Source organism: Podarcis filfolensis (assembly GCF_964270895.1).
Source record: "Podarcis filfolensis genome assembly, chromosome: W".
Taxonomy (NCBI): Eukaryota; Metazoa; Chordata; class Lepidosauria; order Squamata; family Lacertidae; genus Podarcis; species Podarcis filfolensis.
This window is the reverse complement of record NC_139619.1, coordinates 25,572,326-25,644,414: the sequence shown is the minus strand read 5'-3', so window position 1 is coordinate 25,644,414 and position 72,089 is coordinate 25,572,326. Positions and strand designations below refer to the sequence as shown.

Genomic DNA, 72,089 nt, shown 5'->3' with positions numbered 1-72,089 from the left:
GATTTTTATTAAGTTTCCATTTACCAAATTAAACATATTATACCAATTAGTCCAAATTGTATCAATACACATCATAAAGTCCAAATGTTTTCCAAATTAATTTTTTTTTGTGGTGGGTACCCATGCTTCTCGATCGGCAGGAGTCCAATCATCCATATTTCTGCTGCTTTCATGTTTCCTTTTTTAAAAAAAATATATTTTTATTGGTTTACAAATACAAAAAAAGAAAACAAAGTTGTACATTCAAACTTCTTAATTACCTCTTAATTCCATTTTTTTTACTTCCCTCAATTTGTCTGAACTTCCTTCATTTTATAACTTTTAACACAATCCTACTTATTGTTATTTATTCTGGTAGCTTCAATTCATTGTTTATACTTATTATTAGATTTTCACATCACAGAGCTTCCTTAAAACTTACAAACGTAATCTGGTTATCACTTAGTTTTTGCAAATATTGAATAAACTTCTCCCAATCTTCTGTAAATCTTTGATCTCGTCGATTCCGAATCCTTCCTGTCATTCTGTCCAATTCCGCATAGTCCATCATTTTGGCTCTCCAATCTTCTATCGTAGGCAGCTCCTCTTGTTTCCATTTCTGGGCCATCAATATTCTTGCTGCAGTCACTGCGTTCATGTTTACAATGATGGAGCAGCACTCGCAGGGAAGATGGCGGCTGTAACAACTTCTCCTTCATGAACCCTCCGGATTACAAACCTTTTAAAGCCTTTTATAGCCTTTTACAGCCGTCTTTATAGCTGTTTTTATTAGACTTTTAAATCATTTTACCTCTGTTAGAAGTTTTAATCGTTTTACTTCTATGGTTGGCCAATATACGTATCAACAAGGATATTCAAACCTTCTGCTGATTAGTAACGCCGCCTTGAAAATTGGGTTATGCTGAGCAGTGGTGGAGGAGTAGCAGAGGAGTTGCGGCCATAAAAGATAAGTTCTCTTTTGTCTCCGTTTACCTCTACTTTGAACCTCTACTCTACTTTGAACCTCCGTAGTCAGTGAGACAGCGACAAATGGGTCATGGCAAGCGACCAAGATCTGCTGAGAAAGGTTGTTCACCTCCAAGAGAAAAGCAGTCAAAGCTTGAATCTCCCCCACCATCTACTAACAATAACAGCAAAACGGAGCAAGTAATTGTTTCTGCGGTCGAAACATACAACCGCTTCTGGCCTCTGTATGATCAAGGAGAGTTGGAAAAGCTAGCTGATTCAGTGGGGGATGGAAGCCATAGGGAAGCCCTCCTCCCTGACACCTTAATTACCCCTCCGTCACTGAAACGGGAAGCATTAGGGCAAACTGCCCATGAATTAGTACCTGATCAAATACAACTGGTAATCAGGACTTTAAGCTTCATTTTCAAGGAATTGGAGGGGATTTCTTTGTCATTGAACAAACTTTCACGGGCCCTTCTGGCTCATCTACCTTCCTCAACTGAGCTATCTAATTTGCATCAATCTCCTGTGCAGCTTGTAAGTGCCTTAAAGAGACAACTTGATCAGAAATCTCTCCTTAAGGGCCTAAGATGCAGGCTGCCACTGCTCCAAAGGAATAAGCAATCTTTGATTTTTCAACCTAACAAAATATGTTTATCCATTTTTTCCCGTGACGCCCCCAGTCTTAGGTGGAATAACCTGAGGATGGCTAAAGGGTACCTTCGTGATTTGTTAAATATTCCTTTTTTCCAGATAGATCTTATATCTGTAGCACCCCTAAATGCCACGCCCTGGCCAAGGAAATTTATGCTCTCCTTCCAGTCTGCAAGGATCCCACATCTTCTTGCAAGACAAAAAGATCGGCTGGCACCCTGGGAGATTGTAACAACAAGAGTCTTTAAGGACACGAGTGTTAAACCTCTTTTTGCCAACATCTTAACTGGCAATGAACGCTCGTTTCCTTCTTCTGTTCCTATAATAACGGGAAAAACACCTAGCCGGGTATCCCCTGTTCCACCTGCGACCCCAAGTGCCCATCTAGTTACGTTGAGGAATGATCCAATTGCAAGCGGAGATTGGAATATCCCTGAAGAGAGAAATCTTATCTCCTCTTATGGAAAACTCCCTTCAGAAGAACAGCAGGCTATTCTCGTTAGATTGGATCTACTCAAACAAAGACTTCTATCGCAAGGGGACCCCTCTATACCGATGAGAGAGGAGAGCAGGCGCTCCACGTCCCACATGGCGTCTCCATCAAATGCCCTGATAATTTCTCAACCTGTTACCTTGTTACCCCCTACTGATCTGAATCAGCAGTCACCTGTTGACCAACAGCACCATTCTACCGTGGAGGAAGTCGATAAACTCAATACTCCCGTCTCAGACCTTATGCCCAATCAAAATATGGAAGTTGATGACTCCTTTGCCTCAATGCCTGAGCTAGAATCTTCCCTGCCTGAAGATCACCAGGAAATGACTATGCATGCACCATCCTCACGTTCATGTCCTTTAATACATCTGCGTGATAATTCCTCTCCATCTGCGCAGCAACTACAAGTGATGGCTGGAACACCTCTTAGCGCTACCCTGGTTAAGACTGATAATTCTGACGGATCTACTAGTGTAGCCCATCAAAGACTTGTTACTACTCACCTCAATGAACAGCATCCGACCTCACCAACTTTGCCTAATTCTTCCTTCCCGGCAAAGCCCTTCCTGCCTGTTAATGTTACCAAATCATCGATACAATTAACACAGAAGAAGACCTTATCCGCACAAACTAAAATTACCGATTTCCTTATGGGTCCTCGTTCTACCTCCAAGAACCCATTAAACAACTCAAAGTGACAATTACCGGGACAGCACAAGGACTCGACATTATCAATACTTAGCTGGAACATTGCTGGTTGGAGAACCAAAAAATCAGACCCCGAATTCAGGAAGTACATAAATTCATTTAAAATCATTCTATTCCAAGAAACATGGGATGAGGAAGAGATTACCATAGACGGCTTTGATCTTCTAACACTTTCGGCCTCCCCTTCTTTGAAAGGTGGTCGCCCCAAAGGGGGCCTTTTGATTGGGATTTCACTCCAACTTCGCGCCAAATTCACTCTGGTACGGGCTTCCCCGCCTTTTGCTCTATCTGGACTGATCACAGAAGGGAAGTCCTCATTACTAATTACTAATGTTTATCTCCCCCCCGAAGGCTCAGCGCCTGATCTTGATTGGAGATGGGAATCATTTGAAAATCACCTACTGTCATGTCATACTAAATGCCCTAACTCGTACTCCTTAATTGGGGGAGACTTTAATGCTCATATTGCCACAAATTGGGACTTACTAACCAAGTCCAAATGGTGGACTCCCCCATGTTTGGACAATTTTGACTTGGAACATGCCAGAATTAGAACTTCAAAGGACAACAGAGTAAACAAAGCAGGAGTGACCCTTTACCAAATGGCCAAGCTGTCCCATTGGGCAAACGACTCAAATTTGATTGGCCATGAGCAAGCGGGCTTTAGGAACAATTACTCGACCTCTGACCATATGGTAATCATGTATCATCTTGCCAGAAAATATTCTGCCCCGAGTCGGGGGCGCCTATGTGTCGCTTTTATAGACCTAAAGGCTGCCTTCGACAGTATCCCAAGAAATTGCCTATGGAAGAAATTAGAGAGATGGGGCATAGATAGAAGGCTGTTATGGCTTATAACCCAATTACACCATGGGTCGTCGGCTAGAGTGAGACTCACACCGGCGGGAAACCTATCCAACGAGGTCCCAATAAATAGAGGTGTGCGCCAAGGCTGCATTTTGGCCCCACTCCTCTTCAACCTGTTTATTAGTGATATGAAGCTCTTTCTGAACGAGTCTCAAGCCAACATTCATGCCCCCCGTCTAGCTGATTTTCGCTGCCCTTTGCTCCTATATGCCGACGATGCAGCGATCCTTTCCTACTCTAGAGTTGGTTTATGCAGAGCTCTAAAGATTTTTGCGGCTTATTGCAAACTTAACCATCTGACAATTAATCATGGGAAATCTAAAGTCCTGGTCTTTACCAGGTCTCGGAAAACTTACAGCTGGAAGTTAGATGGAGTCCAATTAGAACAGGTTTTCAAATTTAAATACCTGGGAGTCTTTTTTCATTACAATCTAAGCTGGAAGCCACAGATGCAGTATTTACTAAACAAAGGGGAAACAATACTTTATACTCTACTCCAATTTTTTGCGGCCGACGGAGCCTCTCACATCCCTTCTGCATTGAAGGTATACCACGCAAAAGTGGTTTCCACCCTCTGTTATGCTGCCCCGCTCTGGGCCCCAGGGTCCAATTTAACATCACTGGGGACATTGCAGAATCAGTTTCTCCGTCGCCTTCTGAAACTCCCCATGTGTGTGAGCAACGCAGCCATACGTCTGGAGTTAGGGATTGCATCATTGGAGACTGTCATCTGGAAGCGAGTCTTTGGCTATTGGCTGTCCAGCTGGCATAGGCTTCCCGACCATTACCTTTTTCAGTGCCTCTGGCGGGACGTCTTTGTCAATCCGTGGGTAGGAAAAATCCATGCCAAACTTTTGAGCATCGGAATTTCCCCAGCGGACTCCTTAAAGATGAACTTACGCTCAGCCAAAAGCCTTATTGAGCAAAGATTAGCGGATATTGAAAATCAACACAACCTCGCCAGGGGTGGGGGTGTCTGCTCCCCCAGGTATCACGGAATAACCCCACCACTTGGCCTTCCATCATACATGTCATCTCTTTCATCAGTACCACACCGACTTGCATTTATTCGTGCAAGGTTCAATGTCTTTCCATCGAACCTGCTGAACCACAGATTTTCCAAGGGTTTGGTGTCTCCGCTATGCGTGTGTGACGGGGAAACTGTTGAATCTCTTTCACATATAATGTTCAACTGTCCCCTACATAGCATAGCCAGGGCTAAATTCCTGCGTCCTACTTTACTGCGCTTGGTTGGCAGGCTTGTTGAGTCACACGCCGCACTGCTTTTGCAGGATACTGATCCTTCTGTAACTCTGCAGGTGGCGAGATTTTTGAATGCGGTTATCTCACACTCAAAAACCACCAAAAAACAACAACAACATCAAAACTAATCAGACTGTTATGATGAGAGTGCATGTCGGAGTTTGTCTTCAGTTTTCCATTTCTGTGATCCGTCCCTTGGAGCTCTCCTGGCCCCAAGCTGTCACTTGGCTCTGCTCAATGATCCACCCTTGCATCGTGGTGTTCACCTTCTGTTGTTGGATATACCTGTTTTTATGTCTCTGTGTTTTTATGTTTGTACATATTTTATGGGCTAATAGCCGTAAATAAATAAATAAATAAATAAATAAAAGATGTTTTCAGTCCCATCTTCTCAACTCTTTGTCGTTACTCATTTTCCTTTTCAGTCACCTCCGAGTTATCTCCACAAGTGGATTGAAAGAAACAGTCTTATTTATATCTCTTGTGTGGGCTTTGTAATGCTCTCTCGTAGATCTCTCACAGAAATCCAATAGTCCAGGCTTTTGTTCGAGCAGACATTCGCCATCTTGCCACTCCGATGAAATACAGTCTAAATGTCCGCTCATTAACTTTCCAGATCCACTGCACCATAATTAGTCTCTCCAGGAGGATAACAGCCCTTTCAAATTTACGATCCCAGCCTGATAACGGATCCATGGCTCTTCCTCCCTAAGACCATATATCATGCAGCAAAGGTCTGCCTGTCCATATCGGGTCACATTTCTTGCTGCTTCACAAAGAGAGCCTCCTTTCTTTCCAAATCTTTCACAAAATAAAACCTTTAATTCATGTTATTTCCCCCCCACACAGTTCATTTTTAATCCTACTTGCAAATTGGTCGTTGAGACAGTTCTTTAAGGGGGAGGGTTGTTAGGTAATCACATGAAAAAATAAAAAGTCTCCCCCCCCTTTCCGTTCCGTTCCACCTACCAGCATGTCTGCGATTCTCTGATGTTATGTCTGTTCCTTCCGTCCCAATCTTCTTCATCTCAGTGGTAAAATTATTAGCAGATAAAAACACTCCTGACCTCTCTTGAAGCATGTGCGTTTACTTCTCCAATTTTTTCTTCTTTTTAAGCAACGCAACCAGGCTCGCTCCTGAAAGCAGCTGGCAGGGAGCTCCGAGCCTGTACGAGAGCTTTCCGCCCAGTGCCTCTCACCCCCTCCTTCATCCGAACTCGGGGGTGATTTATGGCAACCGCGGGCGAGGGCAGCATCTTCCCCTTTCCCTGGGAAGATGAGGGAGACTGATTTACTGATTTACTGATTTACTCCCCATAATCAGCCTCTAATTACCTTGTGCAAGCTGGATAGATGGTATTGGCAGCCATCTTCCAAGGCGCCCCTAGCGGCCCCCTGGAAAACTGTTACTTTCAACTACAAGGAAACTCAGAAGGGAGGGACTAGAGGAAGTCAACCAAGATGTTTAAAAGGTTGGATTTGTAAAGAATTAGGTTTGTTGTTATTGTTTATCTGTCTATTGTTCCTTTTTTCTTCTTTCATTCATTGATGTATTTTTCTTTGTGTGTGTGTGTGTGTGTGTGTGTGTGTGTCATTCTGCTTTGTGGTTTTTGTTATTATTGTGGAAAATCTAATAATTTTTTATTTAAAAAAAACAAAAACAAGTATTTTTCGCCTTGTGCTGTAATTTCCACTGCGATGTATCTTCCCTCCTCAACTTTAAAAATCAATTTTGGGTTCCATTTTTCCTTAACATAGAAAACCACTCCTCTTTTTTTCACTTTGTCTGAAGAAATAAATTCTTGACCAAGTTGTTTATTCAATAAGATTTTTCTGTGTAATCTTGTAATATGTGTTTCCTGTAAACAAATTACATCCAAATTCTGCTTTGCCGAAACATGATAAACCTGCCTCCTTTTCTGAGGGGAATTTAAGCCATTTACATTCCAAGAATAAATTCTTAAAGCCATAATGGTGAATTAAGGGGTCAATGCTCCCGCCCCTGGCAACTGTGGGCTTTCCAATCCAAGTTCAACCGAGTGCTTTTGCAGAAATCTGTCTTTCTCTCCAACGGACTTATATATATTTTTTATTTTATTATTAAATAACACAAGAATGTCAAAAAAGAAAAAGAGAAAAAAAGAAAAAATCAGATTTCCATCATATGCATATATATAATTATTTACATATTTCAAGCAATATTTAAAAAAGAAAAGAAGAAAAAAGAAAGATTAGAAAATAGAAAATTATTTACCATAAACAATCATTTTAAGTCTGTACTTGCACACAAATGTGTATTTCCATGTTACAAAATACAAATCTTGATTAAAATATTTTAAAAGACTTCCACCGCCTGCACTACACGTCTTTTATACCTAGTTCGCATTAACCTCTGTTCTTAATATCTTTCCTGAAGGTGTTCCCTAATCTATTACTTTATGTTCATTTATATTCTTCACAAAGTTATTCTAAACACAACCAAATTTTGGTATTTGAGCTCTGGTTACGTAAATACTCGTTTAAACAATCCCATTGTTTCTGCACCATAATTTTGGGTTTTCGCCTTATTAAATCCGTCAATTTGGCCAACCCAGCCATTCTCTTTTTGTTGGGATGTTATTCCCTTTCCAGTAGCTATCAATATTATCACTGCTGTTGTAGCGTATAAAAATATATTGATTTTGTCTTTAGGAATATCTTTTCCCAAAATTCCTAATAGGTAAGCTTCTGCTCTCTTACTGTGTGAGACCTTTATCAATTTTTTCACCTCTTCATGGATCATGTCCCAGAAAGTTTTAGTCTTTAGTCTTTGGACATGTCCACCACATATGGTACAGAGTGCCCTTCATCTTGTTACATGTCCAGCATTTATTGCTATTTGTTCTATTCATTTTTGATAATCTATCTGGGGTCAAATACCATCTGTGATGGATCTTCATGTAATTCTCCCTTAATAAATTGCAGGCTGTAAAATTTATGTTTTTCTCCCAAAATTTTTTTCATTCTTCCAGATCAATTGCATAGCCCAAATCTTGTTCCCATTTTATCATATTCTCCCTTTTTACCTCTTGTTCTAAAGCTGCTTTCCCTAACAATCTGTACATTTTTGAGAGTATTTTTGATTACTTTGCAGTACTTCTCTTTCAAATTCTGAAATTTTTATTTTCAACCCCCCTGGTTTTTATATCTTTCTCATACGTTGCCTTCAATTGAAAAAATTCTAGCTACTTTATTCCTAATGTTTGGAGTTCTTCATAATTTTTTAATTTAAGATTTCTGTTTGTTTCTTCTGCTAACTCTCTATATGTTGGCCAGATAGTTTTTATATTACTTTTTAATATTGAGGTTGCCTCTAGTGGGGAGGTCCACCATGGCGTTTTTCCTATAATTCTCTCTTTCGTTCTCTCCCATACCTCAAATAGGGCCTTTCTTACTAAATGGTTCGTAAATACTTTATGTAGTTGTATCTTTCCGTAAAATAAATATCCGTGCCAACCATATATCTTATCACAGCCTTCTAACTTCAGAACATCAGTATCTTTTAATAATATCCACTTTTTCAACCAACTCCAACACACTGCTTCAAAGTATCTTCTTAAGTCTGGGACTGCAAACCCTCCATTTTCTTTTGGTCCCATCATTACTTCTGATTTTATTCTGGCTTTCTTCCCCTGCCATATGAAATTGGCGAGGTGTCTTTGCCAGCTTGTAAAATACTTTGTTCCAATTATTATCGGGATCGTTTGAAATATATATATATATATATATTTGGTAATATCACCATTTTAATCATAGATATTCTCCCCCCTAGTGATAGTTTTAATTTATTCCATTTTTCTTTATTACCTTTAAATTCTTTCCATTTTTTGATGTAATTGTCCTTAAATAAATTTGTATTTTTGTTTGTGATCCATACACCTAAATAATTTACCTTGATTTCTATTTTTAATCCTGTTATTTTTTCTAGATCCTTTTTATCTTTCTCACCCATATTTTTTGTTAGTAATTTTGATTTATCCTTATTCAATTTAAATCCTGATACCTCGCCGAATTCCTTCATTTTTACAAGTGCTTTCTGAATGCTTTCTCTTGGTGTTTCAGTTGTTATAATTACGTTGTCCGCAAACACTTCTACTTTGTAACATTGTGTTTCAAGGTTTATGCCTTTTATTTTGTCATCTTTCCTTAAAGCTATTAATAAAGTTTCCAATACTGTTATAAATAGGAGTGGTGACAGGGTGCATCCCTGTCGTGTCCCTCTTTCAATATCAAATTCTTCTGTAATTTCATTATTTAGAATTAATTTAGCTTTTTGTTTTTTATAGATTGCCTGGATACCATTCATGATTCTCTTTCCTATTTTTAAATTCTCACAAGTTTAATTAGATAATTCCATGAGACGCTGTCAAATGCCTTTTCGGTGTCTACCAGCAGCATTGCTATTTTTTTGCTCAGTCTCATATCATATTCCAGCAGGTTTATAATAACTCTAGTATTGTCCTTTATTTGCCTCTCTGGCAAAACCCCCCTTGATCTTTTTTATTATTCTTTTTAGCATAATTTTCATTCTACTTGCTAGGAAGTCTGTAAATATTTTGTAGTCTATATTTAGTAAGGATATTGGCCTGTAATTTTTTATTTGTTTTAGATCTGCACCTTGTTTTGGGAGAAGAGTTATTAATACTTCCTGCCAGGAGTTGGGTACTTCTCCTTTATCTAGTATTTCATTCATAATTGATTGTAATGTAGGAGCTATTATTTCTTCTAGTTTTTTATAGTATGTTACTGAGATACCATCCGGCCCTGGTGATTTCCCTTCCTTCATGCTTTTAATCACTTTTTTATCTCTTCTAATTCAATATTTGAATTTAAGCTGGCATATTCCTCTTCTTTAATTTCTGGCAGACCATTCTCTGACAAATATTTTTGAATTTTCTTTTCTTCTTTCAATTCTGCTTTATATAGATTTTTATAAAATTTTATAAATCTATCTTTAATCTGTTCTGGTTCAGTAATTTCTCTTTCCTCATCTATAATTCTATTTATTACTCTTTCTATCTGTCTTTCTTTAATGAGCCATGCTAACATTCTGCCCGGTTTATTTGCCTGTTCAAAATATCATTGCTTTGTCCAAATGATTTTTTTCTGAACTTCTCTATTTGATTGGTTAGATAAATGGACTTGTAAATTCTTTATATGTTGGAGAGTATCTTCGTTCTTAGGGTTCTTTACTAATTCTTTTTCTTTCTCTCTTATTTGTTTATTTACTTCCATAATATTGTTTTCTTTATTTCTCTTTATCTTCCCCATTTGCTGTATTACATATCCTCTCATATAAGCTTTACTCACCTCCCAAATTATTTTCTTATCCGTATCTTGTTTCTCTTTTATTTCAAAGAATTCTTTCAATGTTTCCTTTGCTTTTTTTTACCCATTGTTCACCTCTCCATATCTCTTCGTTCATTCTCCACCTTCCCATATTATGACTCTTAAATTTCATATGGACTGATACCAGATTGTGGTGTGATATTGATCTGTTCAATATTTCTGCTTTATCCAGGTTCAACATCAATTTCTTTGATAGCCAAATTGCATCAATTCGTCCCCCAGATTTTTGGGCCTCTGAATAATGAGTCATATCCTTAACACTTGGGTTTTTTGTTCTCCAAGCATCATATAAATTAAAATTTTCAGTTAAGTGAAAGAAAGGAAGTGGTAATCTACCTGAATTTGACATTCTGTCTCTTTGTGTTCTGTCCATTTCTATAGATGTCACCCCGTTTAGATCCCCCATGATTACTATGTTTTCATCCACATAATCCCACAATCTCTCTTCTAAATTTTTAAAGAATTCCTCCTTTCTATTGTTTGGAGCATATATACCCACCGCTATAATTTTCCCTTCTTTTGTTTGTATTTCTACTCCTAAAATTCTACCTTCCACATCTTGAAACAACACTTCAATATTGCATTTATATACAGAACCACTCCCCTCTTTCTTTCTGTTCCAGACGCTATAAATTATTGTCCTAATCTTGTATTCTTTAACACCCTTACATGGTTTTTGGATATATGTGTTTCTTGCAAACATATGACATCCCATTGTTTCCTCTTTAATATACATTCTACTCTATTTCTTTTAAGTTTGCAATTTAAATCATTTACATTCCATGAAATACATTTCAATAACATATTCCTTTATTAACATAAAATAGTCACTCTTTAACTAATATTGTACGATTGCAGCCAGGAGAGATCCAACGTCCGTCAATCACATCAATTATGATAAAAATCTCAGTATTATTTTTCTCTCTTCACTCTATCAACTTTTCTCCTCCAAACTCCTCCCAATATTTCCTCCAGAAAATTTTTGTATCTTCTACCAATCTAAAAGATCTTCTCCTGTCTTTGTAGGTAAATGACAATCCCTCTGGGAATTCCCATTTGAACCTTATTTTGTTTTTCTTTAACGCTGAGGTCATAAATCTGTAGTTGTCTCTGCTCCTCAACAAACGTGTTGGGATCTCTCTCATAAACTCTATGTAGCTCCCCTCTATGCAAAGTGGGTCTGTCCTGCCTTTCAGCAAAAGTTTGTCTCTAAGCAGTCTTGAAATCAGGAATATCAAGCAATCTCCAGGTCCTTTTCTTGTCTTAGTTTTGTTCACTCTTATTCTGAATATTTTTTCAATGTCCAGTATCATCTCCTGTTCTTGAACTCCCAGCCATTCTGCCATTGCTTTTATCAATTTCGTAGATATATCTTCGTCCTGGCTTTCTTTAACGCCATGCAAACGGAGAACCATCTCTCGTTGCTTCATCTCCAAGATGGCAAGAGAATCCCAAATGTCCTCTTGTATCTTTCTCAATTCGTCTATTTCTTCTTTATTCCTTTCTTGATACCGTTTCATTTCTTTCTGATCTTGTTGATTCTTTTTCATACTTTCATCCTGTTTCTGTATCTTTATTTTAGTCTCCTGTACTATTGTTTCTAAATTTTGGTGCTTGACTGTCAATTGATTTACTTGAGTTGAAAGGTCCATTATTACCTTTGAGTTTTTTTCTATTTTAGCACCCAACCTTTCCATCTTTTCATCTAGCGTTTTTATATTCCAATCAAGTGATGTTATTTTTCCCCTAGGGTTTTTTTCCATTCTTTCCATCACTGCTAGAATTTCTTTCATATCCATGTTGTTTTTACTTTCTACTATGGATATTCTCCTTGGGTGATTTTGAAATGTGTTGGCACCACTTAGAGTTGGTGTTTTCTTTGATCCCATCAAGCTGTTGTACTTTCTATTCTTTCTTTAATCCTTTCTTTTCCTTCTGATCCCTCAGCGTTTTTCATTTCAGGGAATTCCCTTAGTTTAGATATTTATATGTCCATTTATTTATAAAAATAGTTCGGTATTTTCCTCCAAGTTATTTAGTTGGGAAGAGAAGAGAGCTGTAATTTTGTCACAAATAACATTAAAATCTTTATTTCAGATTGTTCTTTATTTGGTCTCCTTTTTAATGTCTATTTTCGTCTTTTTTATTTGTGTCCAATAGATCGTGCTATTGTCTCAACTTGTATTTTTTCCACTTGTGCCTGTTCCTGTGTCAGCCACACGTGTCACTGTTTTCTCCTTCAATTCCTCCCTCTGCTATATTCCTCTCTCTAATACTTCAAAGTTTCCTCTTTGGTGTCTCTTCCTGTCTGTGTTCCCTTTAGTTTCCGTCAATGGTGGCCCTCCATGTTACTTTTAACATTCCTCACTCGGACACAGGTGTGTTAATTTTAGTCTCCAAACTTTCTTGCTGTCAGCAGTCTTATTTTAAATTATTTTGGAGTCATTTATATTTGGGTCAATTGCCAGTCTTTCTTAAAATCTTCTGTCCACTTTTTAATCAAACTCTGTGTTTTCTTCTAGTCTGTTTTTCCTTCCCGTCTCTCCCTTTCCCTTTCCCCACTTTGTCTTATGAGGGTTATTGGTTTCAGTTTTTTCCTGTTCTTGTACTCAGGGGAGACATTTTGCTTTTAACAGTCTCCTTTCTTTGGAGAGTTCAGCGCTGCCACGCCGGGGTATTGGGGCGTTAGCACCGGAGAGTGGTTTAGCCTCTTTGCGCAGAGGTCCTCCCTGCGTCTTCTTTAGTTTTTAATACTGGGAGACCTCTATTTGCGCTGCCTTAGGCTTCAGCCCTCAGGATCCCCCCCTGAGGTCGAGGTGACTTACACCTTGACCCTCGTTTCTCTCTCACCGGCGCCTGGGTCTGCCTCGAGTTTGCAGGAGCGCAGATTCCCACCCATCTCGTCAGCGTGCTGCTCCGGAAGCCCCTATCCAACAGTCTTAATTCTTTGCTTTCTTCCTCCAAATTTGAAGGAGAGACCCTCCGGGAATTCCCACCTGAAGAAAATATTTTTCCTCCTCAGAATGGTTGTCAAATCTGTGTAATTGGATCTCAGGCTCAGAAAGTGTTTAGGAATCTCTTTAAAAAGAACAATGGCTTTATCCTGAATTTTTAACCCTATTTTGTAGTGCAGTCCAAAAATAGTATCTCTTTGTTCTTTGGTCTTAAAGACCACTATACAGTCATAGGTAATTTTTGAATCTTTTTGGGGACCAAATCTATAGGCCTTTTCTATCCAAGAATCAATTTCATCGTTTTTCAAATCCCACCATGCCACGAATTGATCTATCATCCACTCCCTGAGTCGATCCTCTTCCAATTGAGGCACACGTCTCAATCTTAAATGAGATTCCCGTTCCCTCATCTGAAGAAATACAATCGAATTTTCATTTTCATAATGTAGTCCTTCCAAATCAGTCACTCTAACTGTCTCAAGCTGTGCCAACCTTGTCTCATGACTTGTGACCTCAGTCTTCACCTCTTTCAGTTCCACTCTCAAGTCTTCAAATTTTTTATTCAGTTTTTCAATGCCCTGAGAATTACGTTTTATATCATCTTTAATTTCAGACAACAGTTGCATTACACTATCCTCAAAGGCTGCACTTCTAGAGCTTCGCCTTACTGCTCCCTTGTCTGTTTTATCAACACTCATAGTTGCTCAAGAATTTCAAGGTCAATCTGACAATAAGCGGGAGAGAGGAGAAAAACAGGTTCCCACCACAGTCCCACAGGAGTCAGTTGCAGGCAGCCAGCAGCCTCCCAGTTCTTTATTACTGAGAGGCAGGCTGCAAAAGAATTTTTTCTCAGTCCCTTTTGATATTTAAAAGGCAATTCTGGAGGTAACAGATACTTTTTGCTACTTAAAAACAAGTCCAGACGGCAGCAAGATGCAATTCAATTGAAACGAAAGTTGAATGTTTCCTCTCTCACTGTGACGTCACAATGGAATTTAGCCTTTCCTACCGGGAGGTCCGCTACAGAATGAAGGAGCCTCTTTAATTTAATACTCAGTCTCGCAGGGTTCTTAAAGTCCAAAAATCCCCCCCCCCCCCCGGAGAAGAGGAGTTTTGAGGTTTGCTTGTAAACCTTCTAACAGTCTTTTTCCCACTTAAGGCTTTGGTCCTCATAACCAATTCTCCTTTAGTTCAGCAAAAGGGATCGACCTCCATTTTTAAATCCCTTTTTGTCCCCAAAAATAGCCTGATTTAAACTTTTCCTTTTACTCACAGTTCCAAATTTTTTTGTCCTTTGTTTGGAGGAATTGGCCGCTCATGATCGCCAGACTCAGAGCTTCGCACTGTGAAGGAAGCGAGTCCTTTCCGCTATGCCACGTCTCCAACCTCACTCACTCTCGGGGCTCTTTACGAGCTTACCAGGGAGTGGGGGAGTCGCCAAAAGGCACCCACTGGAACACCAGGTCCTCAGAACGCTCGATATGAGGTTTTTTCGGAGCACCGCGTCGAGCAAATTCAGTTTTTAGTTCATATTGAAGGAATGGGTTTCTGTGTAGTAAGTTTAAAAACTGACTCAACCCCCCCCCTTTGCTCTTTCAAAAGAGAGCACTTTTAAATGCGTAAAACTTGAACTGTTGAGCAAAACCATAATAAGGACACAACTGCATAAACAGTTCTGTCCTTTATCAGGACAGGCAAGGGATGGCCTTGGCTCCCCAGGGGAACAACGAAAACACGTCAGAACTTTATCTTATGTGCTGACCACAAAATACACACAAGACCAATGTCCGGGAAAAACGCCAAAAGCGTGTTCCCGGAGATTATGACGTCTTCCCAGATAAGAGTAGGAAGAGAAAGATCCTTTTATGGTCAGAAGTACAGGAAGGAAGATCCTTTTATGGTTGAGAGTACCAGAGCAGGAACATATGTGATGTCAACCTGCGTATATAAGTTGACGTGGCTGGGGAAGGGGGAGAGGATGCCTGGAGGGTATATATACTGCATGAAACTTGTCATTTCTTTGGACTTGCTGTGGACTCACCACCCAAGTGCCTTCTGCTATCCGGAGAGCAGAATAAACTTTCTTTGAACCAACCTCGGTGTCATTTTGACTTCCTTCCTCCTGTCCCGGAGCAACGCAGACCCAATCGGTGAACTCCAATAAGGCTACAATATATTTTTTTTAAAAGACATCCAGCCTGGAGTTTTTGTACTTCTCTCCTTACAATATTAGGGTATGGTGAGTGAACATGTTTGAATATTTTTTTAAAGAAATTGAAACTTTGTGATTTATATTTTGCAATGCATTTTATTTGCCACTATGGATGCAATCAGTGAGGCTTCCACTGTAGGCCTCAAACCAAAGCTCTCTTTTTTGTGCCGCTGCTGGCACAGATCTTGTGAGAATCTCAATAGCTAATATTACATGACAAGTGTTACTGCACACAGAATATGGGGTTGGGGGGGAAAGCTTTATAAAATCAGTGGTACTTTGGCCATCTACAACTACCTTGAAGCAGTGCTCAAAACATAATGTAAAAGGGTATTACATTGACCATGCAATAAGGTAAGTTAAAATAGAATTCATTCATTTTAACTCAAATGATCACCCACACTTCTTAACTGTGAAGACTCATTGAAGAATGTGAATATTTTAATCAAGCTGATTTGAAGGACGTATTAAGACTTTGCATTTACACATACTTTCAATCAATTAAATTACTTCATTGACTTGCTAATTCAGTTTCCATTGGCTCAAGAAAGGTTTTGCTCAGGAAGCCAGCTTTCTCTTGCATCTGTCTCCCCCCCCCCCCCGAGTAATGGTGCTCCATCAGCTTCAGTACTGAAGGATGCTATTTAGAGAAGGATGTCCACATTTCATGGGTTGAAATGTGGCCTGGCCTCTGGGCTATTTTCAAAGCAGGTTATTTTGCTGGAAATAAAGAATGGAATATACATGCATCTTTTTCAGTGGATTTATGTGTAGCTCAGTCTGCCTTAAATTGAGAAGGGCAATGTCAACTACTACTAAGCAGTTCTGAAACAATCTACAAAGGGTAATAAGGCTAGTGTTTAATTGCTGTGAAAGATCCTGGCTGTGGAAAGCCACAGGGAAGTCCAGCCTATCAATCTTGGTGGAAAGTCAGAATGTTTCAGCTTTATTGTACAGCGGCAGCACATCTGTTTACAAACTTCCAGGTGCTGCTGCTGGTGGGTGTCTTTAAAAGCAAGGTAATCTCTCCCTGGCACTGCAGGCTTCATTTGAATTTATATATAACCTGGTCTTGGGGTGCAACATGAAACTTCTGTCTGTTGGGCAATTCCATGTTACAGGTGTGTCTGCTAAAATCTGGTCTCATATACTTACTCCTTAAGATCTATTAGCGCTTAAGTGCATGTATTTCCAAAGAATTTTTTGTGAATGTGCATTTTTAGATAAGATTAAATGATTTACAAAATAAACAGTTTTCTTTGTAGAAAGAAAAAGGTGGCTGGTGTAAAAGCATATTATCTGAGCACATCTTTTTGCAATCATGAGGAAAAAAATTCCCCTGCTTACAGGCTGAAATGGTTGACCGCTAAACCAAGGACTAGGTAATTTTGTCCACTTCACCTCCTTTTCTTAGGTCCTTTCTAAATTCTTCAGTCCCAACATCATTATTATTTTTTTCCCCTTCTCATCCTCTCTCTCTCTCCCTCTTTTTTTTTTTTTTTTTTTTTTGACACTGACACAAAGATGAAGTACATTAACAACAAGGTAACACAGGTGATGATCTGGCATCTGAAATCATTCACACAAACAGAAAGCTTAAAAACACATAAAAAAACATGTACCAGATGCTGGCTCTCCTCCAAGGCTAAATGCGATTGTAGCATATACACACAAATTGCTAGCAGAGATTAAATTACAAAAGAATGAGATACTCTTGAAAGGTAGCATATTACCGTGATTATCCTACCATTGCCTCTTAAGATATGATTCTGTTTTAAATTCTTTCTGCAGAATATTCACTGTGAAAGGGGGTTTTGTTGGGCTGCATTTGGAAGTTGATTGACCTTTTGAATAAACTGTAGGACACTCCTTCCCAGTCTTCCCTATTATTATCTATTATTTATCTGCAAATGATTTAATCTTGATATACATATTCACGTACTTAATTGACTTGGGACAGTGGTTCAGTTATAATTATGGTACAACAATAAGTTAAGTGCTACCTGCTGTATGGCTGAATTTTCTTATAAGAAAACATCTGATGACAGTCAGAAAGGGTATTCCTATTAAACCGGAGGAATAAGCAACTCATGCTGACTAAATATAAGCTCATTTCTGCATCTGTATATTACACACAGAAGGAGACAGAGTGCAAGTCAACTCTTTAACACCAACTTTTTCCTCTCTTTCATATCTATTTAATTCCATCCCATGTAGAGCAGATGGGGGGCTTGAGAGAGCAGGTACCAAGACACCGCTTAGGGGAAATGTAAGTTTCAAGGGTAAAAGGTAAGATAATAGCCATTTATCAAAGTTAGTTTGAATAGTACTGAGCTTGATACTGACTTTCTGCCCTTCCTCTTCCTTGGAAAAATACTTGTCACCTCATTTACCTGTACTATATCCCCCCCAAAAAAAAACAACCTTAGGTGTGGGGTGAGGTAAAGCCACTTGGGGTTGATTGGTGTAAAATCCAGAGCAACACTGTTTCCAGCGTCAAATAACTTCCACCTTATGCCTGTTACTTTTGCTTTGTTGCTTTACTAAATGATCTGTAACCCCCTGCCTCTGCCATACCTGCTTAAGGTACGTGAAAGTGTTCAGCAAAAAATGCTGTGACCACACTTTATTTATTCCTCTTGAGTTATGAAAAATATGGGAAATGATTAAATATAAAAGCAATATAAAAGGATATTGCATACAAAACCAAGGAATCTGCTAAGCACCTTAAAGACCAACAAATTTACATCACAAGTTTTCATGACCTAAAACTTGCTTCAGCAGATTTATCGAATGAAGCAGGCTTTTAGTCCACACAATCTTAGGCTATTGCTTGTTGGTCACCAGACAGCTTCAGCATAAATACACCATTAGCACACAGGGGATAAGATCTGTTAACTTTTGCATCTAAGAATGACTGCTGCTCTACTTGTGAAGTGGCTGGGGTCACATAATAGGCTGGATGTACAACTGGGTTGACCTACTGAAGCAAATAATCATTTTAGAAAATTATTTTTTCCTGCCCCAGTTATTACACAAGTCAACCGGTCAATTCATATTGGTTTTTATTAAATCTGCATACAGAACATTAATGCCAGCATACAGATGCAGAATTCAGGTATGAAAATTCTCAATCCTCTTCCACTGCCCAGAAGTTCCCAGTAAGTCAAGATGTATCCATTGTTTGCACTGTCTCATCTGCCACTTCAAGATCCAAGGGTGTAACTTTTGTATAGAGCACACCTGTAGTTCCCCTCTCACAGCTGTATCGCCCTTGCCTGTTTGAGGGTGGAGGGGGAGAATAGAGAAGCAATTATAGAGAGTAATGTGTGTCTGCCAGAAATCCCACTAACAAGGGGGGCAGATGAAGATTGAGATATATACTTAGATCTAGTTGCTGTACTGAGTAAAGTTGCCCTTTTCCCAAATAGAACACAGCAAGTTAATCACCCACTTCTGACTACCACACAGAGGAAACAAACCACAAGGCTCTGAGTTACAAGTCACAACAAGCCAGACTCCAACTTATTTCCTCTGCTGCAGGGCAGTTAGACATGGGCCAAGAGGGAGGCATCTGTACACATAGATTAAAATACAACTGTTTAATGCTGCATGTGAATACATTCTAAGACAAAGTTATTGGAAAGGAAGACTCCATTTTGGAGCAGAAAGTCAAGTTACAGCTTCGACCCCTGCCAAGAGCACCTCATTCTGTATTTGTAACCCATATCCCTATTGCACTATGGCTTTTGAAGAACCTCTCCTGGACAGAGAGAATGTCAGTGCCGCCAGTTAGCCCAGTTGGAGGCTATGAGTGGAAACCCCAGGTGACCTTTCTGGGAGTTGTGGATTGCATTAGGACAGTGACCCAGAAAGCTGATTACAATAAGCCTTTTCTTTTTACAGAAGGTTACAAGCACAGGGAAATTGGCTCCTGCAAAGACAGGATCCTTTTTCAAGGTTGGTAAGTAGTATATTCCCAAATGGTCCTTTCTAGTCTTTGAAAGAAGTAAATAGCAGCTGCCATGCAAAATGATGCAGTTCTTGTTATTGCCCACATCCTAGTGCAACTCCAAGAATAACCTGGTGCACAGAACAGAATGGAAAACTGCACAGCAAAGTGGCTATTCCCTTGCAAATAAAAATTGAAAGTTCTTACTCTTCCCTACTTTGAAACAGCCATGTCCTTGGCAAAGACACAGCAGATGTACAGGGAATACTGGTCTCCCTAAAGGGTCACAAACCCAGCTACTGCCTTTTCACACCATACTATTTGTGCTGGACAATTGCACTTTAAGAACATAAGAACAGCCTCCTGGATCAGGCCAACTGCCCACCCAGTCTAGCATCCTCTTCTCACAGTGGCCAACCAGATACATGGAGGAAGCCCATAAGCAGAACATGAGCAAAACTGCACTCTGCCCACCTGCCATTACCAGCAACTTGTATTCCAAAGCATACTGCTTCTGACAGTGAAGGTAGAACACAGGCATCTTGGTTAGTAGCCCCTGGTAGCCTTAACCTCTCTTAAAGTAATCACTGCCTCCTGTGGGAGCATGTTCCATAGTTTAACTATGTGCTGCATGAAGTACTTTATATATCCTGATTCTTCCAACATTGAGCTTCATTGCATGTCTATGAGTTCTGTTGTTGTTGAGGGAGAAAACCTCCCTAGCCACTTTATGTCATGCATAATTTTATAAACATCTATCAGGTCACCTCTTGCTTGCCTTTCCTGTGAACTTAAAAGTCTCAAAGATATCAACCTGTTACTCCACCTTGATCATTTTGGTTGCACGTTTCTCAACTTTTTCCAACTCTACCCTTTTAAGGTGAGGGGACCAGAGCTGTTTATAGTATTTCAAAGGCAGTTCCACCATAGATTGGTATAATGACACAATGATGTTGGCAGTTTTATTTTAAATTCTTTTCCTAATGATCCCTAGCACGGAATTTGCCTTTTTCACAGCTGCCATACACAGAGTCAACATCTTCATTGAGCTATCGACTACAAACCCAAGGTCTCATTCCTGATCAGTCACTGCCAGTTCAGACCCTATGAGTGTATATGTGAAATTAAAAAAAAAAATTGACACAAAATACATCACTTTACACTTATTTACACTCAACTGCCTTTGCTCCTTTGCCTCCCTTTCACTCAGTTTGGAGAGGTCCTTTGGAGCTCTTCACAGTCTCAAATTCTTTTAACAAACCTGAACAATTTAGTATCATCAGCAAATTTGGCCACCTCACTGCTCACCCCGAAGCAAAGATAGTTTATAAACAAGTTAAAAAGCACAGGTCTCAATACTGATCCTTGGAGGTCTCCGCTTTCTTTCTTTTTTTTAAGAAATATTTATTAAAATTTTTCACATTCAATACAAAAAAAATCAAAAAAGGCGAAAGAAACAAAAAAGAAAAAAATTAAAAACATGAAATTTACAATTCCATATTTTCAGTACCATATTTCCCTGACTTCCCCACACCTCCCCTTCTTGTATTCCAATTCAAATTGTTAGTTCAACAAGTTCCTATCCCCAATTTTTAAACCTTTTTATATTTAATTCATTTTTTAAAAAAAAAAAACCAATTTTGACTTATAGACATCAATATTTGTACCTCAATACACAAACCTTTTTCTAAAGTCGACCCAAATTCCATTCCACGAATTTCCCAATTTTCATATTAATAACCAAACAAAAAAAATAGAACAGATCATAATTGTACACCCTTTGGATTCTCAAACCCCACCACCCCCTTTCCCGGTTTCGATCCCCAACAAATGTCCGTCAGTCTTAATCTTCTATCAGCCTGGAGATCTCACGTCCGAGGCTCTTAATTCTCTCTCAGTTCCTCTCTGCCGGTTTTTTTGATAGTCCTTAATATTACACTCCAGATCTCGGAGGAGCTCTGTCCCAATAAGGTCCATATTTCTTCCAGCCAGACCTCCATACTTAAGAGCAAGGTCCAACAGTCCAATTGTCACAAAAACTCCAGCTTCCACTTTAATCAGATTTGTAATCCATAGATCTTCAGGTCTCCACCTAAGGAGATCTCTCCATTCTTCAGTCGCCAATTCAAACCAGAATTTCATCATCCAATACTTGTTTTCCCTTGTAATCATCCTGTCAGGCCTCTGGTTTGATTTCTTGTTTTCCTTTGTGAGCATGATATCAGGCCTCTGGCTCTCCTTTGTCATTTGCAAAATTACAGCTCCTCCTTCCTTCTCAGAAACAACATATGTCTCTTTCTCCACACTTTCAAGATTCTCAGAATTCTCTTTTTGTCCAGCTGCATGGGCTTCCTGAGTCAAGTCCTTATCAAATTCCGTAATGTTATTTACTGTTAAGTTCAAAGTTGTTACATCTGTAGCCAAAACATCAATTTGGCCTTGTAACTTTCCCAGGAGAACAAATACTCTGTCCAGCCCAGCCTGAATTTTCCCTCTTCCAGCCATTCTTGTAGTGTCCCAAATCCCCCTCTAGAGGGATTTTGGTAACTTAGTATTCTTTCCAGTTAAAATCCAAAAGTCAAGTTAATTTGTATCAGTTCTTACTTATTTTCAACAAAATGTAACCAAATTGCAACAAATACATCCAGCAGAGACAGCAGAAACAAAGTTCTCTTTTTCCTTTTTGACAGCTAATTTTGACAGCTGTCAAACTCCTCTATATCTCCTCAGCAGGCTCTCTCGCGAATCACTCCCGGGTCTGGGGGGGGGTGGCACTTCAACTCTCAAAATTAGCTCTTATCCTCCAGTACAATTACTTATACTTGTATCGCCAAATCGTGAAATTAATATCTTTTATCCACTAAAGAAGAAGCAATTCTCTCGACCTTAGTTAACTAGTCCTTGCTTTAGATTTTTTACAAGGCAGGGAGGCGACTTCCTGTTTGCGCCTTCCCCGATCGTGCCAAATTCCAAAGAATATTTCCTTCAAAAGGCCAATTTCCGTACTACTCACGGGTTGTTACTTTTAGAGTCCGATTGTTCACAGGAAAAAGTCAGCGCCCTCCGACCATGGCTCGCGGCTTCACTCCACAGGAGAAGCAGTCGACTCTCAGCACCGCGCCGCTCACCCCGTCCCCCGTTCCGAAGCCTTTAAAAAGGCTCCTTCGCAGGTCGGGGGGGGCGCAAATGGTGCCCGCCGAGTCACCAGGTTCACAGGCTTCCGCGCCTGTGATTTCTAAGGGTCCCCGCGTCGCCGCAGCGGCAAGACCCAACTCCTGTAGAGCCGATTCCCTCCGGAGCTCGGAGGGAACCCACCATTAGCCGTTCGCGCTAACCCGGAAGTCCGGAGGTCTCCGCTTTCTACAGCCCCACATTCTTTTCATATGGAGAACTGTCAATTTATAAGCAAGTTCCCTTTTATGTGCAATCTATTTGTGCATGACTGCACACACATGTGGTGCCAGGGACCCAGAAGAGGTATCTGGAAATGGGGAGCAGCGTGAATCCTGGCTCACAAAGACACCCACCCCAGGGCTCTGGGGAGGTTCTACTCACAAGCCAGGGGGTGGCAGGGCTTGCTCAGCTGATGCGCTGGGAAGAGGCAACTGCAGCTGCCAGGCAGGGAGGCTGAGTAGCTCAACAAAGCCCTGCTGCCACCCTTCAGGCTCATTCATGAGTAAACCCTCCTGAAAAGGTTGTCTTTTGGCTCTGGGGTTGGTCTCCTCACAAGCCACCAGGTGCTCCCCATTTCATGCAATTTTGCGTATGTGTGCAGGGACCCGGAATGGAACTCCCACATAAATGGGGAGCCACCTGTATTTCTACTCTCTTGGCTTCCTGCTATCTAACCATTTATGATGTGCAGGAGGGCCTCTCTTCATATTCCATAACTGCTAAGTTTATCCAGGAGTCTTTGTGCATGTCTCTCGAAAAAACCCTTCGTTCCTATTAAAATGAACTCACTCCACTTTTGGAACTAGCAGACTTTCTCTTAGGCTGACAACTACTTCAGGCAGAACAATTCTTGTTGCATTTATTTTTCAAGAGTGCGTTTTAATTATCTAAGCTAGAACAGTGTGCAGCCTCAACAATTGGGATACAATTACCTGTAACATTTCAATTACAAGTGTTTGCACTCTGAAGGCATAATCTGCCTGTTCCTGGTACCTGAAGGTTTAACTCTCTTGTCTGTGGAAACAATTTAAACAGGGACACGCTCACCTTTCCCCTTTTTTGTTGGGCATATCGTAGGGACGGAGAAAGTCCAGCTTGTTCTTACTGAGGATGCAAATATCAATGTTACTGCCAGAGCCCAGATCGTTGTATATGCCAGCTGCTATGGCGTCTCTCACAAGCTGTTTGGCTTCTTCCTCCTAGGAAAAACATTCAAAGTGGGTATCAGACATTTGCCCCCCCTCCCATATTTCCAAGCAATTGCACAATGCCAGCCATCAGCCTCCATTGGAGTAATCATCTCCTGAAGCAAAACTTCCATAGAAACCAAATGCAGGACAGGATCTGTTTGCAAGGCCCAAGATCCTTTTGGTAGAACCTGTGCAACTGGAAATATTGCTCAATTCAAATAAGCAATGAAGTGTATCCATAAATGCTGTTAACTATTCCAAGGAAGAGAACATCCAAACCAAAATCCACTTGGAAAAGCAAGCAGGGGAAGGAGGGAATTTTGATCTAAGGGATGAGTAATTTGTGGTCCTTCAGATATTTTTGGATGTGTTCAACAGCTGCTGGGAGTTGCAGTCCAGCATCATTATCCATATATGGTGCTTTCTGCAGAGGCCCCCAAGAGTCTCACAGCTCAGTTGTGACACAGGCAGAGAGGTCTGCATTCTGCTTGCCTCATTTGCTTCCACTGAACAAAATGACTGTTCAGAACACACTCGACCTAAGCTTTGTCCTGGTTCAGATTTAAAAGCAGAAACCACCCCCCCTGTGAAAGATGGGCTTCCGGGATTTTTGTCATCAAATACGAGTCCTTGGACAAGCCTCAGACATGTTCATGTGACCCTATCTCAGCGACATTCCTCAGTTTAGAAAGAAAAAAGATGTACTGAAATAAGCAAACATAATACTTGATACTACCAGAAAAACAGAGGCATTCTTCCTCAGACTGAAAATACAGCTGCTTGCCTGCTCTGTGCCAAATTCAACACTATTTTAGCATGCTTTCAAAGCCATTTTACACGTTTAAACTGACAAAACCAAACTCCACTTTACCAAATCAAGCACCACCTACCACCATCAGGCCCATGTAACATTTTTAACATCCATTTTATTAAATCCTATTAATTTAAGAAACAGTTGCATACGAGTGGAATATTGTTTTTGCTCAAGAATGGCATTGTGAAACATTGCTCAGGAAAAACTGGCCCTGCATACATGCCACATATGCTAATTTCTACCACCGAATGAAGTTCCTAAAGCTGCAAAACAGAGGTGTATATTGAATGTGCTGACAGGCGCAGTCTTAATGATGGTAGCACAAATGACGCAGGGCAATAATTAATCTAAAAAAGTACCCTAAAAGTTCTGAGTATATAAAAGGAGCACTTCCTCCTTTATGGTTACAAAGCCCAAGCTAACTGTGAATATTCTTCTCTGGGGCCCACAGCTGCTCCTTAAATGAGATTACAGTAAGAGTGATGGACTGTAATACAAGTCAGCTGTGACAAGCAGCCCTTTATGGAGCGCTCAGCTTGCCTCCATTGCTACATCACGAAATGGGTCCCAAGGCTCCAATGTGCTCCTCCATTTAGGGCCACATGACAAATGGGCAGCACTTGTAAAAGGCACAAAGAGGTCTGGACCAGCCATGTAATGGTCACCACAGATGTGCCAAACTGCTGGAGGGGGGCACAGCAGACCCCCAAGTTCATTAAACTGACCAGTAATGGATCTCTCAAAATGTATCTGAGGAATTGAACAGTAAAGGCTAAAATAAATAACTCAGCATGAAGGCTCATCTGAAATGGTGTTTGATAAATTATTTATAACTGAGGACATTGTCTGCATTTAATTTTGGAGCTACTGGTAGCATCTTTAAAAGATGATTTATGTGTTATAATGCCATTAAACTCTATATTGGCCCACTGCTGGCTGTAAAGTCTGCTGAGATTTAGAGAATGAGTTTTAAACTGTCACTGCAACATCATAGTAGAGAGAGGACGGTATTAAATCTTTACTTTAAACCCGTTATCAGGAGAGTTGCATTTTGTAGATGCTCCAAAACTGATAGATTACCTCCCTCTCCGACAGCAGTGGCAAGAGTCCCAAAGTCAGGTCTGTTGTAATTCAAGCCTCTATCGGGAGAAGCTGGCAACCCTCCCAGGCACCCGGCTTGAGTTCCGATGACCTCCCTGGCTGCATTCCCCAGCAAACGCAGGCAAGGTCGCTATAGGCGATTCTTCTCAGCGTGAGAAGAACACACCCCCTCTTTCTTGCCTCCCCCCCCCCCCGGGGGAAGGTGAAAGAGATAGCCAGAAACGTATTTACATGCCTTTATTTCTGTCTTTGCAGCATTACAAAAAACATGACTGCTCTCTTCAAGCTCCAGCAGTCTAGTGACTAACACTTCCTGTACTTCCTGTACAGCTCATATTACACTCTGAGCTAATTCTGGTGCTTCGCACTGTGAAATGACTGTCCCTCTGTTTCCCACGGACAGTCCCAACATTCCCATCATGTTTTGTTTTCAAGCTAGCACTTTGCAGCAGCATTGCATCCATATCGTAACATACTCCCCCATATGAATCAATGTGCGCTGCGAACATAGCTTGATCCAGAGAAGAAAACAAACAGTTGTTATACATATAACACTCCCCTGTTGTTTCAGTTCCACCCTTGGAACTACCCGCCACTGGTTTCCCCAGTGTACCTCTCTGGTTGTCTGACTTCCAAGGAATGAGTGCATCTGCATTACCTTGGCTAGGGAATGTAGTGTTACACTTAGCAACTCCCTGTTGTGTCTTTGTCTCTGACTTAGACACAGCTTCAACCTGTCTTGAGTTGTCAACAATAGTAACACATGCTACAGCTGAGTTAGCAAACTCTTTTGAATACCTCTTGGGTGGTACACCCTTTGTAACTCTCTCGGACCTGTGTATGAGGTGCTGATCCTCTCTGCTCACTGGTTCAGTCTCAGGACTCTTTGGAGAACCAGTTCCAATAGTAAACAGTGATTCATCCTTCACCTGTGAAGGTCTAGCCATTGTGTGAGATTTCCTCTCAATGACTGTGTCAACTGAGCTCTTTGAGCTATCACTGTCACTCTCAGCACCACTGTAATCAGTAAAATCATCATCATCATCTGAATTGTCCTCAGTGGGAAATGTGTGAACAATTACTCTCTCCTGTTCAGGAGCACTCTCTAGAAATTTTGTGAGAATCACCTGACCAGATTCAGACAAAATTACTCTGTAGAGACCCTTTTCATAACCCACAAAAATGCCTCTGGCATTCTTTACTCCACCTGGAGCTTCAGTCCTGACTTGAGACCCAAAAACCTTAAAATGCGAGACAGAAGGTTTCCTGTGGAACAGCTTTTCAAAAGGAGAACTTCCTAAACCTTTTGAAACCTTTCTCAACCAAGAGTAACAAAAACACAATAACGATTCCGCCCAATACTCATGTGGCAAATGTGAACTTAGCAATTGTGCCTTCATGCCATTTTGCAATTCTTTGTTCACTTGCACACAGACACTTTTGTTCCATGCTCCTGCAGAAACAGCAGTCTTGTGCCTTATGCCTTGCTTATCCAGGAAATCCTGAAAATCCTGTAAAAGAAAAACTGGCTTTTCATCTGTGAAAAGACAATCAATGTTAGCATCATGAACATTCTTAACCTTGTCACAAAACTCTTTAAACCTTTCTAAGGCTTCTTGTGGTTTCTGTAATATGTATATCCACACATAATGAGAGAAATAATCCACACACACAAGATAATATCTTGCATTGCCTCTAGATGGTGCTAGAGGACCAATCACATCAGCATACACTCGCTGAAATGCACTGTTAACTTTGGTCGCCTTCTGGACGTCCTTCGTCATACCTGCAAGAGAAATCATGTTAGACTCAGATGCATTACAATTTATGCAATCACTTTGATCAAAAGGCAACAAATACAGTCCATCTTTCTCTCTGGCAGAAAGATACAGCTCTCCATCTTTGAAGATTTTGCAGCTTTCTCTATCATAGGACAAAGTCAGTCCTTTCTTTGTGATCTGCGAAACACTCAGCAGATTGAACTTTAAATCAGGAACCAAATAGACATTGTTTATAGTCAAGTTCAGACTTTCAAGATACACAGTTCCAAACCCGGTCGCTTCAAGCTCCTGGCCATTGGCCTGTTTCACAGTGAAGCTTTGCTTCTTAAACGTTGAAAACAGTCCTCGGCGCGACGTCATGTGTTGCGTGCAACCCGTGTCAAGAACAAAAGCGTTCTCCGTTGAAAAGTCGGCTTTTGTTGACAGCAATGCTTTTGCAGGTTTCACCTGGGAGTTGGTACGACTCTTGCCTGACGCCTCAGGCTTTGCAGAGCTCCCCTTAGCTCCTTTCTGTTGACATAGCTTCTTACAATTCCGCTGAAGATGCCCAGTCTGTCCACAATTGAAACAACAAACAATGTTCAGAGCTTCAGCTTGCTCTTTCCTTGCAATGGCAGTGGGAGCGCTATAACTCCGAGCCTCACTCCCCCTGTCAGCACATCCGTTGCAGCAAGAACAGGAACATCAACAGCAACAGCAGCAACAGTTCCTTCACTCCCCCTTTTGGGGTCAAAGCTCTCCTCAGCTTTCGATAAGCTTTCAGGAATTTGGCCAGCACCATCTTGGCTCTCCCCTTCTGGGGTAGTCAACTTTCGGCTCTTGCTTCTCATTCCAGCTTCACAAGCATTTCGGAGCTTCTTAGAGAACAAAGCCATCTCAATCTCAAGCCTCAGCTTTCAGCAGTGAGCTTGTAAAATCCAATAGCTGGCTGTTTACTCCTTGCACCTGGCAGCTAAACGCAGGCTGTTTTGAAAGTCCCTCCAAGAGCAGTGAGATAGCAGACAAAACAAACGCTGTTTTCCCAGTGTTTTTCCAGCCTCTCACTTTGCCAGCCTCACTTCTGTGTTGGCTAGTAACTTTCCACTTTACTGACGTCTCGTTGCTTAGCAACTGGACATTCCAGACTTGAGCAGCAAACCTTATCAGTCCCAGGAATGCGAAATATGTGTCTCTCTCTCAGTGCTGTTTTTTTAATCCAAAAAGCAGCTTTTGTGAACCAGAGAAGAATCAATCTGCGTTCACTCTTTTAGTCCATAAATCAGCATACCTTAGGGGTTCCGTTGCTCCTTTTATCAGCAAAAACGTCTGCTTCGGTGCTCAGTCGTTCTTGTAGCCTCCATCCGCACGCTACCACAACTTCCTTTATCTCCTTGCAGAGGATGAATACGATCCATCAACCTCTCATGCTGCTTTCATGTAGCAGAAACGATCGGCTCTCGTGCTACCAGATGTTGGGATTCAAGCCTCTATCGGGAGAAGCTGGCAACCCTCCCAGGCACCCGGCTTGAGTTCCGATGACCTCCCTGGCTGCATTCCCCAGCAAACGCAGGCAAGGTCGCTATAGGCGATTCTTCTCAGCGTGAGAAGAACACACCCCCTCTTTCTTGCCCCCCCCCCCCCGGGCAGGGGAGATAGACAGAAACGTATTTACATGCCTTTATTTCTGTCTTTGCAGCATTACAAAAAACATGACTGCTCTCTTCAAGCTCCAGCAGTCTAGTGACTAACACTTCCTGTACTTCCTGTACAGTTCAGATTACACTCTGAGCTAATTCCGGTGCTTCGCACTGTGAAATGACTGTCCCTCTGTTTCCCACGGACAGTCCCAACATTCCCATCATGTTTTGTTTTCAAGCTAGCACTTTGCAGCAGCATTGCATCCATATCGTAACAAGGTCTGTTTCTCCCCTTCCCCATCCCCAGCACACAACATTTCCACATTTGTTTTACAAGTAAGTGCCTTGGTCACTTCACTGATTTGCAGATGGAAGAGTATAGAGCACCCAATTTGTGGTGCCAGTTTTCCACTCCATCCAATGCTTTTCACACAAGTTCCCAAGTCATTAACAAACACAAGTTTTGTAACTGGAGAACACTGCTGTCTGCTATCACAAAGGCAGGAGACCAGGGGCAGAGGAAATCAATGTGAGGTCGCCCCACATACACCAAGTCTCCAGTTGCTAAAATTAAAGAGACAATTTCCTACAGCAGGGGCCCTTTAGATGTTGGACTAAAGCTTCCATCATCCATAACTACTGCCCCATGCTGGCTGGGGCTGGTGCAGGACAGTTTGCCTTTGAATAATTTATCTGTGATGTGATGGTCTTGAAGAACACCACTGCCCTTTAAAAGCTCTATCAAGATATTCTGACAATTAGCAAACAAAGGAGCTGCATTAATCTTGACAGAAACAACATTAATTTTCTACACATTTTAATGACCATGGCACCAAGATTTTTAAAGTTATTTTCACTGCATGTGCATCAGCAGTTGACCAATTCAACATTAACACATTTGAGTGGTACAGAGATTTACCAAATATTGTTCAGTCTTTTCACAGAGGAGCTGTCATCATGCAACCTGTTATGCTACTAAACCTTCCAAGAATTTGTGCTAGAGAACACCCATCTAAAAAGGGGTACTTCATTCTGACCAAGATAGAGCCTCCCTTCATAGTTAGAAAAGCACGCACACAAACAGAATTAAAGCCTTTTTGCCATCCAAACCCACATGCACTTGGTAGTCCATGCTATCTACAGTAGTCAGAGCAGGATACAATTCTCTCCCTCCCATAAAACCAGATTAGCCAATAAAACATTTGTTTTTTTCAACTAGGGAGGGGCGTGTTCCCTGGCTGAAAGATGAAGGAGAAGGAATGTGGCAAGACTGGAGGGGATCCTCACTTCAACTCTTTCATATAAATGTGGTTATAAGCTGTTTCAAAATGGAAACTTGCTTCTTTCTTCTGGTCAGAGGACAGAGCAAGCTGCTCTGTCTAAAGCATTATTAATATAGTAATGGTGATGATTTTTGGATGAAGAGTGGTATGGAAATGAATAAACCAGTAAAATCATAAATAAATGAAAAGACTGCCAAGGCAGTACAGCCAGGTGTGAAGACCCTGGGGCAAATGGGGCAGCCCCTCTTTTGTGATGCTTCTGCACCTTGACAAGTGACACCACAGGCACACAAAGTATTGGTCTTCTCCATTCTCAACACATCCATTCCCAATCAAGAATAAAAGCTAAGAATTGCTGGGTTAGCACTGGCCTGCTAATCTGAGTCTTGTGAACTCTGCGAGGGTGACACAGGAGCCTGGCCTATCTAGATGTTCACTGTGACTAAAGTAGCGATATTACCAGGATAGAAGCAGTTAAGATCCAACTCATTAATACAATCACCCATCAAGTAAAAATGTTGGGTTGAAGGTGATTCCTTTCCCAAGACAAGCTGTCGACTTCAACTGAGTGCTGATTCACATTTTGCTCTTCTCTGTGGGGATAAATAGAACCTCCAAGAGCGAACACCTCTGGCAAGGGACAGGTAGGGGCTCTTCCTTCCATTACTTTGTACTGGGCTTCCTTCAAAGGACTCAGAAAGCAAAGTCCATTGTTTTCAGACACTCAGAGGCAGTAGCATCAGCTACCATGGCCAACCAAAATTAATGGATTCCTGTTTATGCTCAATTCAGCAGCCAATTAAAAATGCAGCTTGATTGTGTACATGACAATTGTTTAAATCAGGTTGGCCTTTAAGCAACTAGAAACATACTATTTCTGCTCCCATTTTTAGCCATTCTGCTGTTTCAACACACAAATATGGTACAGTAGTACCTCTGGTTACGTACTTAATTCGTTCTGGAGGTCCGTTCTTAACCTGAAACTGTTCTTAACATGAAGCACCACTTTAGCTAATGGGGCCTCCTGCTGCTGCCGCGCCGCTGCCACATGATTTCTGTTCTCATCCTGAAGCAAAGTTCTTAACCAGAGGTACTATTTCGGGGTTAGCGGAGTCTGTAACCTTAAGCATATGTAACCCGAGGTACCACTGAGTACTGAGGATTTCACCCTTGACAAGCTGGGAGTAGAGAACCACTAAGCCACAAAAAGTGACTTCAATGCCAGTCTCCACTTAAAAAAACCCTCAAGGGCACAGAATGTGGCTTTGTGAAGAACATGCACAGACTGTTGTTGTTTAGTCGTTTAGTTGTGTCCGACTCTTCGTGACCCCATGGACCAGAGCACGCCAGGCACTCCTTTCTTCCTGCAGTTTGGTCAAACTCATGCTGGTAGCTTCGAGAACACTGTCCAACCATCTCATCCTCTGCCGTCCCCTTCTCCTTGTGCCCTCCATCTTTCCCAACATCAGGGTCTTTTCCAGGGAATCTTCTCTTCTCATGAGGTGGCCAAAGTATTGGAGCCTCAGCTTTAGGATCTATCCTTCCAGTGAGCACTCAGGGCTGATTTCCTTAAGAATGGATAGGTTTGATCTTCTTGCAGTCCATGGGACTCTCAAGAGTCTCCTCCAGCACCAGAATTCAAAAGCATCAATTCTTCGGCGATCAGCCTTCTTTATGGTCCAACTCTCACTTCCATACATCACTACTGGGAAAACCATAGCTTTAACTATACGGACCTTTGTTGGCAAGGTGATGTCTCTGCTTTTTAAGATGCTGTCTAGGTTTGTCATTGCTTTTCTCCCAAGGAGCAGGCGTCTTTTAATTTCGTGACTGCTGTCACCATCTGCAGTGATCATGGAGCCCAAGGAAGTAAAATCTCTCACTGCCTCCATTTCTTGCCCTTCTATTTGCCAGGAGGTGATGGGACCAGTGGCCATGATCTTTGTTTTCAGATTACAGACCCAATAATCACCCATACGTTTCACTTTTGCACTCATATCTTAAAGAGCCAGGCACAAAATATCTGGAAACACCAGCATTTGAGGAAACATCAGTTACGTGTTTAACACATCCTGCAGAATTCCTGTAATTACATCCACAAGGCACAGGTGTCAGACTTGTACTGATTTTTCGATGAGAACATAGGTAAACACATTTTACAGTTTTGTGTCTAACTCAAGTTTTGTGCATATTTATTAGCACAGAAACAATACTTTGGATAATCCCCACAGAAGACAACAAAGTGACTCTTCAGACTGTTGTGGCATTGCTGTAACTGAAAACCAACCATTAAAGATCATTCAAAGGATTAAAGACTAATAAGCAACCCCATCCTACAAATCACACTATGCTACTATCACAATTACACAAATAAACAGTGGGAGTACAGGAGGCAGAGAGAATGTTTACCTCCATGTCAGGCTTGAATTTGTCTTCAAAAACTGCCATAGCTGCCAATGAACCTGAACCTGAAAAGAGCAAGAAGTTTTCATTTTAATTTTCACTAGTGTTACGTCCAATACACCATTATGGTTTTCAAATGACAGAACAGAAAAGGCAATGATGAGACAAGAACTTTACAAATACTCATTTACATTCCTATACAGTGGTACCTCAGGATGCGAAAGGGATCCGTTCTGGAGCCCCGTTCGCATCCTGAATGGAACGTAAGACGCGACAGCGCGTGCCGCGTTTTGCCGCTTTCGTGCATGCTCATGACATCATTTTGGGCGTCTGCGCATGCGCAAGCGGCGAAACCCGGAAGTAACACACTCTGTTACTTCCGGGTTGCCACGGAGCGCAACCCGAATGCGCTCAACCTGAAGCACATTCAACCCAAGGTAGGACTGTACATTTGTTTTGCTACTTTAGAGCAGCATCTCTTATTCAAGCTCAATAACAAACAGAGCCTTACTCTGAAGAAAGGCAAAGGAGAAAAGCAGGTTGATAACTCATACCAAGATGGGAAGATGAAGTCTCATCCGCAGATGCCCACTAACAACCCTCAAGTTCGAAAAGAAGGAGGGGGTGGGGGCACTGGATGGAAAGCCCCCGAGGGAGTCTGGATCTCCCGGACGCTGTCCCCAGGAGCGCCCAAGTTCCATTTCTTAAGATGAAAAATTGGATTTATGTTTTGGACATGCTTTGAGCGAGGATGGGGAAATTAATCTGCCAATTAAGCCAGCCACTGAGGTGCCAAAAGAGACGGAGTGGAAGAAGGATAACATCTAAGCTGGTATGTTGGAACGGAACGGAAATGGGGGGGGGGGGGTAAAGCTTTTTCTACTATAGGACTCAGATTTATTATAATACTTGGCAAAAAACCCCAGAAAAATCATTTACATCATTTATAGCAAGCGAGAATGAAAAGTTTATATTCGTTGATATAAATATGGCTTTTTTTATATGAATATTTATTAGATTTTCCAATTTTATATAAACACAAAAAGAAAAAGAAAAATATTAAAAACAAATCAATTTCAATAACAGTTTTTCAATAACATGATTCTTTGACTTCCTCATACCTCCCCTTCTTGTTTTCTAGTTCAACTTGTTAATCCAGCAAATCCTAATCTCTTAACATTCCTTTTAAAATAACACCTTATTTTCCACTCAACTTTTTTTTAAAAAATTTAATAACTTAAACAATTTTAATCCCTATTATCTTTGTCATAACAGCTAGAGACCACAAAAGTTCAATCCAACATCTTTTCAGAGTTCATTAATTTTGTAGTATTTCTGTAAATAGTCCTTAAATTTCTTCCAATCTTCTTCTGCTGACTCTTCTCCCTGGTCGCGGATTCTGCCGGTCATTTCTGCCAGTCCCATACGATATAAATATGGCTTTAAACTATAAACTGTGTGGAAATAACAATATTATATAATTAAAGATTTTGATCTTTGAATTGTCTGGAAGAAGATAAAAGATTCCCCAATTGTTGATATTAGACAGAAGCAGGATCTCATTAGCTGCTGGAGAGATGTTAAAAATTTTTGGACTGTTTCCTAGAATGAGTCGAAGGAGTGATGACACTCCTAATAGGAACTATTAGAAATGACTGGCAAAAGCAGCAGAAACATGAGATGATCAGAGCCCCCCCCCCCGCCCCGAACTCAAGCATTTGTTGTTGTTGTTGTTTAGTCATGTCCGACTCTTCGTGACCCCATGGACCAGAGCATGCCAGGCACTCCTGTCTTCCACTGCCTCCCGCAGTTTGGTGAAACTCATGTTCGTAGCTTCGAGAACACTGTCCAACCAACTCGTCCTCTGTCGTCCCCTTCTCCTTGTGCCCTCCATCTTTCCCAACATCAGGGTCTTTTCCAGGGAGTCTTCTCTTCTCATGAGTTGGCCAAAGTATTGGAGCCTCAGCTTCAGGATCTGTCCTTCCAGTGAGCACTCAGGGCTGATTTCCTTAAGAATGGATGGGTTTGATCTTCTTGCAGTCCATGGGACTCTCAAGAGTCTCCTCCGGCACCAAAGCATGGGAAGTCCCAATAATAAAAAAATTATAATTTGGCAGAATATTTGGATTATTTGATATGTATATGTAGAGTTTGGAATATTTAATGTGATTTGATTGGATTGTTAAATTGGAAAATCTAATATATATATATATATATATATATATATATACACACACATATACACACACACACACACACACATTTAAAAAAAGATAACTCATACTAAGCTCCCTGCGGAAGCTGTACCAGGGTTTAGTGGGAGCATGTTCAGCTTTTATTTCTTGAACCCCAGCCCCCTTCCCAAATGCTTTTGAAAATATTCTCAATATCAAAAGTGAATAGTGGTGTGGTATGGTATGGCAGAGAGGGTGGTGGGTGGTCCTGCTGTTCAAGGCAAATAAAAAAATCCTACTGGGTATGACCAAGCCTTTAGAAGCACCAGAAGCACCCCTCTAAATCCTGGAGTTGTTTTTTTATATATATAGATTTGGGCAGCATTTCTAGAACAGCTGAGATATTTTCTAGAAAAATATATACTGAGCCACGTATGACCAAGCCAGAAGCTCTGAGAAGAGGCAGACTAGGGCTTTAAAATCATTTGGATCAGCTGAAAGGAACAGATTATTTCAGTGGGTTGGTTTAGCACATGCACAGAAAGATATAGGAATCCGGGTGGCCATTCAGTCTCATCTACCCCAGTTCAACTGTGTTTTATTTTATTGGTTTCTGGATTGTTTCTAGTTTGCACTATAAAACAGTAAGGCAGAGCACACCAGAGTGGCAAACATGAATCACACACAAAGGTTTAAACACACACATTTGGCGATTTCAAGAGCTGTCCTACAAAAATACTAACAGAAGAATCCCCTTTCCCATGTCAGGTCCAGGCATTACAAGTCCATGCACAGAGCGGCTATGAACTATTTGGCAATCTTAAATAAGCTTTGTTCAGAAGAGAATGTGAATCTTCCCTGCATAGACTTCACCATCATGTTTCAGTGCAGCCCAGACAGTATTTCAGGATGATCTGCTTTTGGAGACTGAATAAAGTTAGCGACAATTTTTTTATGCCAATTAGATTTTTTGGCATTTATTACTTTTTAACTTGTTTTGCATACCACTATCTGTTTAGCTGGGTCACCCAGAAAGCCATATTTTCCATTTAATATGATTTGTGTACATCACTTGACCACCTCAATGGTTTAGTAAAGAAAAAGGCAGCAATTAAAGAGTTTCAAATGAGGTGTCCTGTTGATTTTATTAAGTCTGCTGAATGTATAATGAAAAGGGAGACACTGATAGTGACATTGCTGAGAAAATACAGACTATCTTATCTGAACCATTTAAGGAGGTCCAATTATAGATCAAATTTAAAGGGTAGAGGCAGATTTACAGACACAAATCAATGAACATGGCAATTCCAGCGAATGTGACAAAGACTCCTGTTATGGAATATTGCTGTGGTTGAGGGTCATTACCTTTACAGTACCAAATACATCACATTTATAATAATTTATTATTTGTACCCCGCCCATCTGGCTGGGTTTCCCCAGCCACTCTGGGCAGCTTCCAACAAAGATTAAAAATACATTAAAATGTCACACATTAAAAACTTCCCTGAACAGGGCTGCCTTCAGATGTCTTCTGAATGTCAGGTAGTTGTTTATCTCTTTGACATCTGATAGGAGGGCATTCCACAGGGCGGGCGCCACTCCCTAGAAGGCCCTCTGCCTGGTTCCCTGTAGCTTTGCTTCTCGCAATGAGGGAACCACCAGAAGGCCCTCGGCGCTGGACCTTAGCGTCCGGCCAGAATGATGGGGGTGGAGACGCTCCTTCAGGGTTTACAAAGCATCTTCTTATACTCCAGGCAATGGCTATTTGTTTTTGCCTCGGAGCCACGTACAGCTCCATTTTCAAAAAGGTAGGAATGGGAAACAAAAAGGAATTCTTTGCAAGTGACGAACAGGAGAGAGCAACATGCACAAAATATGCCAGCTGCCAAAAATAGCAAAGAAGAACTGTGCTGAACCACAAGGAGGTCAAAGTGAAGTCCTGTAGTGCTGCTCTGGATGCAGTTTATGAGGCGAGCCTTATTGCCAAGCTCCCCACAACAGGAATAAGCAGAATCAGGTGGAATAAGAGGCAAGCAAGGTGTCTGGAAGAGCCTCACATTGGAGTTTTAACAGGCAAGACAAGAGCTGTAATTTGCCAGAAGAAATATTTTACAACAATCTGTTTTTTATGTAATTTATATTTAGGCCTTCCTTCTGAAACAGCCCATTTTGCATTCACATGCTAGCAAAATTCCCAACATTTTGGAAGGCAGGGGATGAGTAGGGCGTGAATAGGGAACATACTGTAAAGATATATACACAGACAGCAAGTTATTACCAGCCCGTTCCCCAACCAGGTTCTGGTTCCCATCTTTGCAGCTGCAGCACTCTCATTTTTGACTTTCAAAGAAGAGCCTTAATGGATTCAAAGACTGGATATTGGTGGGGGGGGGGTGCACACCCTATCTTTCACCCCAAGCACTCGTCAGCTCACTCCCGGGAGCAGAGGAGGTGGAATGTCCAGGAACTATGTTCTCAACTATGGGAGGCAGCCTCTTTCTGCACAGCTTCACCCCTGGTTTCCCATTTCTTGATCATGCTGGTGTGTGACCAAGACACAGAGCTGGCATTTTAAACGATGGATATCATGGCATATAGCTCGGCAAAAACTACACAAAAGTGTTAATAAAGTAAGAGGCACTAAACCAGAACATTGGGTGACAAGCCTGGGTAACAGACCACCCTCGCTTTCCCAAAGCACCACAAAATACTCAAGGCAGCTTCAGCAACTAGCTCATGCTCTTCAACGCCAGAAGCCCACAGTCAACAGGCCTGCATCTGGGGACAGGAGCTGCATGTAGCTCTCTGGATGCCATGCGCCCCCCAACACTGAAGAGAACTGCACAACACTGGTCACAAGGCAGTCTGCGTCTGCGAGAGCATGCTCTTAAAATGCCTGATGCAGCACCTGCCCCTACACCAGGCTACAACCATCTTACAACCTGCTGTGGGCCAGGCTCTTATTGAGCATGCTACAAGCAAAGGAGGAACGTGCCTCTTGACGTGGCATTTCAATTGTAGAACATCCCCACATAATTTCATAGGCACCAACTTTGTCATCTTTCACAGTGCCAATTCAAAACTTTCCTGCTTGCTTGAGCTGCTTTGCGTGTGTAGTCCCCCTATTATATTTTGCTGCCTTGTAAAGTTGTTTTGGCTGTATTGTATACGTGGGGCTTTTGTGGTTATATGGCCACTTTTGGTCTTATTGTGCAAATATCTTAACTGATAAGGGGTGGTGTCAGGGAACTGCCATCAGCTCAGAGGCGAGAGGGTGTGACAGGTGTCAGAGGGCCAAAGGGCCAAGGGCAGCACCGGCGGGTTTACTGGAACCCTTACCGACACCGGGGAGACCCTGGGAGGTGGGGTCCATAGATTTCATGACAGATCTGCCCAGGTCACGAGGAAAGACGGCGGCGGTGGTCAACCTGCTGACCAAAATGTGTCACTTCGTGGCATGTTCCCACGCGGTGACAGCCGAGGAAACGGCCAAGCTGTTCGTGGATCACGTCTTTCGACTGCATGGGACCCATTGAGGGTCGTCTCCGATCGCGGAAGACAGTTCACCTCACGGTTCTGGCGTAAACTCATGAGCCTGTTGCAGGTAGAGGTGAGCTTCTTGATGGCAAGACACCCAGAAACCAACGGGCAAGCCGAAAGAGCCAATGCCATATTGCAGCAGTACCTACGCTGCTACGTCAGCCAGAGGCAGAACGATTGGGTGGAGAAATTAGCACTAGCTGAGTTTGCATATAACAATGCTGAACATGTGTCCACGGGGATGAGCCCCTTTATGTCCAACTACGGGTGTCACCCCAGGGCCTTCCCAGGACGGGCGAGGGGGAATGGAGTGTTCCGGCAGAAGAGCAGTTTGCAGAAGAGATGGAAGCTTTGCACCAGCAGCTCCAACTGAACCTGGAAAGGGCCAAAGAGGTATATAAAAAGCAGGCAGACAGGCATCGCAGGCCAGGAGAGGTCATACAGGTCATACAAAGTGTGGTTGTCATCCCAGGGGTTGCCCTTAAGGGGGGTTTGCAAAAAACTGCAGCCTAGACAGCTGGGGCCCTTTGAGGTAATCCATCAGGTCAACCCAGTGACATTCAGGCTGAAATTGCCGGACAGCATGAGAATACATCCGGTGTTTCATAGGTCCTTACTTTCGCCTTATAGGGAGGGACACGGCTCCCCGGGAAGGGAGGAAGGGGTGTCCACCCATCCACACGTAGAGGAGAGGGAACGCTGTAATGAAGTAACGGAAATATTCAATTCCAGGTGGAAAGGGCACCAGATAGAGTACTTGGTGGCCTGGGAGGGGGAACCCAGCTCAGAAAATGCGTAGGTTCCCGCAGGCTCCATCACAGAGGAATATCTGGTGGAGGAATTCCATGCTCTGTTCCCACACAAGCCAAAACCCCAAGGGAGGTTCTTTGACGAAGTGTTTGGACCCACGGACGACGAGGGGGACTTGGTAGGCTTTCCATCCTCAGGGGGAGAGGACGGACTATGGAACGAAGTCGAGGAGCTGTCTGAGGGGGAGGAATCTGACTGGGACTTCCCGTCGGCAGGGAGGAACACGGGAGGATGGGAAGCAGTTTTTGAATCCACGGAGGACGACGACTATTCTTTCCGGGGTTCCCCCCCTTCTACCAGAGTCCAGGAGGGGGATGCTGTTAGAGACCCCACCAATGGGGAGGGGCCTTGAGGGGGGTGGGTGGATGTCAGGGAACTGCCATCAGCTCAGAGGTGAGAGGTGGAAGGGCACTTGGGTTACAGGGAGCCTCCGAAGATTGTGCGAAGCAGCTCTTCCTCCGGGGAGGAGGGAAGCCTCCAGTGGGGAAGGGATGCAGGGATCGGAAGATGCTAGAGAGAGCCGCAACACCGAGCCTGAGCAAAGTGGGGGGGAGGCAGGTCCCCCTTTGCCAACGCCCTCTCCGCGCAGTCGGTTTACGCGCAGAGAGGGGAGGAGAAGGATGGGGGTCAAAAGACTGTTATGCTGGGGAAAGTTTAAGGACCACCCACTCCCAGATTCTGCTAGCGACTGAGCAGACATGGACTTGAGACGCTCTGCACTGTAAATGTTTTTGTACAGGTAATAAAGCCTGGAAAAGACTGGTGGGAGTCTTGCCTCTTCGCTCTCAAGCAACCATGCCGGCACCTAACAGGTGGTTTTAAAAATATTTTAAAATAAACTGATCAGGGCACATAAGTTTCTCAGTGCTACCTGCATTTAAATTAAAAACAGCCTAGAAATAAGTTCTACACCAATCTCAAAAGTGATTTTTTTTATTAGACCCAGAAAGAATAACAAGAAAGGGAATCTTTTCTGTGAACTGCCCTCTTTTCTGTAAACCACCCTGAGATCTCTGGGTATAGGGCGATATATAATTAATAATAATAATAATAATAATAATAATAATATCTCAATGATGTTCTCTTTACAGTTACATTACAGAGTCACAGCATTCCTTTTTATACATCTGATGACCTAGAGATACTTTTTGTGTTTTAAAATGACCTTGCTGTCCCATATTTAACAGATATTGGACTTGTCCATTTGCACAGTGCAGTTAGCAGCCTTTTGAACATCAAACATTCAGTGAAGAGTGCTTTCTTTTACTAAATAGCCTTCTGCATCTTCCAGCACTCCTGTTTGCTGCTGCCACACTGGCAAACAAATGCACTGTGAAGAGAGTAACATTTAGATTTCTCTAATCCATCAGTGTCAACAGTCCCTGACAGCGCACTTATTCACAAACGCTCATTGTTATTCAATTTGCTGCTCCTCCTAGGTAGATTTCCAGTGCTCTCCACAGACCCATCGATCGGCATCATTTTTCACTCTGGTTCCTGGCTGAGAGGCCTGGTCTCTTGGTGGCATTGCCTGTGCGGCAGACAGACATTGCCAATGCATGAAGAGCTGATTTATGAATATGAAACAATACTGGTGCCAAGAGATCAGCCTTAGCCACAAGAGGCCACCAGAATGCATCTTGCTGCTTCCCAAGTCTGAAGTACAGACTTCAAGCCCTTTAATTGTATGCATGCATTTCATTATATAGCCATGGCCAGAAGCTTTTCTAGACAAGCCAGCAATCAGACAATCTTGCATCATTTGCTGAAATCCGCATTTGTCCTTTGTCAGCATAAACACTTTAATTTGATGTTTTCACTCCTGAGTAAGCACTGAGTATGTTTTAAATTCCTTCTAAGGAACGACACTGGTCTCTTATTTAGGAACAAAAAGCTGGATTTCTATTCTTTGCCTGTTTTGAGCAACAATACAGAGGCCTTACACGCACACACATGTAAAATATTGCTTAAAACAACAAGAGAAAGGTATGGGGAAATTAGTATTCAGTTTGTAGATACATGGAGGAATCATGGAATAGCAATACTGCTGCCTTGTGTGTGCCTAACATCTGATCAAATATGAGCAGGTCTGAGTATTTACTATTCTGCTGTGATAGCTAATTCCTTCTGGTTTAAATATGTATTCTCTGCCACCAACCTAAGTGTGGAGCTTGTCAAAATGTTGAGTTTAAAAATCATGCTAATATTTTGGCACATAAGAGATTAGTCAGCCTTCACAGGAGTACTAAAAACACAAACTGTGTTCATATTGCATCACATCTGCCCATCAAAAGGTTACGGTCCTTTCTTTCCAGAAGAGGCCAAAACTGGGTTGTGTCAATGTAGAGGCACTGCAAGACATTCATGTCTGTGCCAGTTATCCATCCCAAGAACAGAGCTTGAGGGCATGAATTTTGATGTCTGGTTTTATGATCATTTTAAGATTGTAATCCCTAAGCCTTAGGTATGCTGCACACTGCAGCAAGAAATTCATTCTTCAGTCTCTCAGTTTGCCATATCACATTTAAAACATGGCCCTACATTTGGACAAATTATTTAAACAGTAGATTGAAGTTGTCTATACTGAAGGCAGCCCTGTTTAGGGAAGTTTTTAATATTTAATGCTGTACTATTTTTAACACTTGATTGGGAGCCGCCCAGAGTGGCTGGGGAAACTCAGCCAGATGGGCAGGGTATAAATAATAAATTATTTTTATTATTAATTATTATTATTATTACTACTACTATTATTGATATTTACCAGACCAGAGATTTGCACAATATACCCCATGTCATTCCTGTAATGAAGCATTGTCAGGTATGCAATAGCCCAACCCTAAGCACGTTTACTTGGAAACAAGTGCTGTGGAGTTCAGTGTGGTTTGCTTTTAAACATGCTGGAATTGCAGCTGCCTTCTTCTTCTCTTTTTAAAGGAATAGCAGCATGGTAGATAAAACAGACAGATTAATACTGTCAGGCTTCATAGGCTTAGAAGCCTATTCCCATTTAATGACAGCAGTCCTTACCAGTCAGATTTCTTTCACTGGGTGCAGCGAACAATATTCATAGGATAGCCATGCTCTACAGCTTCAAACAAAACAGGGTCAAAGGATTCCTGGTGCAAGGCAGACATGAATCCTGTAGTTTTGGGTCACTAATCATTCACTATACAAACGCAGCAAGGTTTATTGTTCAGCAGTTTAATAATTTATAAGTTTCAGGACACATTTATAAATATTAATCCAATTTCATATTTTATGTTAATTCATATAAGGGTCTGAATAGAATAATACACCATAAATCCTATAATAGCATTCTTTCAAAAAGAGATTTCATGCACAGAATAAATAATTTACTACTTTGTAGGGTACCATGGCACCATCTATTGGTGTAAAAAAGCTACACTCTGTTCTAAGCATTTTGTACAACTCTGCTTGTCTATGCCCAGGACTCCAATTTTCCCTAACACTGGCATGAAAGAACATCAAAATCAACCAAACAGATGCAGTAATTTTGGAGTACACCTCTTCCATAATCTAACTAGGGCTATCTGTAATAGAGATGCTTCTATGATGCGCGCACACGCACACACACACACACACACACACACACACACACCATTTCTTCAAGTAATTTAAGAAAAATGTTTGACCCTAGTAAACACAGAGGTGTTCTTTTTTTTGTACATATAGGCAGGCAAAGCATTAGAGCAAAGTGAAATTGGGGTCAGAATGAACTGAATCTATGTGAACAAACTCCATCAAACATCCATAGTAGTAGTAGTAGTAGCAGTAGTAATAATAATAATAATAATAATAATTATTATTATTATTATTATTATTATTTATTTATATCCCACCCTCCCCAGCCGAAGCCGGGCTCTGGGCGGCTAACAACAATAAAATAATACAACATTCTAAAATCATTTCATTATAAAATTAATTCAAATCAAATTAATGGCAACCAATGGGCTAGAGTTCTGTGAAGATTGCCAAAGGAGGGAGTCAGGCTGTGCCCTGGCGAAAGGCCTGGTGGAACAGCTCTGTGTCTTGCATTTGCCAATTAACTACTGCATCCATTTCAAGAACAAAACATTAAATTAGAAGCTCTCACACTCTCCACTGACAAGTGCTACACACCTGTATTTTCAGTCCGCTAACATTATTTTTGCTGCTGACAGCCCCTATATAAGCTACAGGGCTGCTTTAAGAAATCTGCAATCACCCTTACAGTGTAATTTCTCTAGTGGTTCTGATGGCATTTCAGAAACTTTGTGTGTGTTTGTTTTAATGTTCTGATGAAGAACCACTACCTTGGGATTTGAATTAGCAAACCATTTGTCATTCAGCATTGAAGCTACACTCTGGGAGTCACTTCTCCGGCAAATGTGCACAAGCTGTATTTCCCATCTCCCCACCAAGCCATTTACAATTTGCCAATTATTTAAATTATTATTATTAGGCATCAAGAGATATGATCACACAGAGTATGAGATCCCTGTTTTACTTTCACTTTCTACAACGCTAATGCATTTCAGAATCACACACACAAGTAAAGATGAGGAAAGAAAAACTAATTACGACAGATTTCCACTAGTGGGCAGTGCAGTTACCTAAATTGTAACAGGGAAAGACTCACCCATTGTGACATAAGGCAATTTGTCAGTAGATCCATGAGGATAGATGCTGTAAAGATGGGCTCCAGTGACATCTACCCCACCCAGAACCAGGGCTGCACCAATGTAACCTTGATACCTGGAAGACATAAATGTGTTTAGCATAACAGAGTGTGAACACCAGAAATGCATTCCAAACAGTGTTAGAAACTGGGGTATAAAAGCTAAGAGCCTAATGACATCTTAAACCTGCATTCCAGGCACTACAAGAATGCCTAGGTGCCTTTTCATTGGAAAAAAAGATTGTGGGGGATCTGCAAGCAGCGCAGCACCAAAAGAGCACAACCACAGCCAACTTGCCAAAGCAGGGGCAGGAGCAGGGCAAGCCATGCAGTTCTGTGCTGTTTTCTCTCCCTCTCAAAATGCACACAAACACCAGTGGTGGTGGCAGTTTAAAGGCAGGGGCACTCCCCTCACCCTTCCTAGCAGAAACTATTTAAACCAATAAAAGGGAGCGGGAAAACAAGGGGGTTCCTTAAGAGTGTTGAAACGTCAAGACTCCTCTCATAAAACAGATGGGCTTCCCAGAGCGTAAAAAGCAGCTGCCCCAAAACCTGCACTCCCCGCCCAGCTTATGCTGCGCAAACAGAAGTTGAGCAAAGAAGAAACATGGTGGCCGCACACCAGGCAGCCTTCACCACTGGTTGGATTCACAGGGTTTGAGTCACTTGAAGCTTTCCCAAAGAAAGAGGGGTGGGGAGGAAGTGTTGCCTGTCTGCCCACCTGTCAGCTGCGCATTGCCCAAAGTCTCTGGCTTGCAGGACAGAGAGACCCAGCCAGAGAGACGTAGACACATGGTGTTGGCGGGTGGAGGCAGGCTCACAGAGCCGCATCTCTCTGGCCTTGCAAATTCAGCAGGCAGGAAGCAGCCCTTTACTCTGCAGTAAAGGGCTGCTTCCTGCTTGCCGGTTCTGCTAGGCCAGCGAATAGGTGGCATTCCTCACACAAGCCAGCCACCCATCCCCAGCAAGCAGCCACCCACACAGCAAAGGGGCACACTCTCTGCCTCTCCGCTGCCATTTTTCTGCCCCTCTCAGTAGGATGTGCCAGTGGCTCCAGACAGGGAGAATGGGCTCTGGAGGCTAGAAGGGTGAAAGCTTTTGGCAGGAAGGGCATGGAAGCAAAGGGCAGGAGGAAGTGAGGCTGGACAGCTGGGGCGAGGGGGTAGTCCTCCCGACTCCCTCCCTTCACACAGATGCCACACAAAGTCTACATGCAACTGTGGTGTAGAGGAAGGGGCCATGCAATGAGGCACACTGAAGCTTCTGGTTGTTTTCTCTCTTTTTTTGCAGTGAGGGGTCCTTTCCAATTCATCCTCTCCCCTAGCAGCCTTGGAAGAGACTCTGCCCTGGAGATCTCGTTTTTGCATAATCCTGCCTCCCTCCCACCAGCCCACCCACCCTCCTCTCTCCCGCCAGGCTCGCATTTGATTGACGTGATGGGGGTCACGCTCTTTCCCATGGTCAGCAGCTTGTTGCTGGCAAGTCCAAGCCTTTGTGCAGAAGTGTGCAGCGGCCTGGCAGCCACGGCTAGATGGGAGGTATTTCAACACTTGTACTTCGGGGTGGTAACAAAAACAGCAGTGAGAAAGAACCACAATTAAGGCTGCTTTGGGCCCCAGGGAGACATTCCTTTAGCCCATCAAATAGTTCCCTGGGGAGCAAGCAGAAAGGGAACGCTTCAGTCCTAGGACACTGCCCTTGGCTCTCCTGCGCAGCCAGAGATCTTGGTCACAAATCACATAGCTGGAAATCTCATTTTGGTTGCTAGGTGGCGCTACTGAGTCGAAAAAGAGATTGGCGACTGGTTAATTTTGAATGCTGATGACAAACACAAAAATTTCCATTTTTAAATGCTGCCCCTGGAGGCTTCTGCTTGTAAAATTGTTTAAACACACACATATTTTAGAACATGCCACTCAGCTGCTGAACTTTCCCAACTACATGTGTCTGTATACTGCTTAACTGAATGAAGAGAGAAAGGGGAGGAGGCAAACAGTGGCAATAGCACTGCTCAGTCCACAAGCCAGTTACCTGAAGAGCATCTGCTTGAGCATCCGGTTGGCTGTGACCACTCTTGGAAGCCGTCCAGTTGAGAGCGAGTGGAGTTCGATGTTAGAAGAGATCAACTGAGTTGTCATTTCTGTGTCTGCAGCCGTTCCAGCCCCGCAACAACTGCAAACATATTTACTTCATTTAGTAAACAAGCAGCTTCTGAATAATTATCTAGAACCCATGGCCACACTTGGTTGGCAGCTGCCCCACAAACCCCCGGAACACATTTGCCACTCTATAGGAATCAAGAGCTAACTAGACAGTCTTAGTCCATTAAAGCAGGTGGTCATTTTCAGGAGAGGACAGAGAAAGCCCTTTGTGAAACATGAACAATTAAATACCCATGCTTTTTCTTCCTAGTTTTCCCTGGTTCCCTCCATTAGAAACAAATACTTTGCAACTTTCCACTTCCAGAAAATCTGTGGTCATAAGCAGGCCTAGAAAAAGGTTAGTAATATATATACTTACTAAATGTTTGGAGATATATAGTGTATTTTTGAACAGTTCTTGTCAGCAACAACCATCCCTTCAGTGGCTCTTGTATCTGCTCCAAGTACTATCCCATCCTAGATAAAGAAAGGGAGATGGCAATCCTATGCCCACTTTCCTGGAAGCAAGTGTCCCTAAGCTTAGTGGGACTTACTTCTGAGTAGACATGCATAGGACGAACACTGAAAAAGCTGATATTACTGCAACAAGCATTGGGCCTCACCTTAAACACTACCCCAGCAATGGTGGTGCCAGTCTTGTGGGCTGTGGGAAGACGCAGGCCCTTCTTGGTCCCCTCCACTTCAAGCTGAGAATTCCTACAACAGGAGGTAATCATGAAAATGAGGCACTGGTGCTAAAAATTAAAAAGTCTTCTCCATAAATAGTGTAAGGAGATACTGACTACTCTAACTGCCAGAGGATGAGAAAGAAGTGAATGCAGCAAAAGGAACCAATGCAAGCACCAAGCCCACCAACACCCCACTCCTCCCGATTTAATAAAAGGAAGAAAGCACTGTCAGGAAGGTAACAACCTACCCCCATCGCTCCCTGAATCTGGCCCCCTGACTAGTTCATTATAGGACACACACACCCCGGAAGCTGGTCATGCATTTAAAATTTAACTCTTAGAAATTGAAGGTTATAAGTAGATCCCGCTAGAATGAAATCCAACCTTACTTACCTTCTAAGTAAGCCTGCCCAAGGGCTGTTGGCTACAACCGTGGATCGCTTTTGCATGCTCCACCTGCCCTATTGGGGAGCAGGCAAGTGTGTTTTCCCTTGGCATTTCAGCGCGCACACAAGCAGTTTGGAGCAAAAACAACAACCCTCACGCTCCCCCCACCCCTGCAATTCTCTTCTACCACCACCACCACCACCCCCCCGCTATAATTGGGGGTGGGGGAACTAGCAATCGTTTGCTCCTATGGGAGGAGCTACGATTTGGCAAAAATGGGATTCGTAGCACCGCAGTGTTCGAAGGGACCCGAAGAATCACCTAGTCCTAGTCCAGCTCCCTGCAAGGCAGGAATACGAAGCCGTCCCATGCAGGGATCGAACCTGTAACTGGGCAAACGTGGGATAATCAACATCAGGCTCTAAGCAACTGAGCCGCCCAGCAGGATAAAAAGGTGGATCTGACATCTTTCCGCAGGGCCCGCAAGATGGAGCTGTTCAGCCAGGCCTTTGGTCAGGGTTCAGCCTGACTCCCCCTCCCCTTTCATAAGCACTTGCATGAAAGCGGCTTCCCAATTTTTCTCATAGGCCCATACAAACACAAACAGCACAAATAGTTGGGCCTGGTGAGCATTTAAGGTCCCCAACCCTAATCTGCGGGTTGCCATCTGATTGGATTTTATTCTGATCTTGATCTGATTTGAGGATGTATTTTAATTGATTGATTTTATGTTAATGTGTTATACATTTGATGTTGGCTGCTCTGAGCCCAGTTTTGGCTGGAGAGGGTGGGGTTTAAATAAAAATTATTTTTATTTTTATTATTCCCGTTTCCCCGCCCGCCCCCCCCCCAAGCAAAGAACCTGAGCGCTATTTTCACCCTCTGGCAGCTGCCTAGTTACTGAGGAGGAAAGAAATCCATTCGAGGTTAAGAAACCCGCAGGTTTAAGCTTTCCAAGAGGTGGATAGTGACGAAGCGACAGCCCTTCCTTCTCTCTTTGAGATAAAGGGCGGGGAGAGGCAAGGTCCCCCCCAGCCCGCTCACCCCATGGGCTCAGCCACTTCCGAGGGGGGGGGCTCCTCCTCCCCCCTTCGGCCCCCGACCCCCCATCCCGGGAAAGAACGAAGCATCCGCGGATCCCAAGGCGGCTTAAGCGATCAGGCGAATAAGAAGGCCGCTAAGGAAGATCCATGGGGAAACCGCAGCAGCACCGGCGTGCGCGTTACTTATTACCGTTGTTGTTTCAGAATAGCCCTTTCTCTCCCACCCGCGTGAGGGCCTCGCTAGGCCTCGGAGCCGCCCCGCCGGGCCCCCACGCCGCCACCCCCACTCTCCCCCCGCGGCCGCCACTGACCGAGCGCAGTTGTGGAAGCTGAATCCTCCGGCAGCGTCGGCCAGCGAAGCCTGCAAGACGGAGAGCGTCGCCATCTTGCTCGGGCTTGATGGGTTTCCCCTCAGGCGGCGGCGGAAGCGGAAGCGGCCTCGGCGGGATTGAGGGAGGAGGCGAGGAGAGAGAAGGGGGGAGGTCGCCACCCCCGCCGCTTCTGTGGATGAGTCACGCGGAGGGCCCCGCCAGCTTTCCCGCCAAAACCTGAGGGAGGCGGAGGAGCATCTGCGCTCGCCTTCCTCTCTGTGTTGCTGAAAAGGGACTTAAGGCCCTGCTTCATTCGTCGCGTTTAAACCACCCACCCGTCCAAATAAAAAGCTCTCTTTCTCATTTAAAACCCTGCGCGGGGCTTTCGATGATCCTTCATTCCGTTTTGTTTTCATTGATTGGTTAAAGAGGAGCAAAGGTTTCCCTTTTTTAATAAAAAAGGATTTTTTTATTAACAATTTCAACATAAGAAAATATCAAAACATGTATTCATTATTCCCCCTTCCCCCCCCATCTCCCCATCAAACCCTCCCTTCCTCACCCCCTCCAGACTTCCCTCAGCTCCTCTCTCTGATTTCTCACCACATATTCTCTGCATACTGTAACATTGTACAATTCTTTATATTATCTGTCTACTATGTTAACAGTCAATAAATTTGTGTATGTTTATTCAAAACCTGCCAAGGAGTCCAATTCATTTTGTTGTATTTTAAGTAATTTGTAAAAAGTTTCCATTCTTCTTTGAAGGCACAGTTGTCCTTGTCTCGCAGTTTGTATGTCAGTTTAGCCAGTTCTGCATAATTCATCAATTTTTCTTGCCACTGTTCTTTTGTCGGGGTTTCCTCATTCTTCCATCCTTGTGCTATCAAGACTCTTGCCGCTGTTGTAGCATACATAAGTTCTTTATTTTCCTTGGCAGGTCTTGTCCTACAATCCCAAAGAGGAGCAAAGTTTTCCATTAGGGCGAAGACAGCAGCAAAGAGAGGAAGGAAGCCGAGGGTCCAAAACATGAAAGGAAGCAAAGAGCAACAAGACGAAACAGCTCCGCAGCCACCCTTGTGGCTTAAAGCGAGAGTCGTATCCATTCCTCCCTCCCTCCGCTCCCACCCCAACGGGGACACGAAGCCCCTCGGCAAGGCCTTCTTAAGCATATCCGGCACCCCCCCCTGTTTCCCAGAGTTGTCGACCTTTTTTAAGGGGGGGACCCCAAAGTTGTTGACCCTTTTTAGGTTGCAAGGTGGTGGAGAAGCAGGGGAAGGAGGGAGAGGCGCTGGGGGCATCAGTTGCAGCGTGTAGCCTCGAGCGTGTAGCCTCAAACAACACTCAATGCTGATGAAGACATTAAAGAAATTTTTTACTCTCAGCTGGATACCATCCTATCAAAGATGCCTAAGCAGGGTAAAATTATCCTCCTGGGTGATTTTAATGCAAGAATTAGGCAAGATTTTGATCTGTGGCCTGGGACTATTGGGAAAGAAGAAATTGGCAACAGCAACCAGAACGAATCTTACTTTTGACTATATGTGCAGCGCACAACCTTCTTATAACCAACACACACTTTCTTTTCTTTTTTTTAAAAAAAATATTTTTATTCATTTCCAAATACAAATTTATACAACCATTTTCGAAATTTATTACATAGTCTTCTTTTTTGACTTCCCTCAGTTTCTCTGCCAGTCTTCTGTTTTAATCTTTTCTTTTGTTTACACATTTCTAATTTTTCTATTGCCTTTAAATTATAAACTCCCTAATCTTATTCCCTTTTTTACAATATTTCTTATACTTTCACAGAACATTTTGAAAACCTACAAGTGTTGTCTGCTCATCACATATACTTTTCAGATAATATGTAAATTTTCCCCAGTCCTCGATGAACTTCTGGTCTCGCAAATATCGAATGTTCCCTGTTAATTTATCCAATTCTGCAAAGTCCGTCAATTTCAGTCTCCATTCTTTGATCGTCGGTAATTCTTCCTGTTTCCATTTTTGGGCTAGGAGTATTCTCGCCGCTGTTACTGCGTATTGGAAAAGTTTACAGTCTTTTTTATTTACTTCACTTCCTACCATTCCTAAAAGAAAAGCTTCCGGTTTTTTAATAAATGTATATTTCAACATCTTTTTCAACTCATTATAAATCATTTCCCAGAAGCCTTTCACTTTCTTACATTCCCACCACATATGATAGAATGTCCCTTCCTTTTCTTTACACTTCCAACACTTATTACATGTTTTATACATTTTTGCAAGTTTTACTGGTGTAATATACCATCTATAAACCATTTTTATAACATTTTCCTTTAACGCAGTACATGGCGTAAATCTTAATCTATCATTCCATAATTTTGTCCACTCCTCAAATTGTATATTATATCCAAAATCCCTAGCCCAATGCACCATCACCGATTTAACTTCTTCGTCTTCTGTATACCATTCCAGCAGCAGTTTATACATTTTTGATAATATTTTGTAATCATTACTTAATATTTCTATTTGAAATTTTGAATCTCTTTCCACATAGCCATACTCTTTAAAATCCTTTTTAAACATTTCATTAACCTGATAGTAATGCAACCAATCATACACATACTCTTTTACCTCTTCATATGGTTTCATTTTCCACTTCCCTCCTTCTTTTATTATTAGCTCTCATATGTTATCCATCTCCCCCTCATATTGATCTTTTTAACACTCATCACTTCTAATGGAGTTATTTTTATATCTTCTGTAGTGATGTTATTAACTATCAGCTTTGCGCTCTGTTCTGTATATATAGCCTTTATTCCATTGAAAACTTCCTTTCCCACATCCATCAGTTCCAAGTTCTTTAACATAAATTGCCATGATATATTATCGAAGGCCTTTTCTGCATCCACAAATATTAGCATAGCTTGTTTCTCATTCCTGGCGGTCAGATATTCCAAAATATTAATTATATTCCTTATATTATCTTTCATCTGTCCGCCAGGAAGGAAACCCGCTTGATCTTTATTGATAATTTCTTGTAGTAACTCTTTAATCCTCTTTGCTAATATGCTTGCAAAAATTTTATAATCTGTATTTAGCAATGAAATAGGCCTATAGTTTTTGACTTGTGTTAAATCTGAGTCTTGTTTTGGGATAAATGTGATGAAGGCTTCCTTCCAGGTTTCTGGAATTTCTTTTTCTTTCAAAATATTGTTCATAACTTATTTTAGTGGTGCAAGTAAGATGTGTCTTATTTCCTTATAGTAATTTGCCATAAATCCATCTGGTCCTGGAGCCTTCCCTTTTTTCAATTCTTTTATTGCCTCTTTTATCTCTTCAATTTCTATTGGGGCATTCAGTCTGTCTTTTCTTTCTGTCGGGATCTTCTGCACCTCTTTTTCTTTTAAAAATCTTTCTATTTTCCTCATATTATTCTTCTCTTTGCTTTTATACAAATGTCTGCAAAAATCCAAGAATCCCTTTCTAATCCCTTTCGGATCTTCTATTTCTGAACCTTCAATGATGATTTTGTTAACGGTATTCTGTTCCTTCCTTTTCTTAATCTGCCATGCCAGCTATTTTCCTGATTTATTAGCAGATTCAAAGTTCCTTTGTCTTGTCCTTTTTATATTCCATTCCACTTCTTTATTTATTATCATTGTAAATTGTGTTTGCAAAACTTTTATATTCTGTCTTATTTTCAAATTGTTAGGTTTTTTTATTAATTTTTGCTCATTGTCCATTATTTGCTTTAAAATTTCCTTTTCCCCTTTCTCTCTACTTTTATTTTTCAATGAATTCTGCTGGATAAAAAATCCTCTCATCACAGCTTTGCTGGCGTCCCATACTGTATTCATTTTCGTACCCTTATTGCAGTTATTAACAAAATAGTCCATCAAATTTTTTTTAAGAAATATTTATTAAGATTTCACAAAAACAAACATACAAAAACACATAATAACAAAAGAGAAAAAATAAAAATATAAATATAAATAAAACATACAAAAACAACAAGAAAAATTAAAAATAATTGTTTTTCATAACAACAAACTCGTTTGCTTGTTTCTTTGACTTCCTCACACCTCCCCTTCTTGTATTCCCATTTAATTAATCAAATCAGCAAATCCTTACCCTCTTTCATTTATCTTATCTCTATAACTTAACATTTCAAATATGTTTGTGCTCTGTCAATATTTTTTTGATAATCAAGAAGGTTATCCTGAATTCTCCATCTAAAAGTTTTTTCCTCATATCCTTTTATTTCAAATTTTATTGCACTATGGTCTGAAATTACTCTTGGTTGAATTTCTATATCTAATATTCTTGGAGTCAATTCATTAGAGACCCATACTTGATCTATTCTTGACATTGACTGATTTGGTTCAGAATGGAATGTGAACTCTTTTCCTAACGGATGTCTAAGCCTCCAGATGTCTATCAAATTACAATTCTTTGTCATTGAGAAAAAAGTCTTAGGTAATTTTCCATCCTTACTCGTCCCTGTTGCTCTCAGCCTATCCATTTCCATTGACACAACTCCATTCATGTCTCCCATTATTATAATCTTTTGGTCCATATATTCAAACAATTTTTCTTCTAGATTTTTGTAAAAATCAGTCTTATTACCATTGGGTGCATAGATCCCGACTATTATTAGTTTTTCGCCTTGCCATTTGATCTGGACTGCAATGATTCTTCCTTCTTCATCTTTGAAAATCTGCTGAGTTTCGATTTTATTTTTAATATACAATACCACCCCTCTCTTTTTATTTTTGTCCCAGGATATGAATTCATTTCCTAATCTTTTATTAATCAACACTTTTCTATGTCTTCTTGCCACATGAGTTTCTTGTAAACATATAATGTCCAAATTTTTCCTTTTTAAATATTGTTCAATTTTATTCCGTTTTTTTCCTCGTTAATCCCATTAATATTCCAAGTCCATAATTTTAACGCCATTTTAACTTCTTATTAAAATTTTAATTTATTTACAAATTTTATAATCTTTGTTCCTCTTCTTCTTCTTCTTCTTCTTCATCCGTCTTTCTCCTATCTTCTTCTCCCTCCTCCAGTTTTGTGCCACCTGTGGCCTCTGCTACTGCTTCTGCACCTCTTGCTTCTTCTTCATCTGCTCTTAACTCCTTATATCTTCTCATAAATTTATTTGTTTCCTCTGGGCTTGTGTGTCTATGTTTCTTACTTTTGTAAAAGAAGGAAATCCCTTCCGGAAATTCCCATTTGAATTCTATCTTGTTTCTCTTAAGAATTTACACCATTGGTTTATATGGGTCTCTCCGTTTCAAAAGCCTAATTGGGATGTCTTTAAAGATAATTATGTAATTTCCTTCAATATTCAATCTCTTCTCTCTGTTCTTTTGTAGTATCATATTTCTCATTTCTCTGTCTTTGAATGTAATTAGACAATCACCTGGAAATTTGCTTGCCTTAGTTGTTCTTACTTTCATTCGGAATGCGTTTTGCACTGTTTTTGCCACCTCTTCTGTCTGAAGCTCTAACCGTTGTGCTATTTCTGCTATTAGTTTCTCTTTAATATTTTCACCTTGCGTCTCCGGCACAGATCTTAGTCTTAAATTAACTTCTCGTTGCCTAAGTTCGTTCATGGCAATCGCATCCCATACATCCTCCTGTGCTTTGTTAATTTCCGACATCCCAGTTTTAATTTTTTCCTCCTCTTTTCTCACTTCTTTCATCTCCAACTTTGTCCTTTTCATCCCTTCTTCTAAAGTTTGTGTTCTCTTAGTAACTTCCTTTAACTGTCCTTTCAGTTCATTCACTGCTACATCGACTTTTTTATCCATCTGTCCAATCCTTTTATCTACTTGTTCTAATTTAGTCTCTATATTCTTTTCACTCTGTTTTATATCATTTTTAATTTCTGCAAACATTTTCAATATCTCCCCTTTAAAATCTGATTCCTGTTAAGAGCCTGTCAGGGAACTGCCATCAGTGCCGGAGGGAGAGAGCAAAAGCCAGAGGGATTCCAGAGAGCGTCCAGGGATCGGGAGAAGCAGCCCATCTTCTGGGGAAGAGAATCAGCTTAGCACCAGTGGAGAAGGGGGGCAGATGGGGGAAGCGGTGAGGCGGTCCCATGACTCCTTGCCTGGGACCAGCAGGGAGAGTAGGGGTCCTCTGTTGCCCACGCCCTCCTTGCACAGAAGGCTTTCGCACAGAGAGGGTAGGAGGACACTAGGCGTCAAAGAGCTTCTTTGCTGGAAGAAGTTTAAGAAATGCCCACTCACAGATTCTGCCAGTGACTGAGTCAGCCACGGGCGAGTGGCGTCCGGACAGATAAAGTTTACTTTGGCAGCCCAGCCAGGTGTTTGCACCCAGCCAGGGAGATAGTTGCCTGCTTGCGCACGAGCAACCCCTTAGAAACCACAACAGCAATCCGTGAGTCACTGACGTTGCTTGTGCACAGCCCGGGGAAGGCAGCACGATGAGCCAGACAGGACCAGCCGGAGAGACAGAGCAAGAAGCCATGGTGCGAGGTCTGGTCGAGAGGAATCGAGACCTAGAGGCACATGTCGCTACCCTGTCAGCGCGGCTGGAGGAGAGACGGGCTCAGGATGCGCAGGTCAGAGCCACCCCGATAGGGAGGAAGGTCCCCGGGCTGGTAAATAAGTTTGGAGGAAAGCCCTAAGACTACAATGCTTTCCGAACGGAAATTCAATACGCTTTGGAGTTACAGAAAAATGACTTTGCTGATGACAGGGAGAGGGTGGCGTACATTATTGGACATCTGCAGGATGGGGCGCGGGAATGGATCAGACCCTTGATGGCGATGGGGAATGATGCATTAAAAGACCTTAAATTTTTTTATCAGGCAATGGACGCGATGTTCTCCAGCGAGGTGGAGCAAAGTGTGACACGGAGGGAGCTGCTGGGGTGCAAGCAGGGGAGCCTGTCCGTGAGAAGCTAATGGTCACGTTTTGCGATGTTAGTGCACAAGCTCGGTTGGGACTTGGATTCTGAACCCGTACAAACGCTGTTTGAGGCAGGTTTGAATCCAGAAGTGAAAGACGAGTTGTCCTGCGCGCCCCACCCGCGGTTGATGGCTCAGCTTACAAAGACTGTGCTTGCGATTGGTGTACGCCAGGAAGCGCGGGCTCAAGAGAAGCGGGAGATAAAGGGGGAGCGTTTCCATGGCAACCACATTCTTGAGATGTCGAGGGAGACTTCCCAGGCCGCAGAGCCAATGGAAATCGATGGAGAGCGCGCGCGCGAAGTTTCAAACGCCAGTGACGCCCGGAAAAAGGAGGGGAAGGAGTGGAAAACTACCAAGAAGTGTTTCCTTTGTCAGCGGCCAGGACATTTTGCGAAGGTCTGTCCCCAACGAAAGGCCTGGCAAGGCATGATGGGGACAGCAGACCACGATGAGGAGGGGGAGAAGGGGCCGGTGCAGGGAAACGAAAAAGCCTGGCTGCCGACCAACAGGGGCAGCAGCCAGGCCGGCAACCAGTAGAAGTGCCCCGGCCTGACCCTCCCAAGGCAGCTATAGCCATTGAAGTGGTGCTAGAACTCCCAAATGGGCACCCAGTCAAGGTGAATGGTTTGCTGGATTCTGGGTCCTCATGTAACTTCTTCAGTAGAGACTTCGCCCTGGAGCACCAGCTCCACCTGTTGCCCCTAGATTTCCCCTTGCAGGTGACCACCATTGATGGCAGGGAACTACTGGGGTGGGGGGAGTGACACACCAGACACCGCCAATGCGGATGAGTGTTTCCAGGCACACGGAAACCATTGCCTTTCATGTGGCCATGCTGGCAGGACCCCCAATAATACTGGGAATGAGCTGGCTGGGAATACACGACCCAGTGGTGTCATGGCATCAGCGGTCGCTCACCTTTGGGTCAGCTTACTGCTTAGAACACTGTCTGGGAGGGAAGGAACCAAGAATGACTGTGGCTGGGGTGGCCCTGGAGGAAAAAGGGCGGGTGCCACCACAATATGCAGATTTGAAGGAGGTCTTCAGCGAGAGAGAGGCAGACAGACTGCCCCCCCACAGGCCATTTGACTGCCAAATCAACCTGCTTCCAGGGGCCCAGTTACCGGTGGGTAAGCTGTATGCCATGTCCGACCGGGAGATGCAGGAGTTGAGGCAGTTTATTGACAAGAACTTGAAGAGAGGTTTCATAAGGGAATCGAAGGCGGTGGGGGGAAGTCCAGTGTTCTTTGTGGACAAAAAAAGCACCAATCAGCCCAGATTAATCGTGGATTACAGGGCCGTAAACCTGGTGTCAGAACCCGTGGCCTTCCCAATGCCCAGGATTGATGATATTTTGACACGTGTGAGGCAGGGGAAGATTTTTACCAAGCTGGACCTCAGGGGGCATACAATCTTATTAGAATAAGGGAGGGGGACGAATGGAAAACGACCATGTTCACCCCTCTGGGGGCTTTTGAGTATTTAGTTATGCCATTTGGATTACAATCGGGATCCGCCTGCTTTCAATCCTTCATGCACCATGTGTTGGGGCCCCTGATGTACAAGAATTGCGTGGCCTTTTTGGATGACGTCTTAATCAATTCGGAGAATGAAACGCAACACGTCAGAGACGTCAGGGAGGTGCTACAGAGATTGAAGAAGCATCAGTTGTGGGTCAAGCTAGGAAAATGCCAATTCCACGCCAGGGAGGTCGAGTTCCTGGGGTACAGGTTGTCAGACAAAGGACTGGCCATGGACCCAGGCAAGGTGAAGGCAGTGCTGGAATGGAAGGCCCCCCAAAACAGAAAGGATGTGCAGAGGTTCCTAGGCTTCAGCAACTTCAACAGGAAGTTCATAAAGAACTTTGCTCACTTGACAGCGCCCGTAACGGATTGTCTCAGCGGCAAGAAGAAGTTTGCGTGGACCAAGGAAGCGCAGCAGTCCTTTGAAAGGTTAAAGAAGGCTTTCGCCTCTGAGGAGCAGCTCCTGCACATGGATCCGGGGAAGCCACTTAGGGTGGAGACGGACGCTTCAGACCAGGCCATTGGAGCAGTACTGTTGCAACAAGGGTCAGGGAAGGACTGGAGACCTTGTGCGTTTTTCTCCAGGAAACTGAGCAAGTCAGAGCAAAAATACACTGTTTATGACAAAGAACTGCTGGCCTTTCAGCAGTGAAGACACTTTTTGATTGGGGCGCAGCACCAGATCCAGGTCCGAACGGACCACAAGAACCTGGAATACTGGCGGACAGCGCGCGTGCTCAACCAGAGACAGGTCCGATGGTCGCAGATGTTCTCACAGTATCACTTCGAGATACAATACGTACCTGGGGGGGGGGTGTGAGGGCGGATGCACTTTCCAGAAAACCTGAGTACATGGAAGGGGAAGGACCTCCTATGGCCAGGCACATGTTCCCAGAAGACCGATGGTCGTGTGGGGGAGCACTGGTAGGGGAGCAAGAACTGGTTGGGCTCACCAGACACGATGAGTTTGCTCAGACTAAAATCAGGGAGCTCAGAGATGGAAAGGGGAAAAATGGGGGGGTTGAGGAAAAAGGAGGGCTCTTGTACTATAAAGGGGCACTGTATGCTCCGGAAGAGACATTGAGGGCCAAAATACTTAGGCAGCTCCATGACAACCCCACAGCCGGGCATTTTGGGCAGCATAAGACCATGCTACTAGTCACCAGACAGTTCTGGTGGCCCCGGACGCAAGTAAAGCCGTCATGCGAGGATTTTTGATTCAGCAGAATGCTATAAAAAGGAAGAGACAGAATGAGAAGAAGGACAAGATTCTGGAAAGGATAAAAGAAGGAGAAAAAAAACTGAGATCAAAGCCAAAGTCACATGAAATTTTGAGAGAAATCAAGTTTTATCAGAGGCAATATATGGAATTGATGAATCAGGAGATAGAATGGAAGATAAAACAAATGAGACAAAGGACATTTGAATCGGCAGATAAATGTGGGAAACGTCTGGCATGGCAATTGAAGAAGAGACAAAAACTGAATATGGTTACAAGCCTAGAAGTTGAAGGAAGGAATATTTATAAACCAAATGAGATTAGAAACTGTTTTCAGAGTTATTTCAGGAGACTTTACGCACAAGGGCCGGTGAATGAAAAAGAGATAGAAGAATTTCTTAAAAAATATGGATTACAAAAAATTTCTGAACAAAGTAAAGTGATTTTGAACCAGAAGATAACTGAGCAAGAAATAGAGGGAGCCATACAAAATATGCAATTGGGAAAATCTCCAGGACCAGATGGATTGACTTCCAGATATTACAAAGCTTTGAAAGAATGGCTTGTACAACCGTTGAAGGAGGTCTGTAATGAAATTTTAGAGGGGAAGAAGGCACCCGAATCGTGGAAAGAAGCGTATATTACACTTATACCAAAATCGGAGACTGAGAAGAACCAGATTAAGAACTACCGCCCTATATCATTACTTAATGTGGATTACAAAATTTTTGCAGACATCTTGGCAAAAAGACTGAAGAGAGTTTTGGTGGGAGAGATTCACAAAGACCAGGCGGGCTTTCTTCCAGGAAGACATTTATCTGACAATGTGAGAAATATAATAGATATTATGGAATTATTAGAAGCCAATATTAATACTAAGGCAGTATTAATATTTGTGGACGCGGAGAAAGCCTTTGACAATATCTCTTGGAGTTTTATGAAAAAGAATCTTGAAGGGATGGGGGTAGGCCAAGGTTTTGAGAATGGTATAGGTGCAATTTATTCTGAACAAAAAACAAAACTAATTGTAAATAACGTGGTTACTGAAGAATTTGCTATTGAAAAAGGGACACGACAGGGGTGCCCAATATCCCCATTACTTTTTATATCTGTCTTGGAGGTTTTATTAAACATGATCAGAGGGGACCAGCTGGTTAAAGGGATTCAGGTCGGAGCTAAACAATACAAATTGAGAGCGTTTGCAGATGACCTAGTATTAACTTTACAAGAGCCAGACACTAGTACGAAAAGAGTTTTGGAGCTAATACAAGTATTTGGTCAAGTAGCAGGTTTTAAGCTGAATAAACAGAAAACGAAAGTACTGGACAAAAATCTAACAGTTGCTGAAAGAGAGAGGTTTCACAGTGAAACCGGTTTAATGGTAGCAAAGAAAGTGAAATACCTGGGGATTAATTTGACATCTAAGAATGTGAACTTATTTAAAGACAATTATGAGAAATGTTGGACAGAAGTTAAGAAAGATTTAGAAATATGTTCAAATTTGAGACTTTCCTTGTTAGGCCGAATTGCTGTTATTAAGATGAATGTTTTGCCGAGAATGTTGTTTTTGTTTCAAACATTGCAGATTGTGGATAAAATGGACTGTTTCAAGAGGTGGCAGAAAGACATATCTAGATTTGTCTGGCAGGGCAAAAAGCCCAGAATAAAATTTAAGATATTAACTGATGCAAAAGAAAGAGGGGGGTTTGCCCTGCCGGACTTAAAATTGTATTATGAATCAGCGGCTTTTTGCTGGCTGAAAAACTGGCTGCTTCTTGAAAACACAGACATCTTGGATCTGGAAGGGTTCAATAATAGGTTTGGCTGGCATGCATATATATGGTATGACAAGGTAAAAATTCACCAAGGTTTCAAAAACCATATTGTTAGGAAAGCACTATAAAATGTTTGGATTCGGTATAAAGATTTGTTGGAAAACAAATTTGTTGGCTTCACCAATGGAAGCTAAGGAAGTGAAAAAACTTAATATGGAATCTAAATGGCCAAAATACTGGGAAATTATAGAACAAGAGGAGGGAAAAGTGAAATTGCAGAGCTATGAGAAATTGAAGTCTAAAGTAAGAGACTGGCTTCATTATTACCAGATAAATGAAGTTTTCAAACAGGACAGGAAAATTGGCTTCCAGGTGGAGAGATCAAAATTAGAAACAGAATTGTTGGAACCCAATACTAAGAATTTGTCAAGAATGTATAACTTGCTGTTGAAATGGAATACACAGGATGAGATGGTTAAATCAGCTATGATTAAATGGGCACAAGACATTGGTCATGACATTATGTTTGCTGACTGGGAACAGTTATGGACTACCGGTATAAAGTTTACGGCATGTAATGCCTTAAGAGAGAACATTATGAAAATGATTTATAGGTGGTACATGACCCCAGTCAAGCTTGCAAAAATCTACCATATGCCCAATAATAAATGCTGGAAATGTAATGAAACTGAAGGTACTTTCTACCACCTTTGGTGGACGTGCCCAAGGATCAAGGCCTTCTGGGAAATGATCTATAATGAAATTAAGAAGGTCCTTAAGTGTACCTTTTATAAGAAACCAGAGGCCTTTCTACTGGGCATGGTAGGCCAATTGGTGTCAAGGAAAGATAGGACGTTCTTTATGTATGCTACAACAGCAGCAAGAGTTCTTTTAGCAAAGTATTGGAAGACACAAGAACTACCCACGCTGGAAGAGTGGCAGACGAAGGTGATAGACTATATGGGACTGGCCAAGATGACTGGCAGAATTCGCGACCAAGGAAAAGAGACGGTGGAAGAAGATTGGAAGAAATTTAAAGTTTATCTTAAGAACTGTTGTAAAATTAATGAGTGCTAAAATGTCATGGGTAATGTAAAACAGAATTGCAGTGACAAATAATTGGGTAAGAGAAAAAGGATTAAAGAAAGTGAATTATAAGTAACTGAAATTAGGGGTTGCTGGAAAAGTTTAAAACAGGGATGCAGAAAAGGGAGGTATGGGGAAGTCGTTGAAATAAGGTTTAAGAAAAAGAGGTTATGAAATTATACGTGTTTATATGTTTGTTTGTTTATGTATTGTCAGTTGTAATGTGTCTTAATATATGTTGAAAAATTTATATATATAAAAAAACAGACAGTTCTGGTGGCCCAAGGTAAGGGAGGGTGTACGAGAATATGTCCGGGGGTGCGACAGGTGCCAGAGGGCCAAAGGGGAAAGAACCGCACCAGCGGGGTTACTGGAACCCTTACCGACACCGGAGAGGCCCTGGGAGGTGGTGTCCATTGGTTTTATGACAGATCTGCCCAAGTAAAGGGGGAAAACAGCGGTGATGTTGGTGGTCAATCTACTGACCAAAATGTGTCATTTTGTGGCCTGCTCTCATGCGGTGTCAGCAGAGGAGACAGCCAGGCTGTTTGTGGACCACATTTTTAGGCTGCATGGGACGCCACTGAGGGTTGTATCCGATCAAGGAAGACAATTTACCTCGCGGTTCTGGTGGAAACTCATGAGCTTGCTGCAGGTAGAGGTGAGCTTCTCGACGGCAAGGCACCCAGAAACCAATGGCCAGGCCGAAAGAGCGAATGGAATATTGCAGCAGTACCTACGCTGCTATGTCAGTGAGAGGCAGAACGACTGGGTAGAGAAATTGGTGCTAGCTGAGTTTGCATATAATAATGCTGAACTTGTGTCCACGGGGATGAGCCCCTTCATGGCCAACTACGGGTGCCACCCCAGGGCCTTCCCAGGGCACAGAGAGGAGGAATGGAGTGTGCCAGAGGCAGAGCAATTTGCAGAAGAGATGGAGGCTTTGCACCAACAACTCCGGCTAAATTTGGAAAGGGCTAAAGAAGTCTACAAAAGGCAGGCAGACAGGCACCGCAGGCCAAGGGAGGTCATATGGTTGGGGGACAGGGTGTGATTGTCGCCCCAGGGTTTGCCCTTAAAGGGAGGTTGCAAAAAATTGCAGCCTAGACGGCTGGGGCCCTTTGAGGTAATACAGCAGGTTAACCCAGTGACCTTCAGACTGAAATTGCCGGAAAGCATGAGGATACATCCGGTGTTTCATAGGGCGTCAAGAAACTACTCTGCTGGGGAAGGTTTAAGGACTGCCCACTCTCAGATTCTGCCAGTGAATGAGCAAGCCACGGAAGAGTGGCGCTCTGCATGGTGAAGGTTTTTTTGGCACCAATAACAAGGCTTTACAGCCGACCAGGGAGGAATTTGCCTGATTGCTCTCGAGCAACCCCCTGATACCATTACAAATGCATCCAATCTCTCTGTCATTCTCATCAAACCAGTCCTGGTGTTTCTTGGTTTAGTATCCAATCGTTTGTTCATAGGCTGCAGTAATGGATGTTTTTAGCTTGGTCCAGTGTTTTTAGCTTGATCCTCAATGTTATCAGGGAATTCCGAAAGCAGATGGTCCTTAACAGTCCTGCTTAATAGGGTCTTGAAGGGCTTGAGTGTTCATTTTGCACCTTGGTTTCCTTCCCTGAGGGACGTGGGTGGCGCTGTGGGTTAAAGCACAGAGCCTAGGACTTGCCAATCAGAAGGTCAGCAGTTCAAATCCCCACGACGGGGTGAGTTCCTGTTGCTCGGTCCCAGCTCCTGCCCACCTAGCAGTTCAAAAGCACGTCAAAGTGCAAGTAGATAAATAGGTACCGCTCTGGCGGGAAGGTAAACAACGTTTCCGTGCGCTGCTCTGGTTCACCAGAAGCGGCTTAGTCATGCTGGCCACATGACCCGGAAGCTGTATGCCAGCTCCCTCGGCCGATAAAGCGAGATGAGCGCGTCAACCCCAGAGTCGGTCACGACTGGACCTAATGGTCAGGGGTCCCTTTACCTTTACTTCCTTCCCTGAAGCCTGCGTTGAGGTATAATATTGATAGCCATTGTGGAGTGTATTAATTGGTGATCTGTTGTCAGGATTGAAGAACCTACATCTCATAATCTGCCACTGTCCGAAGAGCAAATTACAGCAGAAGTTGGAGACGGGGGAGGAAGAGAATGGTATGCAGGTTGCTAGGAAAACAAGCAGCCAGGAATTAGGTGAAGATTCAAGTGACAGAGTGAGAGAAAACACAGACAGTGACAGCCTGTCAGAGAGAGTGCCTGAACCAATAAGCTACAGACTTTGCCAGAGAGGTGGGTTAGGAAGAGGACGTATTTCCGTTGTTTTTTCCGTAGGAAGAGAAAGGGAAACCAGGCCCCAGGTGAGTCATCGTAGTCTGTGATGGAGGCTGCTCGGGAGCGAGCTGCTGGACTTTCTGTTTATTCTTGTCAATAAACCTTCCTTTTTAATTAGCTGGACTTGTGTGTTTTAAGTGCCTCTGACATCTCTCCAGCAGTTGTTGGCACTCGTCATAGCTCTGGTAAGGAGCACATCACAGCGATCTTCTGCTCAGACAATTACATAGTTTAAGAGGTTCCAGTGGTTTGACAGAGGGTGCCTTCAAGATGTTTTAAATTTATTTTTTTGTTGAAAGTGTGTGTTGGTTATAAGAAGGTTGTGCGCTGCACATATAGTCAAAAGTAAGATTCCGTTCTGGTTGCTGTTGCCAATTTCTTCTTTCCCAATAGTCCCAGGCCACAGATCGAAATCTTGCCTAATTCTTGCATTAAAATCACCCAGGAGGATAATTTTACCCTGCTTAGGCATCTTTGGTAGGATGGTATCCAGCTGAGAGTAAAAAATTCCAGTCAAGTTGCGAGCCCAGCGCAAGCGGGAATTTTCCAGGAGGGAAATTCTGAGCTTTCGAGAGGAAAAAGGGGGTGCTACAGGGTGCCGTAGCCCCCCAAAACCCCTCTGGAGGGAAATCAGAGGGTCAGGTTCCCAGCGAAGCCAAATTGCAGACCACCCGGCTGTCAGGTAGCTCTGTAAAAGGAGTGAGGAGTACGGCGGAGTGAGGAAGCTGGCAACGGGAAGCCATTATCTCTCCTCCGAAAGCGCAGCCCCAGGCTTGCAGGGTGAGCGACCGATTCTCAAACAGCAAGAAATTTGATCTTAAAATGGATACAAATTGGCTTTAAAATGAAGATAAGATTTGGATAAGATGAAGTAAAAGCGGAGGTCAGCTTCATCTGAAATTGAACTTAGACGCAAGAATATCGGCGGAACTGCGGAGAGTGGATTGTGAGTACCGCAAGCGGCTTTTGAATCTTTCTCATGCTAAACAACTTGCTAGGGAGTTAAACTGAAACAATAAAACTAAGGACAAAAGAGGAAGCAGAGGGTTACTATCTTGCAAATTTAGAAGGGTCTTTGAAGGAACGGCTGGAGTTTAAGGAAGGATTGGAAAGGCTCCCCTTTTAGTTTCGCTTTTTAAAAAAACTGCGTAACGAAAATAGAACGTTTGTGTCTCCATTTTTTGCTTTAAAGAAAGAAAAAACCTTTTTAGCAGCAATTGAGGGAAGATTGGACGATCTCTCAAAATATATTTTGGCTGTTTTATATTGTTTTATGATCTTACCAGAATAGGTACTATTTGAAAGCTGCTGAGAATTTAAGTTGTAGAACTGCAAGACTACCCCACCCAACTCCAGTTCAAAGCTCTTTGTGGAGGCGAAGGAAGTGTTTTACAGCTTTACAGCACTGCTTCTTTGTTGCGGTTGGGAAATATTTGGCTGGTTTTTAGGGGTGTATCTGGCTCGGATCTTTGGACATAACTACTTTTATTCATGATATAATTTGGCTAATTTTTTTAATATACATATATATCTCCTTTACCTGTGGCTCAGTAGTTGGTTTTAAAAACTTAATATTTGGAGTTAAAAATACAATTTGATCATGGAATAAATTTATTTTATACATCTGTCGGAACGGTGGAGTAGCCTAATTGGTGGCAAGAAGATAATTTTTTCTTTCTTTCTACATTGTCGAAAATTGGGAATCTTTAGCCATCCAAGAGGCAAGAAGATCTGCTCTTTGGTTATTTTTTTTCTATTCTGGTTTTGTGGGTTACAAGTGGAATATTATAAGTTATAAGTGGAATATATAATTCTAAAACTTTAAATATATAATTTTAAAGTGTGGGATATTATTGAATCGGAAGTCAGTGGCTACGAAAGTGTCAAGAAGAATATATCCACTGTTTTGAGAGGTGTTGGATCCTTCCTCTCTCTACGTGCTGGTGTAACTGTTTTCTTATTGTTGGTCATTTGGGAAGGATTAGGAAGGGTTTTGGAGAGTGCTTAATTAAAATGACTCATTTACAGAAGAAAGTGAGCGAGGGGGGAACACCGATGGAAAGGAGAGGCTCTGTTGTGGTTTCTAAGGGGTTGCTCATGCGCAAGCAGGCAACTATCTCCCTGGCTGGGTGCAAACACCTGGCTGGGCTGCCAAAGTAAACTTTATCTGTCCGGACACCACTCGCCCGTGGCTGACTCAGTCGCTGGCAGAATCCGTGAGTGGGCGTTTCTTAAACTTCTTCCAGCAAAGAAGCTCTTTGACGCCTAGTCTCCTCCTACCCTCTCTGCGCGAAAGCCTTCTGCGCAAGGAGGGCGTGGGCAACGGAGGACCCCTACTCTCCCCGCTGGTCCCAGGCAAGGAGTCATGGGACCGCCTCACCGCTTCCCCCATCTGCCCCCCTTCTCCACTGGTGCTAAGCTGATTCTCTTCCCCAGAAGATGGGCTGCTTCTCCCGATCCCTGGACGCTCTCTGGAATCCCTCTGGCTTTTGCTCTCTCCCTCCGGCACTGATGGCATTTCCGTGACATCCACCCCCTCCTCAGGACCCCCCTCACCCCTGGCGCGATCTTCCGATACATCCTCCTCTCTCTCCTCGACTGACGATGCGGGGAATCCCCTGAAAGAACTGTCATCATCTTCTGAGGATTCAAAACCAGCCTCCCACCCCCTTGGATCTCTTCCAGCTGGTTGAACCTCCCACTCTGATTCTTCTCCCTCGGACACCTCCCCTCCCTCCTCTTCGGAGGCAGGAAAACCCACAAAGTCCCCTTCGTCGTCTGTGGGTCCAAATTCTTCCTCCCAGAATCTAGCTAATGGTTTGGGCTTACCCGGAAACAAACCATGAAACTCTTCCACCAGATACCCGTCAGTGATTGATTCAGCAGGGACCCAAGTGTTTTCAGACCTGGGTTCTCCCTCCCAGGCTACCAAGTACTCTACCTGGTGACCTCGCAACCTCGAATCGAGTATTTCCGTAGCTTCATTACAGTGTTCCCTCTCCTCTACCCGTGGGTGGGTGGTAACCCCTCCCTCCCGTCCCGGGAATTCCCGCCCCTCCCTGTAATGTGAAAGTAGGGACCTATGGAACACCGGATGTATCTTCATGCTGTCGGGCAACCTGAGTTTAAATGCCACTGGGTTAACCTGCTGTATGACCTCAAAAGGCCCCAGTCGCCTAGGCTGCAACTTCTTGCACCCTTCCTTTAGGGGCAACCCGCTCCAAGTTCAGCCTGAGTTGCTGGTGTAAGGCCTCCATTTCCTCAGCAAATTGTTCAGCCACAGGTACACTCCATCCTTCCTCCCCCCGCCCCAGGAAGGCTCTGGGGTGACACCCGTAATTGGCCATGAAAGGGTTCATTCCTGTGGACACGTGTTCAGCGTTATTGTACGCAAATTCAGCCAAAGCTAATTTCTCTACCCAATCGTTCTGCCTCTCGCCGACATAGCAGCGTAGGTACTGCTGGAGTATACCGTTCGCTCTTTCGGCCTGTCCGTCGGTTTCTGGGTGCCTCGCCGTCAAGAAGCTCACCTCGACCTGTAGCAAGCTCATGAGTCTCCGCCAGAACAGGGAGGTAAATTGTTTTCCGTGATCTGAGATTACCCTCAATGGGGTGCCATGCAGACCCCGAATCCAGAAGAGCGTTCACTTCTACTGGGTGCCCATTAGGGAGTTCTAACACCACTTCAACTGCTATGGCTGCCTTGGGAGGGTCTGGTTGGCGCTCTTCTACTGGTCGCCTGCCTGGCTGCTGCCCCTGTTGGTCTGCAGCCAGGCTTTTTTGTTTCCTTGCACCTGAGCCTTCTCTCCCTCCTCCTCGTTGCCTGCTGCCCCCATCATGCCTTGCCAGGCTTTTTTCTGGGGACAGACCTTTGCGAAATGTCCAGGGCGCTGACAGATGAAACACTTTTTGGCTGTTTTCCAGTCCCTCCCCTCTTTTTCCCTGAGCTCACTGGCGTTTGAAACCTCACGCGCGTGGGCTCCATCAATTTCCATTGGCTCTGCTGCCGCAGACCGTGGGAAGTCCCTGCAGGCATCTCAGGAATGCGGTTGCCTTGGAAATGCTCCCCTCTGGCCTCCCGCCTTTCCTGAGCCCGCGCTTCCTGCCGTATTCCAATCGCTAATGCTGTTTTAGTTAGCTCATCCGTGGACCGTGGGCGGGGGGCTCTGGATAATTCATCCTTTACTTCAGGATTCAAACCTGCCTCAAACAGAGCTTGCAGGGGTTAAGAGTCTAGGTCCCAGCCTAGCTTGTGCACTAACATCGCAAAACGTGATCAGTAGCTCTTGACGGTCAGAGGCCCCTGTTTGCAACTCAGCAGCTCCCTTTGCGTCACACTTCCTTCCGCCTCGCTGGAGAACATAGCGTCCATCGCCTGATAAAATTTCTTCAAGTCTTTCAAAGCATCGTTCCCTGCTGCTATGAGTGGCCTAATCCATTCTCTAGCCCCGCCCTCAAGGTGTTCGATTATGAAATCAACTTTCTCTTTGTCGCTAGCAAATTCCCCTTCTTGTAATTCCAAAGCATATTGTACCTCTGTCTGGAACGCGTTGTAATCTTGGGGCTTCCCTCCAAACTTATTCACTAGCCCTGGGACCTTCCGTCCGATCGGGGTGGCTCTGACCTGACCATCCTGTGCCCGCCTCTCCTCCAGCCAGGCTGACAGCGTAGCAACGTGCGCCTCGAGTGTAAAAAACCTTACAGCAGCCAGAAAGGAAGGGGGAGGCAAGCCAGTGTTTGTTTTTATGGTTCTTAAATGGTCTTTTCTCTTCTTGACCTCCTCTGCAAAATGAATGAACCATGTGCAGGTGTTATGATGTTATCTGATATCAAGGGAGAGAGGGGATCTAACAATTTATGCTCTGCAAAGGGTTTTATAAAGCTTTTTTACACCCTCCCCTCTCAAACGAATGGATTTAAAAAAAATTAGTGGACTGGGAGTGGAGAAGAGAGCGATTTGCTGAGATGAAGGACTGCTAATTACATTCAGCAGAAGTTTATACATGTGACTTTGAACTTTGACTGCGAGCTGTGGAAAATGATCCCTGAGTTTTAATGGCGGAATGGATGTCTTGTTGGGATGTTATTTTTAGCTCAGCATGTCCTTGAACAATGGAAGGAATGTTTTCAAAGGAGTGGACTGTAAATGGATAGACAACCAGGGCAGTTAATCTCCCACACACCAGGTCTGAGGACAGAATGCCAGAAGGGCTGCATGCACAAAATGGATTTTTACATGTTTGGGAAATTACAATGGTGCTGACTGTATGGAAATAATCAAGTCCAGCCATGACAACTGATTAAAACTAGCAGGATGAGAAGGTGGTGAAAAGAATAAGGAATTTAGCAACATCATGGAGAATTGGACATATATTTGCAACAGGTGCGGGAAACCTTTTCTTTAAAAAAAAAAGTATAAAATTTAAATAATTTGGATTGATTTGTTAAAATTTGGAAAACTAATAGAAATTAAATAAATAATAAAAAAGAGACCCAGCATTTAGCTGACACTCATGATGCACAGAGTTTCTTAAAAGCCACAAAGACCATCTATGGACCAATAAATCATGGCATATGCCCCCTATGCTCAACAGATGGTACCACACTTCTAAAAGATAAATGGCACTGGTGACAGCTGAGGGGGCTGGGGAGCAAACCTAGAACAGCATTGATTCAGGAAAGGAAAGCAAATACACCCCAAGTACCAATACAATGGGACATGGGTGGCGCTGTGGGACGTGGGTGGTGTTGTGGGTTAAACCACAGAGCCTAGGGCTTGTCGACCACAAGGTTGGCGGTTTGAATCCCCGCGACGGGGTGAGCTCCCGTAGCTCAGTCCCTGCTCCTGCCAACCTAGCAGTTCAAAAGCACGTCAAAGTGCAAGTAGATAAATAGGTGGGAAGGTAAACAGCGTTTCCGTGTGCTGCTCTGGTTCGCCAGAAGCGGCTTAGTCATGCTGGCCACATGACCTGGAAGCTGTACGCCGGCTCCCTTGGCCAATAAAGCGAGATGAGTGCTGCAACCCCAGAGTCGTCCGTGACTGGACCTAACGGTCAGGGGTCCCTTTACCTTTACCAATACAATAGCAATTATCAGGATTACAGCTACCACTCTGGTTTACATAATAAATGCAGGACTGGTTAATATAGGGTGCAGAGGCCTCCCTCCCGGGCCAAGGGGAGGTCTAATGCCATTTGTTGCTGTAGGATCATTTTCCCCAGTGAGTTAATTTCTGTCTGCAATCCAATTATAGGTGCTTTTGGCTGGGAAATGTGGAAGTAATTTGGGGACAAGATAATGGGACTCTTGTGGAGTTGAGCTCAATTAGGCTTAGCAGGAGTGCTATGTAAAGAAGTCCTTAAGCAGTGTGTGTCACTGCGTGTTGTCCCACCCAGCAATTGGTGTCATTGATCTCCCTTAATACGTTATGGGTGTATATAACAGGGACATGTTTTCTTTAAAAAAAAATTATTAATTTTAAAACATAATAATTATCATACATTCCACAAAATTTTACCTCTTATACAATCTTTTTGGACTTCCATCAGCACCTCTGGTGATCTCCCATTTTTATAATTTCTTCTGCATTTCTTAAATTCATATTGCCTTTAATTATCATAACTAACGTCATCCTTTCCGTTCAATAATGCAATAATTCAAATTATCCCCCTTACAAAACTTCCTGCAAACCTACAAATGTAATCTGGTCATCACAATTACTTTTCAAATAGTCCATAAATTTACGCCAATCTTCTGTGAATCTCTGGTCCCGCCGGTTTCGAATTCTTCCCGTTAGTTTGTCTAATTCTGCATAGTCCATCAATTTCATCCTCCAATCTTCTTTCGTTGGTAATTCTTCTTGCTTCCATTTTTGTGCCAATAATATTCTTGCTGCCGTCATTACATACAAAAACAGCTTACAATCATTTCTATTTATATCATCCCCTACAATGCCTAGTAAAAATGCTTCTGGTTTTTTAATGAACGTATATTTCAACATTTTTTTCCATCTCATTATATATCATTTCCCAGAAGTTTTTCACCTTATTACATTCCCACCACATGTGATAAAAAGTTCCTTGTTTTTCTTTACATTTCCAACATTATTGCTTACCTTATACATTTTAGCCAGTTTGACAGGTGTAATATACCATCTATAAAACATTTTCATCACATTTTCTTTTAAGGCATTGCATGCAGTGAATTTTAAACCTTCCTTCCATAATTTTCCCCACACATTCAGCTGTATATTATACCCAAAGTCTTTAGCCCAATGAATCATAACCGACTTTACCTCCTCATCCTTCAAATGCCATTCAAGCAGCAATTTATACATTTTAGACAAAATTTTATACTTATTACTTAATATCTCAACTTCAAACTTTGACTTTCATCAAATCCTTTTTCTTTGAAATCCTGTTTAAACATTTCATTGACCTGATGATAGTGTAGCCAATCTCTTACATATTCTTTAACTTCTTCATATGGTTTCATCTTCCATTTACTTCCTTCTTTTTGTATTAATCTCCCATAAGTTATCCAGTTTCCCTGCATATTGATCTTTTTCACACTCATTGCTTCTAATGGAGATAACCAGTGTGGTGTTTTTCGTTCCAATAGGTTTTTATACCTATCCCATATTTCTATTAGAGATCTTCGAAATATGTGGTTTCCAAATCCTTTATGGACTTTTGCTTTATTATGCCATAAATATGCGTGCCAACCAAATCTATTATCATAACCTTCTAAGTCTAACAAGTCTGTATCTTCTAATACCATCCATTCCTTTAACCAACAGAGACAAGATGCTTCATAATACAATTTCAAATCTGGCAGGGCAAAGCCTCCTCTTTCTTTAGCATCTATTAATAACTTATACTGTATTCTCGGCTTCTTCCCCTGCCAGATATATCTTGAAATTGTTTTTTGCCATTCTTTAAAAATTGTTGCCCCTTTGATTATTGGAATTGACTGAAACAAAAATAACATCTTTGGTAGCACATTCATTTTGATAGCAGAAATCCTTCCCCAAAATGACAATTTCATCCTTCCCCATATTTCCAGATCTCTTTTAATTCCAAACCGGTATATAATTATTTTGGAAAAGATCAATGTTTTTAGTAGTTAACCAAATTCCTAAATATTTAACTTTTTTTAACCGCTTCTATACCAATTTGTTGCTGCAATGCTTCCACCAGGTCCTGTTTCATAATTTTAACAATCATATTAGTTTTCTTTTTGTTCAATTTAAAACCTGCCACTTGCCCAAACTGTTCTATCTCTTCTAATACTTCTTTAGCACTTGTAGCTGGATTTTCTATTGTTAGTACCAAGTCATTGGCAAAGGTTTTCACTTTATACTCATTCCGACCAACTGAAATTCCCTTTATTGTCTCATTTTTCCTTATTGTCCTTAGAAAAACTTCCAGTACCGATATGAATAACAGTGGCGATAATTGACACCCTTGTTTTGTACCTTTCGTAATCTCAATACTCTCTGTTACTATATTGTTCACAATCAATTTTGCTCTTTGTTCTGAATATATAGCTTTAATTCCTTTTAAGAAGGATTGTCCAGTATTCATTAATTCTAAAATTTTCAACATAAATTCCCACGATATATTATCAAAGGCCTTTTCCGCATCAACAAAAATTA

At 42.6% G+C, this 72,089-nt stretch overlaps 1 protein-coding gene across 1 annotated transcript; it reads right to left on the bottom strand.

The window, feature by feature from the left end:
• Positions 1-18,538: 18,538 nt before the first annotated feature.
• On the bottom strand, positions 18,539-48,718 carry LOC310753844 (proteasome subunit beta type-7-like). The gene is made up of 8 exons (XM_083595205.1): positions 48,578-48,718; positions 46,771-46,864; positions 46,527-46,624; positions 46,038-46,178; positions 43,968-44,083; positions 32,811-32,869; positions 23,664-23,815; positions 18,539-18,768 (listed from the first exon to the last, which is right to left on the bottom strand). Exons 1-8 carry the CDS (start codon positions 48,649-48,651, stop codon positions 18,657-18,659), a joined length of 846 nt encoding a protein of 281 aa, XP_083451331.1. The 5' UTR covers positions 48,652-48,718; the 3' UTR covers positions 18,539-18,656.
• Positions 48,719-72,089: the final 23,371 nt, after the last annotated feature.

Coding starts and splice junctions, on each gene's coding strand:
- LOC310753844 (XM_083595205.1), bottom strand. CDS start 48,651: ATGGCGACGCTCTCCGTCTTGCAGGCTTCGCTGGCCGACGCTGCCGGA. Junction 44,084..46,037: donor CTCAAGCAGATGCTCTTCAG/GTAACTGGCTTG, acceptor TATGTCTTCCAG/GTATCAAGGTTACATTGGTG. Junction 18,769..23,663: donor CCCAACAAAAAAGGGGAAAG/GTGAGCGTGTCC, acceptor ACCCTCAAACAG/GCAAGGGCGATACAGCTGTG.